General features: G+C 44.2%; 1 long non-coding RNA gene across 1 annotated transcript; it reads left to right on the forward strand.

Annotated features, from left to right (window-relative positions):
* Window positions 1-420: 420 nt before the first annotated feature.
* LOC132419919 (uncharacterized) lies at window positions 421-49,545 on the forward strand. The gene is made up of 5 exons (XR_009518276.1): window positions 421-448; window positions 17,664-17,756; window positions 45,627-45,826; window positions 49,227-49,358; window positions 49,460-49,545. It is a non-coding gene; the product is annotated as an uncharacterized lncRNA (long non-coding RNA).
* The last annotated feature ends 22,000 nt before the right edge of the window (window positions 49,546-71,545 follow it).

Here is a 71,545-nt window from a genome sequence, read left to right on the forward strand (position 1 = left end):
AACTCAAATTCCTGGCTGAGAAGCTGGACTCCGACTGGCCCTGTGCCCCTTCCCCCGCCCCCAGGTGTTCAGCATCCTTGCGATGGGAAAGGCCAGGTGGGGGAGGAGCGCTCGGGACGCTTTCCTCACGGGTCCTTGCTCCCGGCCCCGCCCCCGGAGCAGGGGCCCCGCCCACCTGGCCGCACACCTGCCAGCGCCTCCCACGAGGAGGGAGGGCTGAGCGGCCTCTCTCCCCTCGGGCTCCTCGGCGTGCCGGGCGGGGCCTGGCGCCGGCCCGGGCCTCGGAGATGCTTCTGGAGCCCGACGGGCCTGCAGGCGAGGCTTGGCTGCGGAGAGCCGGCAGGCGGAGACAGGCTCTCGGGCAGCCCCACGGAATTCCAGGCACAGTCAGGACCCCCCACTTCTGATCAGAAGCCGGGAAGACGGTACCCTGCGGCCTGAGGCCATGGTAAGCTCCCCTAAGGGGAGAGTCAGACGCCGGCCCCTCCCGGCCACTCGTCCTGGATCTAGCTCTTCACCCTCCTTTGAGGGCTCTGTCAGGACCCCGCTTCCCTTTGACAGCTGAGCGCACACTTCCTGGGCCTCCAGGGAACCCCCTACCCCTGCCATCCGCAAGACCCTCTGTGTCGTCAGGCTCAGTGCCCTGTGCTTTCCATGCTCCTTTGGTAATGAACCGTGTCCCCTTTGTGATGACTGGGCTCCCGCGTACAGGCAGATTCCGGTTACGCACGAGCTGTGTTCTCAGGTCAGTTGTAAGCGGGCCGCTGCAATCAGAACGCGTGTTCCCGTAGAAGCTCTTAGGATGGAGGGTGGGGCCCCAGGTGAACGTCTACAGGCCTGACAACCCATAACGCGGCCGAGCGGGGCCAGAGTGGGGCTCTGAGCGCCGGGGCGCGCAGGACGGGGAGAGGAAAAGAGTTGCTTCTGCCTGAGCGCAAGAGCAGCTGTCAGAAGAAACCCAAAGCATTGGAAGGGGAGGATGGAAGTGCTTCCATCTCTCCTGCATCATCTTCCCGTTTTCTGTTACCCTCCGCGGCCCCGGGCCAGTTTTGACACATTTTCTGAAGAAGTGAAATGAGAAGCGGGTCGGGAGTTGTCTTCAAGCAGGCCTTTAGCTACCACGTTGAAGGGGCTTTCGATTTTTTTCCCTTTGCGTCGTAACGGACAGACTTGGGGGGGAGACAGATTTAGATTCAAATATCTGAAGGAAGTTTACTGTTTTTTTTTAAAACTGAAGTATAGTTGATTTACAATATTATGTTAGTTTCAGGTATACAACAAAGTATGTGTATATATTTTTTCCAGATTGTTTTCCATTATAGGTTATTACCAGATATTGAATATAGTTCCCTGTGCTCTACAGAAAATCCTTGTTGTTTATGTATTTGATGTACAATATTTACCTTGTATGTGTTAATCTCTTCTCCTAGTTTAGCCCTCCCTACCTTCCCTTCCCCTTGGGTAGCCATCAGTTCATTTTCTATGTCTGTGAGTCTGTTTCTGTTTTGTATGTAGATTCATTTCTATTATTTTTTAGATTCCACATGTAAGTGACTTCATAGAATTGTCTTTGTCTGATTTAGTTCACTTATTATGATGATCTCTAGGTCCATCCATGTTGCTGCAAGTGGCATTATTTCATTCTCTTTTATGGCTGAGTAACATTCCATTGTATAAATATACCACATCTTCTTAAACCAATTGTCTGTTTTGGTTTTTTTAAATAATTTTTTTAAAATTTATTTTATTTTTAGCTGCATTGGGTCTTTGTTGCTGCGCGCGGGCTTTCTCTAGTTGAGGCGAGCGGGGGCTACTCTTCGCTGCGGTGTGCGGGCTTCTCATTGCGGTGGCTTCTCTTGTTGCGGAGCACAGGCTTTAGGCGTGCGGGCTTCAGTAGTTGTAGCACGCGGGCTCAGTAGTTGTGGCTCGAGGGTTCTAGAGCACAGGCTCAGTAGTTGTGGCTCACGGGCTTAGTTGCTCCACGGCATGTGGGATCTTCCTGGACCAGGGCTCAAACCCATGTCCCCTGTTTTGGCAGGTGGATTCTTAACCACTGCACCACCAGGGAAGCCCAAACCAATTGTCTGTTGATGGACACTTAGGTTGGTCCCTTGTACTGGTTACTGTAAATAGTGCAGCTATGAACATTGGAGTGCACATATTTTTCCAAATTAGAGTTTTCACCTTTTCTGGATATGTGCCCAGGAGTGGGATTGCTGGATCATAGGGTAGCTCTATTTTTAGGTTTTGAAGGAACCTCCACACTGTTCTCCATAGTGGCTGCACCAATTTACACTCCCAACAACAGTGCAAGAGGGTTCCCTTTTCTCCACACCCTCTCCAGCATTTATTGTTTGTAGACTTTTTCATGATGACCACTCTGACTAGAGTGAGGTAATACTTCATTGTGGTTTTGATTTGCATTTCTCTCATAATTAGTGATGTTGACCATCTTTTCATGTGGCTGTTGACCATCTGTATGCCTTCTTTGGAGAGATGTCTATTTAGGTCTTCTGCCCATTTATTGATTGGGTGTTTTTTTTTTAATTGACTTGTATGAGCTGTTTGTATATTTTGGAAATTAATCCCTTGTCGGTTGCATCATTTGTAAATATTTTCTCCCATTCTGTAGGTTGTCTTTTTGTTTTGTTTACGGTTTCCTTTGCTGTGCAAAAGCTTTTAAGTTTGATTACGTCCCATTTGTTTGTTTCTGCTTTTATTTCTGTTGCCTTGGGAGACTGATCTAAGAAAATATTGCTACAATTTATGACTGAGAATGTTTTGCCTGTGTTCTCTTTTAGGAGTTTTATGGTGTCATGTCTTATATTTAGGTCTTTAAATCATTTTGAGTTTATTTTTGTATGTGGTGTGAGGGAGTGTTCTAACTTCATTGATTTACGTGTGGCTGTCCAGCTCTCCCAACAGCACTTGCTGAAGAGACTGTCTTTCCTCTGTTGTATATTCTTGCCTCCTTTGTTGAAGATTAATTGACTGTAGGTGTGTGGGTTTATTTCTGGGCTCTCCATTCTGTTCCATTGATCCATATGTCTCTTTTTGTGCCAGTACCACACTGTTTTGATGACTGTGGCTTTGTAGTATTGTCCGCAGTCTGGAAGGGTTATGCCTCCAGCTTTGTTCTTTTCCCTCAAGATTGCTTTGGCAATTCTGAGTCTTTTGTGGTTCCATATAAATTTTAGGATTATGTGTTCTGGTTCTGTGAAAAATGTCATGGGTATTTTGATAAGGATTGCATGAAATCTGTAGATTGCTTTGGGTAGTATGGCCATTTAAACAATGTTAATTCTAAATATATGAAGGAATTTTAAATGACCCCCAAACTGTTGGAGAACAGCATGGGCTTCCTTCAAAGACGGCGATGCGTCCCTCATGGCTGCATGTTTGGGAGGTGCTGGAGGCTGAGGGTCATCAGTTGGTCAGAAAGTGAAAGCAGTGAGGGAATGTTTTGGTTGATGGGATGTTTTGGTTGACCCACGTGGTTTAAAAAGTTTGAGCCAACATTAAAGTTTGGGAGCTTATACATAAAATATCAGATTTCTGGTGTCTGCTGAAAAATTAGAAGATCTGCCAACATGAAGCCCTCTTTTCTGCATGTTGACCAAGCAGCCAGAGCTAGTGGTCTCTTTCCCTTGACCCCAGGCTGCGTCCTCTAATTCCTCAAAGTCTTTCCTACTCCGGCAGTGCATCCTCTTGACCAGGTCGGTTTAGCTCATTTCCATAGCCTGCCTGGCTAGTGCAGGCCTTGGATTTGACACCCCTGCTGTAGAGCTTCCACTACAGCACCCGCTCAGCCTTACTAGCCCTGCTTTCTAACGGGAACTGCCCACCCAGAGCCCCTGCGGCCAAGATGGCTGTGTTTTGTGTTATGTTCCACCATTTTGGACTGAGCAGTTTGGGTTGACACTGGATCCCAGGGCTATCAATTCACTGACTGATAGTGACACGTAATTACGTCCATCATGGGGCCTGGCGTGGGAAAGTGTGCTGAGCCAATCAAACTTTCCCTCTCAGCTTTCAAAACTGAGAAGTACAGTGTGAACCAGAAAGTTGGCAACGGTTTGATGTCAGGGAGAGGCCAGAGAAGTCACAGAGGGCCACGAGTAAGCTGAAAGTGGGAGGCGGTGGGAAGAAGGGGTTGGTTTTGGGAGGGATGGGAGGGAGTGTATGGCCTGAGAGTCAAGTCTAGTCACTGGTCCCCAGAGCTGTCTTGGTTCCTTAGAGGTTTTCAGCTTCAGACCCAGTTGATGTGTTTTTCTATAATAAGCTCCTTAATCAAATGTAAATCAAATATAGTTGATTTACAATGTTGTGTTAATTTCTGCTGTACAGCAAAGTGATTCAGTTATACATATATGTACATTCTTTTTTATATTCTTTTCCATTATGGTTTATCTCAGGATACTGAATATAGTTCCCTGTGCTTTACAGTAGGACCTTGTTGTTGATCCATCCTATAGATACTAGTTTGCATCTGCTAATCCCACACTCCCACTCCATCCCTCCCCACACCCCCTCCCCCTTGGCAACCACAATTCTGTTCTCTATGTCCATGAGTCTGTTTCTGTTTCTGTTTCGTAGATAGGTTCGCTTGTATCATATTTTAGATTCCACATATAAGTGATATCATGTGGCATTTGTCTACTTCCTCTCCTTTTGCGTCTGCAGCAAAGATATGCATACGATTTTCAAGGCATAAACATGCAAGCATCTTAAGATCTAATTTTATTGCATTATCATATTCCCAACAAGAAAAAAAAAGCGTGTAGGTAAAGCTGCTTGTTATATACGTCTGTCAGCCCTAATCAGACAAACCCCGCTTAAGTGATAGAAAACTATTCAGAGGTTGTCATCATTCTTGTGAACCTGAAGAATATTTAACTTGTTGATTAAGTGCTTAACATTACAAATGAATGCAAAACTGCCTGTCAGTTCTGGTGTGATTATTTTGGAAATGGTGTAAGTGTTCAGGTTGCCGTGACAATGAATGACCTCTGGGATATTTCAGGCTGCCGTGTTGCATCACCTTTTCTGTGGAGTTGCCGTGCGGGTTCCAGGGAGAAGAAAAGAATGATGCGTATTATAATTCATCATAAAGTCGCTGATTTGTCTTCTTTAAGCAACTGCTGTTGAAATGAGATGACGAAGAACTTCAGGCTGTAGCTGCCCCAGCGAAGGGAGCTGAGGAAGGGTAAAGACAGCGTGTCACTGGGGAAAGCTGCCAGCTATGGTGGCGTCTCCCTGGCACCAGCCGAACAATCTGAAACCTGAACAGCCACGTCGATGGGGGACACACAGAGACAGAACAGCTGGGGAACTGAACGAACTTTCCACTTGGTAGCCTAGTCGCTTGGCGTCATAGAGATTAAGATTTTACTGATCTCACTGGACAATTGTTCAAACCTTTGCCACGCTCTGTTTTCGCAGATACTCGTTTCGCGTTCCCAGGGAAAAAAAAATCCACACCTGCTTAATCATTTCAAACACAATAGATAGAGGGCATTTATTACAAATTAGTGAAAAAAGCGGTCTCCCATTTTTTGCTAGAATTTCAAAGGTTTCCTCTGTCAGAAAACCATGGCTTGGCAATTTCTAAGGATAAAGACAAATTAAAAGGAAAAACTGTCTGAGAGAGAACAAGTTTTTTTCTCTTTTTACATTTATTTTTAATTTACGTAAAGTGCAATACAGTAAAGTTTGCCCTTTGTGGTGTACAGTTGTGTGGGTTTTGACAACTGCATATGCCCACCTATTGTGTTTCCCCGAGCAAACTCATATGGGAAGAGTTCTACCAGTCCCAGATTCCCTTTGGAGGAGTAGCCCTTCCCTCCACCCCCACCGCTGCCAGCAGTGATCTGTCCTCTGCCTTTATAGTTTTGCCTTTTCCAGAACGTTATATAAATGGAATCATACAGTGTATAGCCTTTTCGTTTATAGTAACTTAATTTATTAACTTACTTTTGCTAAAGTTCTACCCGATATAATGTTCTGTGCAGAGAGAAGAAAAGTGGGAAAAATATTTGGGGGGCTGGGGGAATCTTGGAAGACAAGAACGAGGAAGTGGGGAAGTGGCCACCAGCCTCACCCACAGAATTATCTTCATCTGTGCAAAGAATGTGTCTTCAAGGAGGTGAGAACCCACGGCAAAGATTTGGACACCCCAACTTAGCTCCTGTGCAGAGCTCAAAGGAAGAACCCGTGGGCTTAGCCTTTGGCTGTCTGTAACTGCTGGGATCTGACCCAGGGCTGGGTAATTAACATGTGTAATTAGCTCCTGTCTGGTTATGAGGGCAGTTGTGGTGTAGGCAGCATCAGGCTGGTGGAGAAAAGCGCAAATGAGCTCTGCAGTTGTGCTCCGGAGGGGCCGCCCTTGTTATGCTTTATCAGCACAGCAGCTGGATTAGCCCCGCATTCAGTTTGCTTTGCCTCATTACGATAATTGCCTTGTGAACAATGGCATGTTTCAGCGTGCTCCTCCTTACCAGGGGACAGGGTTCGTTTGTACAAGTGAACCTGCTGGCGGGAGGGGCAGCTGGCTGGGCTAATATGTGGGTCTTGAGGTTGATATTAATTTTTTTTTCTTTTTTAAGAAAGCATTTGAATTCAGGGCTGAGTTTGGGAAGGTGAGTTTATATCAGAACTATGTTCAGCCCTCCAGTCATGCGATGCACACTGGTTGCCTTCCTGTTGGGAATAACGTGGTCAGTTGCACGATGTCCGGGGTCTGGGGCTCAGGTTCCGACTCTTGCATGCATGTGCTAGATGGCTTTAATCCCTCTGCTCTGTAGTCCTGAATTTTTATTTCTATTTATTTAAAACTTTTTTTCCATTGAGGTATAGTTAATTTACAATGTTGTGTTAGTTTCAGTGTACAGCAAAGTGATTCAGTTACACACACATATATAAATATATGTTCTTTTTTCATATTCTCTTCGTTATACGTTATTACAAGACATTAGAGTTCCCTGTGCTGTACAGTAGGTCCTTGTTGTTTATCTATTTTATATATAGCAGTGTGTGTCTATTAATCCTGAAATCCTGATTTATCTCCGCCCTCACCCCCTCACTATCCCCTTTGGTAACCATAAGTTTGTGTTCTATGTCTGTGAGTCAATTTCTGTTTTGTAAACAAGTCCATTTATGATAATTAAGTTTTAAAAATCAAGTTAGATCTGCTCTACTAGAGATTCTTGGAAGGCTCGCTATACATCTAGGCCCTGTGCTGGGTGTATCCACACACTCACATACGATTAGCCCCATTTTTCAGAGGAAGAGATCTATGTTCCAAGGATTCCCTTCCAGCTTTTCTGCCCCTCAAGGTTTCCCCCGTGTTTGTGGTCTCTTGATGATACTGCCCTTTCAGGAGCTTTGAGAGACACCCTACAAGATGGTCACCGTGGTGACCAGCTTCTACTCAGAGGTGATGACACCTTCACAGGAGTCATACACTATATTTTGTCAAAATCCATCCTCCCAGGACACCTTCTGAGAGCTTCACAGCCACCCTGTGAAGTAGACTAAGGGCAGGGAAGCCACATCCCTTGAGCTTCTTAGAGCCTCCTTAGAATGGCCGCTGCCCCAGCCTCTCCATGGGATCCTCCAGCTGTGGCTTGCAAGGAGGTTTAGGAAAGACGGCCGAGCCCTCCACCATCCTAACACACAAGGGAGTGGTCCCACCTCAGACTCTTTCGAGGGGACCTTGATCCTCACAGCAGTGAGTGAGCCACTGCCTGGGGGTGTGCTGTCCTGTGGCCCCAGCAGTGTCTGAAGCCCCCGTTAGTCTCTTTGCAAGTGGTTATTTCATGAAGACTGTGTGTGTGTGTGTGTGTGTGTGTGTGTGTGTGTGTGTGTGTGTGTGTATGTGTGTGTGTGTGTGTGTAAAGTGGGAGGGAAGGTGCAAGAAAAGGGGAAAGACAGTGTGGTCTGTTCCTTGGAAAGTTTTTTGGGAAACAAAACCATGGTCATCTCAAACATGGTGACATTGGTCCTTAGGATGGACACATCCCCACTGGGCCTGATCCTTGTAGGAGTGGTGGGGCTAACCTGGCAGGAGACAAAAAGCACAGGGTCTGGGGTCAGGGAACTGTGGCCTCAGTTTCCAGCTTCCACTTACCTGAGCAAGACCCTGAGCAAGTTTCTGTGAGCCTCAGCTTCCCCATCTGTGAAATGGAGCGTGGTATGAATACTCTCGTAGGGTTAGTGTGATAAATAAAATCACACCCCTAAAGCTAGTCAGCTGAAGACCATTTGACTCCAAAATCCACGCTCTTAGGCACTAGATGGATACGAATGGTTTCGTGTAAGTGTATTAGACAGATGACCCTGTGTGCGCATGGGTTTCTATGACGGTGAGCTCAGCTGAGAACGAAATCCATCGAAGTTTTTTCAGTTCTGAGGGGCCGAGGGTAAAGCCAGGAGGCAGCATGTGGGTGTGTAAGCGTTGTTAAAAACTGCTAATAAGCATTTCGAGTACAAGACAGCATCTTGGCTTCAACGTGGCTTCCACTTAGTAGGGCCGAGAGAGAGGTGGTCTTTTGGAGCTTTGTGACTAAGTGGTTTCTACCCAACCTCAGGCAGCAAACGGTGAGCATGTAGTGATCTGGACTGAGTATAAAAGCCTGATTATGGAGGGATTATGTGGCCTGGTTCCAGCCAGCTATTATCTAGTGGGTTTATTTATGGTTAGTCAAGTGAGAATGACAACACAGACAGCCACCCTGGGTGCGATATTATGTGAGCAGCGTGGTGTGATCCGAAACCACGTGGGCACCTCCCATCCCTCGGCTACACTGCAATGAAGTGACCTAGCAATAAACAACCACAAACAACGTACACGTCCTCCCTAAGCCGTTACCCCCACGCCTGCCAACAAAACCCCTAAACCGTGGGTTTTCAATACCTGTTTGTAAGAAACCTGCCAGGTGCTCTTTTAAAAAAGAATATTAAAAAATTACCTAAGTTATATGTGTTTATTATAGAAAAATGGGAAAATACTGTTAAGAAAAGGAACTATAATAATAGTCACCTTTAAGCCCCCTCCCCCTCCCCGCGAGGTAGCCGTGGCTAACATTTCGGTGTGTGTCACTTCGGGATCTTTGAAATGTACGTGCACACGTACGCAGCACGTGGAGAGCCACGTGCGTACGTTTGTTTATCAGAATGCGTTTGCTCCACACACACGGTTTAGAAGCTGAGTGCTTCACGTACTATCTCATGGATGTTTCCCAAGTTAGGAAGTCTTTGAGGTCCTGTGTCTCTTTATAAGGGGAGCTCCCTCCAACATTAGACATCGATCGTGTCCCTACAGAGCGTAGGCTTCCCGGCCCCCAAGTCTACCCTTTGGGTGGAGTGTGAATTCAGGGAGCTTGCGTTGGCTCTTGGAGCCCCACGTGCAAGAAGTCAGCTTCCACAGACACTGAATCAGAACCAGGGCTCTCGTGGCTGCCTCCTAAAAGTGGACTGGTCAGCTCAGCCTGCAGACACCCTGGGCCACATGTGCACATTTGCAATCCAAATAAGGCATCAGACCCTGAGCAGAGAATGGGCAGCATAGCCTGCGAGGCTGGGAGATGCTTCTCTGTCACTTCTTTGGCAAGGGACCCGGTCTTCTTACCTCCGACCTACCACAAACCTGCAGCTCTATTCCCTCCGCGGGAAACCTCCAGCCTGTGGACCCAACTCGAGCGCGACTTACTAGCAACCTCTGTGTTCCTTTGCTCTTTTAATTGAAGTATAGTTGATTTACAATATTATGTTAGTGTCAGGTGTACAACATAGTGATTCAGTATTTTTGCCGATTATACTCCATTACAGATTATTACAAGATAATGGGTATAATTCCCTGTGCTGTAAACATATCCCTATAGCTTATTTATTTTATACAGAGTAGTTTGCGCCTCTTAATCCCCTACCCCATCCTGGCCCTCCCCCTTTCCCTCTCCCCACCGGTAGCCACAAGGTTGTTTTCTGTATCTATCAGATTATTTCTGTTTTGCATATATTCATTTGTATTATTTTTTAGATTCCATATGTAGTAATGTCATACAGTATTTGTCTGGCTTACTTCACTAAGCATAATAATATTCTCCGGGTCCATCCATGTTGCTGCAAATGGCACTACTTCATTCCTTTTTATGGCGGAGTCGTATTCCATTGTGTATATGCACCACATCTTCTTTGTCCATTCGTCTGCTGATGGGCATTTAGGTTGCTTCCACGTCTTGCCTATTGTAAATAGTGCTGCAGTGAACATTGGGGTGCATGTATCTTTTGAATTACGGTTTTCTCAGGGTATATGCCCAGGAGTGGGAGTGCTGGGTCATAGGGTAGTTCTAGTTTTAGTTTTCTGAGGAACCTCCATACTGTTCTCCACAGTGGGCTGCACCAACTTACATTCCCCCCAACGGTGCAGCAGGGTTCCCTTTTCTCCACGGCCTCTCCAGTGCTTGATATCTGTAGACTTTCTGATGTGAATTCCTCTGCTCTCGAGGGCTTTCGTGCCAGGTCAGACGAGTGAGTCTTGGTGCCTTGATTCTGACACGAGCTAATCCTTGAGGTTCAGTAGAAGAAGGTTCTGATGTCATTTCGAAAGGAAATGGATGGAATTAACCACAAGTTATCAACCTGCAAAACCTAGAGATTTCAAAAGTTCTCGCCAGCAGGTAAGGGTGGACTGTTTCTTAGGTGTGGGCTGTCTTCCTGGCTCCTTGCAGGGGTTCCTCCAGCCTCCCCTGGGGTTGGGCGGGGGGCTGCCCCTCAGCCTGCCGCTGAGCCCCAGCGGTGGGCGGGGCTGTTCCCTGCTGCCACCTGGCCGTGTGCTCAGGGCTCTCGGTGGCAAGGGATGCTCGGCCGCAGCCGCTGAGGCCTGAGGAGGAAAGAATATACCGGGGGCTTCGTGCACTGGAGCCCCGGGAAGGACGGTGGTGTGGGTAGGCCCCAGGTGGCCTCGGGGCTGGGGGCCCGCGGCCCGCCTCCTGCCTCCGCTGTTCCCCGAGGGCCCATTTCATTCTCTCCGCGAGAGCATCTCTGTAGCTTCTGCCAACAGGGCCCTCGGGGCTGGGGAGGGGTGTCCGGCTGGCCTGGTTGGGGTCCCACAGCCCCGGCGGGTGGGCACGGGTACCGTGACAGCAGCCCCTCTACCGCCTCGTGGATGGAATGCAGGGAAGGGTCACCGAAAGGCAGTGGCCCTTTCTCAGAAGCGGGCAGATATAAAAGGAGACAGACTCAAGCCTTCCCATCCAGCTTTATTTTTCAGCTTGTGAGACAAAAGCCGCCCTCACCCTGGTCTCTCCTGGGTCCCCTTCATCCCCTGACCACCTCTGGTCACTTGCTCTTGCCTATGCTGGTTCCCAGGCCCAAAGGCCTCCTCCCCTCCCCGTTTATGCAAATCCCGCCCGGTACCCGAGGGCTGCATCTCATCAGGCAGTCAGTTCTCCCCCACCTCTTGCAGCCTCTGTGTGTCTCCTTGCCCCACTTGGAGAGACAAAGTGCCTCGCGTTCTGTTCCTTCTCCTGTTTCCCGAGCCCGTCTCATCTGCACGGCCCTCGCTTGGCCCCTTGCAGGGAGAGCTGACCCCTTTCCAGCTCTGCTTCCTCGTTTCCACGACAACTTTAGCCCGTCTCACTCTGGGAGCTCTTCCGCTTCTCCTGCACACTCGCCCCTGGCATCCATCCTCCCCACCGGCCACCTCTTAGGTTTTATCTCACTCGACCTTTCAGAAGTTCAAGTTTTCAATGAAAAGCTAACCATTCTTTCTGCCTTAAACACTCTCTTCTCTGGGATTTCATGACACCAAGCTCTCTTGTTTCTCCCCACTTCAGATACTCCTAACTCAGTCTTTTTAATTTTTTTTTTTTTTTTTTTTTTTTTTTTTTTGCGGTACGTGGGCCTCTCACTGTTGTGGCCTCTCCCGTTGTGGAGCACAGGGTCCTGACGCGCAGGCTCAGCGGCCATGGCTCACGGGCCCAGCCGCTCTGCGGCATGTGGGATCTTCCTGGACCAGGGCACGAACCCGTGTCCCCTGCATTGGCAGGCGGACTCTCAACCACTGCGCCACCAGGGAAGCCCAGTCTTTTTAATTTTTAAAAATATTTTATTGGAGTCTAGTGGATTTACAATGTCGTTTTAGTTTCAGGTGGACAGCAAAGTGATTCAGTTATACATATACATCTATTCCTTCTTTTTTAGATTCTTTTCTCACATCCGTTGTCACAGAATACTGAGCAGAGTTCCCTGTGCTCTACAGCAGGTCCCTGTTGGTTATCTGTCTTATATATAGTAGTGTGTGTATGTTCATCCCAAGCTCCTAATTTATCCCTCCCCCGACACTTCCCCTTTGGTATCCATAAGTTTGTTTTCGATATCTGTGAGTCTGTTTCTGTTTTGTAAATAAGTTCATTTGTATCATTTTTAAAAAATTAAATTCTACGTACGAGTGATATCATATGACTAACTCGGTCTTCTTTAAAAAAAATCAGATTCCTTGTCTTCTATGACCAAGGCTTCTGCCCTCTTTCTGTCTCTTGCCGCATCACCGTCACCAGTTCCATGCCAATTACGTGCCCTTGACTCCCAGATTTGTACCTCACCTGCCTCTCCTGAGCTCCAGCCATATATACCCTGCTGTCCAGTTGACGACTCGACTTGTGTGTCTCACGAAGTGTTAGCGCGATAAATAAGATCGTGTGCTAAAGGTAACCAACTGATTAATGTGCCAATCTCCAAGTTCAGACGTCCAAAAATGAACTAATTCACCAGAAATTTGCCTCTTGTCCAGGCTCCCCTCTCTGAGTAATGGTGCTTCTGTGTCCCCAGCTGCTCGTGCCAGAGCCCGGTTTGACACGGTCCTCCCCTGTGCTACCCGAATCCATCACCAGGTCCCAGCTCTGAGCTGCATCCCGCTCGCCTCTTTCTCTCTGTCGCCACTGACACCTCTCATTCTTCACCACCATCCTCTCACTAAACTCTAACTCACCTGTTTTCTTCCTAGTCTCCCTTGCCATCCAGTAGCCAGGAATCTCTTCCCATCATCCCTCTGCTCCAGGGGGGAGTTATTGCTCCCAGAAGAAAATCCCAAATCCAAACCCTGTCCTATTCAGAGCTGATGAGATGCCAACCTCCTTCTCCAGCTTGATTTCCACACCGGCCTCCTGCCGACACTCCCAGCCGCACCGACAATCTTGTGTTCCTTCGGCCTCCCAGCCCCTTCGGCCCTCGGCCCCTCCCATGGCCTCTCCTATGCTCCTCAGTCTGGAACTTTCTTTCCTCACTCTTTTCCTGCATCTCTCAGGTCACAGCTTAGATCACTCCTAAGAGAGGCCGTTCCCTCCCTTCCGCAAACTAAGCTGAGACTACGTATGATTCTGTGTCACAGTACTTCTCCTTTCCTACGTAGCATTAATGACTTTTTGTTCTATGTTACTTGTGTGATTGTTTTATTATATATTACTTGTGTGTCCCACTAAACGTCCCGCTTCACGAAGGCAGGGGGTCGGTCTTGTTTCCCCAGGAACGCGGTGTCTGCGCAATAAAAAAGTACTGAATGAAGGAATGAATAAATAAATACAACTACATTTTAGTATCCCCCCAGGGACAGAGTGGTTTTTCATTGTTTTCACCCGCAGCCAAGAGTTTAATAAATACTTATTGACCTCGATACTGTATTGTGAGAAAAAAAAACAAAACACAAGAGTAGCAACAACAAGAACAAGGGAAAGAATCACAGCGTTAGAAGTCTGTGTGATGGAATGAAAGTCATGGGCTCTAATATAATTAGTCTTGGCAAATGAGGGACAGGATTACACCCACAGGATCCCTGAGTTTGTGAAATAGCAATGTGCTTAATAATGTAAGTTTATTATGTTTGGGAATAGCAGATGAATTGGACGCACATCTGGGTATCTGGCATCGTGTAGACAAAAACATCTGGATGATTGGCCAAACGCTTCAACTTAACTAATGTGTTTTGGAGCTGTGTAAACAGTCGCAGAATGACTCTGAAATTATGTTTCTTGGGAGGTGGCCACATGAATAAGTGGAGAAGGAGAGTTCTCTTTCCAGAAAGATGATGGACTAAGAGACCTGAACTCCCTCCTGTCCCAAACACACAGATGTTCTGGGTAGGTGTGACCCTTGAAAATTGCACAGCTGAGATCGTGAGTCTCTGAAACAAGGAGACTGAAAATGAGAGCAACGTGGGCCCATGAACTGACCTGGGAGTTTGTTTTCGGTCCTAGTAAACCTGGGGGCTTGGGTTTGAGTTTGTTTTCGGTCCTAGTAAACCTGGGGGCTTGGGCTTTAACACACATTTGAGGACAGGAGACAAGGTCTTGGAATCCTGAGAAAGGTCTATGTCAGGACGTTTGAAGAGCTGAACTCTCAGTGGAAAGGGGGATTAGGAGAAATCTGGCTCTTGGCACAGGGAGGAGACAAGGAAGCTGCCTCAGCTTGAGTTGAAGGAAACAGTCTCCCTAGAGAAAATTAAGCCCTGGGCTTGCCCTTGGGTTTTGGGTCCAAAACATGTCTTTACTCCACTCAGAAAACCTGCAGATATCTCTGCAAGGCTCAGGAAAACTGTGAGCAGAGAAATAAACATGCAAATCTGTCCCAGAGCGGACACCCCTGGAATGTCTACCATACTAAGTCACCCAGCAGAGGTACTCTGACAGCACTGGCCTCACTGTGCCTTCTCAGAAAATAAGCCTCATTAACGGTGAGCTCATGAGTTTAAAAAATTAGGAAACATACAGTGAAAGAATTTGCTGTGAGCAAGAGACAGCAGACACAACAAACAGCAAGATTCCAGTCCCATGAACTCAAGCTAATAAAGGCATAATCAGAGGGGGAAAAAGGTATGGTAAAGTGCTTAAAAGCATAATAGATGGAATCAAGTCCTGGAGGGAGGATCAAGATGCTGTAAGTAAGGAAGGTTTGCAAAATAATGAAATAGGCCTTCTAGAAATGTGAAACATACTCATTGAATGAAAGTCTCAGTGGATGGATGGGACCCTGAATTAGCTCACCGGAGGAGAGAATTGTTGAACTGAAGATTAGAGGCTATGACCTAGAACACAGCACAGAGATAAGATGGCAAACGTGAAAGGGAGTTTAAGATAATGAAAATGTCCAATACAAAGCTAATAAGAGTGCTGGTATGTACTCACTGGTGGTATCTCTTAGCTAATAAGACCTAAACAGAGAGAAAGAATCAGAGGAAATATTTGAGGAGAAAATAGATGATTCGGAACTGATTAAAGACATGAATCCTCAGTGGAAGAATTCCAAGAATTCCCAAGCTGGGTAATCCCACACCTAGAGACTTCCTTGAATAACCATTAAACACTAAATAAAAGGAGAAAATCTGCAAAGCAAAGAGAGATATAAGATCACATACAATGTACCAGTGATTAGAATGACAGCAGACTTCCCAATGCCAACAGCAGAGATCAGAAGAGGATAGAATGATACCTTCTTAGAGTTATACTATTAATCAAGAGTGAGGGGAAAAAATGAAAACCGTGTTAGGTAAAAATCATGTAGAGAATTTGCCACTCACAGACCTTCATTAAAAGAATGATCAAAAAATGTGTCTAAGAAGGAAGTAGATGGAAGGAAGGATAAGCATTTACTGGGTAAAAACAATAATGAAGACTTATTTGGGGACTGTTACAACGAGAAGGATTGATTCACGTGTTTCAGTGATTAGAGTGGACATCTTTGGAGGCCACTAGTCTGCCTGTCATAGTGTGCTTGGTACTTTTACTTTCAGCATCCTCGTGGGCATGTCACCGGTGGTATCTCCTTGTGGTTTTAATTTGCTTTTCCCTAGTGACCAATGATGTTGAGCACATTTTCATTTGTCTATTTGCCATTTATATATTTTCTTTTGTAAAGAGTCTGATCAACTTGTTTCCCATTTTTATTGACTTATTATCTTTTCTTCAGTGAGTTTTAAGTTTTCTTTGTATATTCTGGATTTAAGTCCAGAACAAATAAAAGTTTTATGAATATTCTTCCCAGTCTGTGGCTTGCTTTTTAATTGTTGAACACTGTCTTTTGAAAAGCAAAAGCTTTAAATTTTGATGAAGTCCAATTTTTCAAGGATTTCTTTAATGGTTCTGCTTAATTTAGCCTACCTAAAAGGTCTTAGCTTAATTCAGAGTCATAAACATTTTGCCATATGTTTTCTTCTAAAAGTTTTATAGTTTTGGGTCTATATTTAGGTCTGTGATCCGTTTGAAGTTAATTTTTGTATAAGGTGTAAGGTAAGGGTTGAGTTTCATTTTCTTGCATATGGCTATCTAATTATTCCAGCACAATTTGTTGAAAAGACTGTCTTTTCCCATTCAGTTATTTTGGTACTTTTCTCTTAAAATAATTGACCATGTACGTATGGTCTATTTTGGGAGTCCCTATTCATTTCACTGTCGATACCACACTGTCTTATTTACTAGACTTTATTAGTAAGTCTCTAAATCAAAATAGTATAATTCTTCCAACTAGTTCTTTCTCAAAATTGTCATGGCTACTCTAGATCCTTTGCATGTCCGTATAAATATTCAAATCAGCTTATAAATTTCTACCAAGAAAAACTCTTCTGGGATTTTATTGGCATTTCCTTGAATTCACAGATTAAATTCAACAGGAACTGACAGCTTAACAATATTGAGTCTTCTGATCCATGAACATGGCATATCTCTCCATTTTTTTAGGTCATCTTTAATTTCTCTTGGCAGTGTTTTGTAATTTTGGGTGCATTGGTCTTGAACGTTTGTTGTTGTTGCTGTTAAATCTCTCCCATAAAACTTTGTACACTTTTATGCCATTATAAATGGTATTGTTTTTCAACTTCAGTTTCCATCTCTAAGTTCCAGTATTTTGTATGTTGACCTTCGTTTCCAGCAGCTTTTTTGTAGATTCTTTAGGTTTTCCTCCGTAGATGATCATATTGTCTTTATGCATTTTATTTCTTTTTGTTGCTTAGTTTCTTTGGCTAGGTACTCCAATATAATGTTGAAGAGAAGTAGTAAGAGTGAATACTATTGTCTTGTTCCCAATCTTAGAGATAAAGCATTCAGTCATTAAAGGTGATCTCCATTGTAGGTTTTCATATATGTCCTTTATCAGGTGGATAAAGTTTGTGTAGAATGGGTACTGTTTCTTCCTTTAAAGTGTATTAGAGTTCACCAGTGAAGCCATCTGGGCCTGGAATTTTCTTTGTGAGAAGGGTTATAACTACAACTTTATTTAAAAACAAACAAATACTGGGCTGTTCTGCTTATCTTAGTTTTTGAGTGGGCTTTGGAAGTTTGTATATTCCAAGGAGTTTGTCTATTTGATTTAATTTGTCTACCATATTGGTGTAAAATTGTTCATAATGTTTCCTTATTGTCCACTTAATGCTGCTGGATAGCAGTGGCTTCTCTTTCATTCTTGATCTTGGTAATTTATCTTTTTTTTTCTGACCACTTTGGCTAAATAATTGCCAATTTATCGAGCTTTTAAAATGACCAGCTTTTGACTTTGTTTTTCTTAATTGTTTTTAAGTTTCCTTTTTATTTCTATTTCATTGATGTTTGCTTTTTATTACTTCTTTCCTTTCGCTTATGCTGGGCTTAATTTGCTCTTTTTTTTTTTTTTGCTTTCTTAAGGTAGATACTTAGTTAGCTGACTTGAAACTTCTCTCCCTCATGAGAGCATTCAGTGCTGCAGACCTCCTCTGACTGCTGCCCTGGCTACACCTCGTAAGTTTTGTTATGCTGTGTTTCCATTTTCATTCAGTTCCAAATACTTTTTCTTTGACTTGTAAGTTACTTAGAAGTGTGTTCTGAAAATCTTGAGTATTTGATCCTACTCCAGATATATTTCTGTAATTGATTTCTAGTTGTGTGGAATTACATTGTGTTCAGATGAAGCGCTTTGCATGATTCCAATCCTTCTAAATTTATTGAGACTTACGTTATGGCTCAGAATTTGGTTTATCTTGGAGAATGATCTGCAAACCCTTTAAAATCATGTGCGATCCTGCTGTTGTGGGGAGGAGTATTCTCTAACTGATCAATTAGGTCCAGTTGGTCAATAGTGTTATCAAGTATTCTAGATAATTACTGATTTTCTGTTTGTTCTAACAATATTGAGAAAGGAGTGTTGAAATCTCCAACGATGATTGTGTACTTGTCTACATTTCCTCTCACTTCTACTAATTTTGGCTTCATGTATTTTGAAGCTCTGCTATTAGGTACATTCATATTAAGATTTATTATATCTCCATGGTGAATTGACCTCTTTATCATTATGAGATATCTTTCTTTATCTCATATAATCTCCGATAATATTTCTTTCTCTGAAATCTGTTTTACAATAACATAGCCCCTCCAGCTTACTTTTATTTTTTTTCAAGTGAGAGAACAATGTATTAAACAGGATCTCATCCATGTGAAATTGGCAAACCAAATCATTAACATGGTATATCTGGGGGGAAAGGAGACAAAAAAGGGACTTTTGTTTTGACTATATATTTGTTATTGAATTTGAGTGTGGAGCCAGGGGTGATTTTTAAAATATCTTTTCTGTATTTTCCAGATTTCCTACAATAAACATATATTAGTTTTGTAATAAATGTCACCCTTTTAATAGTTGAAACCAGTTCATTCATCACCAGTTCACTCATCTTTATACTTCAAAACAGCCACAAGATTAATCAGCTGAATCTGTTATGAGTTTATCATTTAGTCCATAAGGGAAATGGCATATACTATTATTTATAGAACGTGGTTCTCCTCTTCTGCTGTTTATCAATGTTTGCCTCACAATAACTTTTTTTTTATCGTAAGTGTATGCCTACTATTATTAGCCAGCTGACTTTTTTTTTTTTTTTTACGGTACGCGGGCCTCTCACTGTTGTGGCCTCTCCCGTTGCGGAGCACAGGCTCCGAACGCGCAGGCTCAGCGGCCATGGCTCACGGGCCCAGCCGCTCCGCGGCATGTGGGATCTTCCCGGACCGGGGCACAAACCCGCGTCCCCTGCATCGGCAGGCGGACTCCCAACCACTGCGCCACCAGGGAAGCCCGCCAGCTTACTTTTGATTACTGTTTGCATGGAGTATCTTTTCCATCTTTTTATTTTTATTTATTTATTTATTTTTAATACAAGTTTATTTATTTATTTTTGGCTGCATTGGGTCTTCGTTGTTGGGTCTTTGTTGCTGCACGTGGGCTTTCTCTAGTTGCGGTGAGCGGGGGCTACTCTTCGTTGTGGTGTGTGGGCTTCTCATTGCAGTGGCTTCTCTTGTTGCAGAGCTTGGGCTCTAGGCACGCAGGCTTCAGTAGTTGTGGCACGCAGGCTCAGTAGTCGTGGCTTGCGGGCTCTAGAGCACAGGCTCAGTAGTTGTGGCGCACAGGCTTAGTTGCTCCGCGGCATGTGGGCTCTTCCTGGACCAAGGCTCAAACCCATGTCCCCTGCATTGGCAAGCGGATTCTTAACCACTGCACCACCAGGGAAGCCCCATCCTTTTATTTTTAACCTGTCCGTGTCTTTTCTAAAAATTAATTAATTAATTTACTTATTTATTTTTGGCTGCATTGGGTCTTCGTTGCTGCGCATGGGCTTTCTCTAGTTGTGACAAGTGGGGGCTACTCTTCGTTGCGGTGCGCAGGCTTCTCATTGCTGTGGCTTCTCTTGTTGCAGAGCATGGGGTCTAGGTGCATGGGCTTCAGTAGTTGTGGCACGTGGGCTCGGTAGTTGTGGCTTGCAGGCTCTAGAGTGCAGGCACAGTAGTTGTGGCGCATGGGCTTAGTTGCTCCACGGCATGTGGGATCTTCCCGGACCAGGGCTCGAACCTGCGTCCCCTGCATTGGCAGGCAGATTCTTAGCCACTGCACCACCAGGGAAGTCCCTCTCTCTGTGTCTTTACACACAAAGTGGATTTCTTGTAGACAACATATGGTTGGGTCTTGCTTTTTTCCCCCCCAATATGACAATCTCTGCCTTTTAACTGTGGTGTTTGGAACATATGCTTTTAATATATTTGATTATGTCATTGGATTTAAATCTATCATCTTACTATCTCTTTTCTGTTCATTCCATCTTTCCTATGTTTCTTTTTTCTCCTTATCTGTCTTCTTTTGGATTAGGTATTTTTAATGATTCCATCTTATCTCCACTTGTGGCTTATAACGTATGCCTCTTCTTTTGTGTGGTTGATCTAGGGTTTAAAATGTACATTGTTAACTTATAACTGTCTGTCTTCAAATAATATTAAATCACTTCAAGTCTGGTGCAGGACATTTATAACATTACAGTCAGGTTTCCCTTGCCCACCCTTGCCCATCCTTTATGCTGTCGCTATTCTTAATTATCCTACATAGGTCATAAACCAAACAATATACTGTTATTTCTTTTATTCAGTCAGTCAACTATCAATTAAAGAAATGTTAAACATGAGAAAATCCTTTTAAATTTACCTATTTTCCCCATTATGGCCACTTCATTCCTTTTGTGTAACCATCTGCTGTCTGGCGTCGTTACCTTCTACCTGAAGAACTTGTGTTGATGCTTCTTGTAGTGTAGGTATGATGACAATTCTCTCAGCTTTTATTTGTCTCAAATAAGAATGAATGCAAGGAAGAATGAGAGGGATAAATGTAAACCTAAATATTTTACTAATTGTGATACATTTTAATATCATTTTGATGCATTTTGTATCAGACTGGATTTTTTTTTTTTTGATGTGGACCATTTTCAAAGTCTTTGTTGAATTTGTTACAATATTGCTTCTGGTTTTTTTTTTTTTTTTTGGCTTTTTTGCCACGAGGCATGTGGGATCTTCACTCCCTGACCAGGGATCAAACCTGCACCCCATGCATTGGAAGGCCAAGTCTTAACTACTGGACCACCAGGGAAGTCCCCAGACTGGATTTTTAAAAATCGTGTTCTGTGCTTTTTACAAGAAACATACCTAAAACATAATGACACAGAAATGTTCTCAGTAAAGATACATACTAATTAAACTTATGAAGCTACATTAATAACAGATAAAATACACTTTAAGGCAAAAAGCACTATTAGGAGTAAAGAGGTTTGTTACATAATGATCAAAGAAAAATTCATCACAAGACATAAATCTGAAGTTTTAAGTACCTAATAATTTAGCTTCAGATCTTATAAATAAAAAATGGACAAAATTATAAGGACACATTCACAAAACTACAGTTTGGTAGGAGATTTTAACACCGTTTCCCTAGTTATTGATGAAATAGGCAAAAAATTTAAATGATATAGGGATTTGAATAGTGTAATGACAACGCTTATATGTTGAATATAAATCTATATCTATATATCTATCTATATGTAGAGAGAACCTCAGATCCAACAATTAGAAAATACACATCTTTCATTCATGTAATTTATAAAATTTATAAGATTTATAAAAATGGAGAAAACTTTTAAAATGTTAAACATTTAATATCCCCCACGTTCTCTACAATGGAAAAAAGGAAAAAAAAATAACACAAGAAAACAAAAACCAACATTGGTAAAATTAAAAACCCAGTTCTAAATAACTAATGGTCAAAGAAAGAATCATAATAAAATTTTAAAAATTAAATTAAACTTGTGGGATACAGCTAAAACAGTTTTTAAAAATAAATCTATACCTTTAAATGAATATAATAGAAGTGGAGAAGTATAATTATTAATAAAAGAGCAACAGATTAAGTAGAAAGTGTAAGAAAAGAAATAATCAAAATGAGAACAGAAATTCACAAAATAGAAAACAAAGATAGAATTGAAAAGATTAACAAATCAAACAGCTGGTTCTTTGAAAAGACTACAAGGATAAAAATATCTCTAGCAAGGTTTAGCTAGGGAAAAAAATAAGGATACTTAACATATATATGATTATGTATATACATATATATAATCATATATACAATATATACAAAACATATATAAGCAAATTCTGTGAACAAGAACATGACAACTGAAATTAAATAGACAGTTTCCTGGGAAAATTTAACTTATAAAAATCTACCCAGTGATAGAAAACCTACCTGGGTCTATAACCCATAAAGAAAATGAAATTGAAATTAAGTATCTGCTTGATTCCTATCCTTTGTAAAAACAAAATCCACTGAGTTCTGGCAACACCCTAAGGGACAGATACTTTCTATGTTATGCCAGTTGTTCACAGAATATTAAAATAAAGGGAAACTCCCCCTCCAACTCATTTTATGAGATTAGTGTAACCTTGGTACCAAAACTCAGAGAGGAGTAATAAGTAAATCATTGACAACCTCAATTATGAATATTGATACAAAATTCTACATAAAATATTAGTAAAATAAACCTATCAATATACAAAATACATTATTATCAAATTCTTGGGTTTTCTGAGAATACAAGAGTCACCCACTTTAATAAATTAATCATTTCAGTAGATGCCAAAAATAAATTTTATGTAATTTAAAACCCATTCCTAACGAAAATCCTTAGTACACTGTGAATAGAAGTGAACTTTCTTAACCTAATAATCTACCAAAACCCTATGGTAAACATTATACTTACTGGTGAAATATCAGAAGCATTCCTTTTTAAACCAGGATAAAGATGAGGCTATCTGCCATCACAACTTATGTTTAACATTAATCTTGAAGTTCTAGCAATAAGAAAAAAGAACTGTATTGATTGGAAAAGAAAAAAATCCTAACTAGTAATAGTTCAAGATTATACGTTTATTTGCAGATAAACTATTAGTTGAGTATGAGTATCTAAGCTGTTTAGACTATTAACTAAACTGCGGACAAACTAATGGGAGAATTCAGCAAGGTTGCTATGTAAGGCTTACGTACAAAACTTAATAGTTCTTCTATATACCTGCAATAAACTCTTAGGAAATGCAATTACAGACAATATTTTCTATAGCAACAAAAAATAGCAGTAGGATATGATGTGACAAAATAATAGGTCTTTATAAAAAATTATAAAATGTATCAAAAAATATCAAACAAGACCTAAATAAGTGAAGAGATACTGTCATGATGGAAAGGTTCAATATTATAAAGTTAATAGTTCTCCTAAATTAATTTATATATGCAGTGCAATTCCACTACTGACTGGGAATTTTCCAAATTGATCCTAAAATTATTATGGTAGAGTGGAAAAGGCCGTGAATAGCAAAGGTAGTTTTGTGGAAGATGAATGGTGGGCCAAGGTGGGGGATTGTTGTAGATACCAAGACATTGTGAAGTTATGACAATAAAGACAGTAGAAGGGGTGAGGGATGGACGAACAGACCAGCGAGACAGAAAAAGATCCCATATTTGGTAAGTAACTTGGCATTTGACAGAAGTCTCACTACCCATTAACAGAGAAGACATGGACTCTTCAATAAATAGTGCTGGGACAATTGGCTCTCTAGAGAAAAAGAAAAGTACGTTTTTATGTTACTTCAGTCCCAGATCACAGACTTGTATGAAAAGCTATAAAACTTTTAGAAGAAAACCTGCCAGAATACTTCTATGACCTCAGGGTAGGGAAGCTGTTCTTAGGATAAAAAAAAGCACAAATGACACAGGAGAGGCTTGGTCATTGGATCAAATTAGTGTTAATCCTGCATCACAAGTGAGACCCTAGACAAAAAGACACGCCACCGAGAGGGATAACGTATCCGCAGTCCCCGCGAGTGATAAAGGATGAATCCACCCCGTATAAAGGAATCATATTGTATAAATGAGTACAGTTAAGACAAATGCCTCCACAGAAAAATGAGCGAAGGATGTGACCAGACCACTCCAGAAAGGAAACCAGAGTGCTCAATGTGTAGATCTCAGCCATAGTAATAATCTGGGAAAAAAATTAAAATGGCAACAAGTTATCATTTATACCCTTCAGAAAGGCAAAGGTTAGAAGTCTGATAAAAACTGGCAAGGATGTGGGGGAATGGAAATCCCAATAGCCTGCTGGTGGGAGTATACATTAATACAATCCCAGAGGGAAGTGGGGTGCTCTTGTGTTTGAAGATGTGCATATGCTACGACTTGGCAATTCTTAAAGGAGCCATGAGCAAGGCTGTGCATGGCAGTCAGCCCTCTGTGTAGCAGAGTCATTTCACCAAGGATAATACCACGTGGTGTTTAACCTGAAACACGTGGTCTAAATTACCAACCATGCTCCCCACCCCCAAATACACACTTCTTATCCCCTTGTCTTCCTTAAATGTTCTCCTGCGCACTTACCACTGCCTTAGTATATTTTTCATATATACAATACTTCATATAAATCAGAGTATATATTTTACTTATCTTTTTTATTGTTCATCTCATAGAATAGGGGTTTTGTCTCTGTCCCTTTTTTTTCAATTTCAGTACCCCAAAAGTTGCCTGCTTTATTGTAGGCACCCTATAACTATTTGTAGCAAAAATAAATAAGTGAAATTGCAAAAACATAATATTGAGTAAAAAAAGAAAGAGGCAAAAGGGTGTGGGTACCACACATGTAAATTTGAAAGCACATAATAGCACGAAGTTTGTGGCTACCTAATGTGTATGTATTAAAAAGAATTAAAACATGCATGTTCACTTCAAGATAGTAGCTCTCTCTGGGGAGAGCATGTTGGGGAGGCTTTGGAGTGGGACTTTGGTCCCATCTATAACATTGCATTTCTTAGCGAGTCCAGTGACCTGATGCAAATGTGGCAAAATGTGAACTTCTGTTATCTCCGGTGTCGGAAGCATTTTATATATATATTTAAAGTTGCAGGTAAATAAAGAAAGAAGAGAAAGGTTATCTCCTTGTATTAAGGTTGTTCCTGGGGTTCTGACGCTAAGGCCGCCTTGGGTAGATGGAATTCTTCACGTTAACCCCTCTCCTGAAGGTCACAGACGCCACCCTAGGCCATCACGAACAGGTGTTTCTGGTTCTCTTCATGTTGAAAGATCTAATTCCGCCGTGTCTTATTTAATCAGGGCTCTCTTTTCCTGTGAGGAGAGGCCATCAAGTAACCGGAAGTGAGCCCTTCCTCGCAGTCAGCCCCAGCGGCCTGTCCCCCTCCCTAGGGCGGAAGAGCAGACACAGTCACCTCGTTGATCAGATGATGGGTGTCTGCCAGCGAAACAAGGCTGGAGCAGACACAGACATTTATTAACACAGATAAGTTTTTATTGCATTAAGAGGGAGTACTTAGAAGGCAGACTCTAGAGAGTAAAAGGATTAAGTCATCTTGAAACACTGTTCTCCCGTCACGGGGGCTAGTAAAGCGTCCTCGTGGCCATCTGATTCTGGCTCTGATTCCGATCCACTCAAATGCGTGGCATGGCAGCCAATGGCGGCAAAGCAAAGCGCTCACAGGCAGTTTCCAAGGAAAGCCTCTGTTGGTGAGCGTCAGAGATCACCTACCTACAGGACAGTGCAGTGACCAGAGTATCCAGAGAATACACTACTCTGATTCCAGAGGAGGGTGACATGTAAGGTACCAGGATTTATTTAATTATTAAAAATACAATTAGAAGTGTCGATGTACTTTCCTTCCTTGATCAGTTTCTATCAATAAGGTTACACGATATTACATAAAATGTCCACCATCTTCACCGTGTCGTGGTCATTATTATCCTCATTGTACAGAAAGGTGTGAAGCTCCAGGGAGGTTAAATACTGCTGGTCGTAGGGCAGGGGCGGGACTCCGCTGCCAGTACTTTCACCCCTTTCCGTTGCTTCTGCCCCTCCCCCTCTCGCCTCCCCACCCTCCCCGACACAACACAGATCTGCGACTCTTCGATGACCAAGCATCTTCGGCTCACATTGTGAACATGAAATTGTGTGTGAGGGATGGTTGAACATGTACTGAACTCAGATAATACTGTATAAACTGCTATTCCAGTGTTCATTTCTCTTTTCCAAGATTTCTAATTGGTTCTCTTTCCCTGTCCATCTTTTTTTTTTTTTTTTTTTTTTTTTGTCTTATAGACCTGGTTATTTATTTAGTCCAGGGCCCAAGCAAGGTTTACACATTACGCTGTTTTTTTTGTTTGTTTTTTTTTAACATATTTGTTGGAGTATAATTGCTTTACAGTGGTGCGTTAGTTTCTGCTGTATAGCAAAGTGAATCAGCTATACATATACATATATCCCCATATATCCTCCCTTTTGCGTCTCCCTCCCACCCTCCCTCTAGGCGGTCACAAAGCACCGAGCTGATCTCCCTGTGCTATGCGGCTGCTTCCCACTAGCTATCTGTTTTACATTTGGTAGTGTATAAATGTCCATGTCACTCTCTCACTTCGTCTCAGTTTACCCTTCCGCCTCCCTGTGTCCTCAAGTCCATTCTCTACATCAGCATCTTTATTCCTGTCCTGCCCCTAGGTTCTTCAGAACCTATTTTTTTAGATTCCATATATATGTGTTAGCATATGGTATTTGTTTTTCTCTTTCTGACTTACTTCACTCTGTATGACAGACTCTAGGTCCATCCACCTCACTACAAATAACTCAATTTCGTTTCTTTTTATGGCTGAGTAATATTCCATTGTATAGATGTGCCACATCTTCTTTATCCATTCATCTGTCGATGGACACTTAGGTTGCTTCCATGTCCTGGCTATTGTAAATATGCTGCAGTGAACATTGTGGTACATGTCTCTTTTTGAAGTATGGTTTTCTCAGGGTATATGCCCAGTAGTGGGGTTGCTGGGTCGCATGGTAGTTCTATTTTTAGTTTTTTAAGGAACCTCCATACTGTTCTCCACAGCAGCTGAATCAATTCACACTCGTACCAACAGTGCAAGAGTGTTCCCTTTTCTCCACACCCTCTCCAGCATTTATTATTGGTAGATTTTTTGATGATGGCCATTCTGACCGGTGTGAGGTGATAACTCATTTTAGTTTTGATTTGCATTTCGCTAATGATTAGTGATGTTGAGCATCCTTTCATGTGTTTGTTGGCAATCTGTATATCTTCTTTGGAGAAATGTCTATTTAGGTCTTCTGCCCATTTTTGGATTGGGCTGTTTGTTTTTTTGATATTGAGCTGCAAGAGCTGCTTGTATATTTTGGAGATTAATCCTTTGTCAGTTGCTTTGTTTGCAAATATTTTCTCCCATTCTGAGGATTGTTTATTCATCTTATTTATGGTTTCCTTTGCTGTGCAAAAGCTTTGAAGTTTCATTAGGTCCCATTTGTTTATTTTTGTTTTTATTTCCATTTCTTTAGGAGGTGGGTCAAAAAGGATCTTGCTGTGATTTACATCGTAGAGTGTTCTGTCTATGTTTTCCTCTAAGAGTTTTATAGTGTCTGGCCTTACATTTAGGTCTTTAATCAATTTGGAGTTGATTTTTGTGTTAGGGAGTGTTCTAATTTCATTATTTTACATGTAGCTGTCCAGTTTTCCCAGCACCACTTATTGAAGAGGCTGTCTTTTCTCCATTGTATATTCTTACCTCCTTTATCAAAGATAAGGTAACCATATGTGTGTGGGTTTTCTTCTGGGCTTTCTTACCTTGTTCCTTTGGTCTATAAGTCTGTCTTTATGCCAGTATCATACAGTTTGTTTGTTTTTTTTTTTTAGTATCATACAGTTTTAATGACTGTAGCTTTGTAGTATAGTCTGAAGTCAGGGAACCTGATTCCTCCAGCTCCATTTTTCATTCTCAAGATTGCTTTGACTATTCATGGTCTTTTGTGTTTCCATACAAATCATGAAATGTTTTGTTCTAGTTCTGTGAAAAATGCCAGTGGTAGTTTGATAGGGATGGCGTTGAATCTGTAGATTGCTTTGGGTAGTATAGTCATTTTCACAATGTTGATTCTTCCAATCCAAGAACATGGTATATCTCTCCAACTGTTTGTATCATCTTTAATTTCTTTATCAGTGTCTTATAGTTTTCTGCATACAGGTCTTTTGTCTCCTTGGGTAGGTCTATTCCTAGGTATTTTATTCCTTTTGTTGCAATGGTAAATGGGAGTGTTTCCTTAATTTCTCTTTCAGATTTTTCACCATTAATGTATAAGAATGCAAGAGATTTCTGTGCATTAATTTTGTATCCTGCTACTCTACCAAATTCATTGATTTGCTCTAGTAGTCTTCTGGTAGCATCTTTAGGATTCTCTATGTATAGTGTCATGTCATCTGTAAACAGTGACAGCTTTACTTCTTCTTTTCCGATTTGGATTCCTTTAATTTCCTTTTCTTCTCTGATTGCTGTGGCGAAAACTTCCAAAACTATGTTGAATAATAGTGGTGAGGGTGGACAACCTTGTCTTGTTCCTGATCTTAGAGGAAATTGTTTTAGTTTTTCATCATTGAGAATGATGTTGGCTGTGGGTTTGTCATATATGGCCTTTATTCTGTTGAGGTAAGTTCCCTCTATGCCTAATTCCTGGGGAGTTTTTATCATAAATGGGTGTTGAATTTTGTCGAAAGCTTTTTCTGCATCTATTGAGATGATCATACGGTTTTTCTCCTTCAGTTTGTTAATAGGGTGTGTCACCTTGACTGATTTGTGTTTATTGAAGAATCCTTGCATTCCTAGGATAAAACCCAATTGATCATGGTGTATGATCCTTTTAATGTGCTGTTGGATTCTGTTTGCTAGTATTTTGTTGAGGAGTTTTGCATCTATGTTCATCAGTGATATTGGCCTGGAGTTTTCTTTTTTTGTGACATCTTTGGTTTTGGTATCAGGGTGATGGTGGCCTTGTAGAATGAGTTTGGGAGTGTTCCTCCCTCTGCTATATTTTGGAAGAGTTTGAGAAGGATAGGTGCTAGCTCTTCTGTAAATGTTTGATAGAATTCACATATGAAGCCATCTGGTCCTGGGCTTTTGTTTGTTGGAAGATTTTTAATCACAGTTTCAATTTCAGTGCTTGTGATTGGTCTGTTTGTATTGTCTATTTCTTCCTGGTTCAGTCTCGGAATGTTGTGCTTTTCTAAGAATTTGTCCATTTCTTCCAGGTTGTCCATTTTATTGGCATATAGTTGCTTGTAGTGATGTCTCATGATCCTTTGTATTTCAGCAGTGTCAGTTGTTACTTCTCCTTTTTCATTTCTAATTCTGTTGATTTGAGTCTTCTCCCTTTTTTTCTTGATGAGTATGGCTAATGGTTTATCAATTTTGTTTATCTTCTCAAAGAACCAGCTTTTAGTTTTATTGATCTTTGCTATTGTTTCCTTCATCTCTTTTTCATTTATTTCTGATCTGATATTTATGATTTCTTTCCTTCTGCTAACTTTGGGCTTTTTTTGTTCTTCTTTCTCTAATTGGTTTAGGTGTAAGGTTAGGTTGTTTATTTGAGATGTTTCTTGTTTCTTGAGGTAGGATTGTATTGCTATAAACTTCCCTCTTAGAACTGCTTTTGCTGCATCCCATAGGTTTTGGGCCATCGTGTTTTCACTGTCACTTGTTTCTAGGAATTCTCTGATTTCCTCTTTGATTTCTTCAGTGATCTCTTGGTAATTTAGTAGTGGATTGTTTAGCCTCCATGTGTTTGTATTTTTTACAGTTTTTTTTTTTCCTGTAATTGATATCTAGTCTCCTAGCATTGTGGTCAGAAAAGATACCTGATACGATTTCAATTTTCTTAAATTTACAAAGGCTTGATTTGTGACCCAAGATATGATCTATGCTGGAGAGTGTTCCATGAGCACTTGAGAAGAAAGTGTATTCTGTTGTTTTTGGATGGAATGTCCTATAAATATCAATTAAGTCCATCTTGTTTAATGTATCATTTAAAGCTTGTGTTTCCTTATTTATTTTCATTTTGGTTGATCTGTCCCTTGGTGAAAGTGGGGTGTTAAATTTCCCTACTTTGATTGTGTTACTGTCGATTTCCCCTTTTATGGCTCTTAGTATTTGCCTTATGTATTGAGGTGCTTCTATGTTGGGTGTAAATATTTACAATTGTTATATCTTCTTCTTGGATTGATCCCTGATCATTATGTAGTGTCCTTCTTTGTCTCTTGTAATAGTCTTTATTTTAAAGTCTATTTTGTCTGATAGGAGAGTTGCTACTGCAGCTTCCTTTTGATTTCCATTTGCATGGAATATCTTTTTCCATCCCGTCACTTTCAGTCTACAGACTATGTGTCCCTAGATCTGAAGTGGGTCTCTTGTAGACAGCATATATACAGGTCTTGTTTTTGTATCTGTTCAGCCAGTCTATGTCTATTTAATCCATTTACATTTAAGGTAATTATTGATATGTATGTTCCTATTACCATTTTCGTAATTGTTTTGGGTTTGTTATTGTGGGTCTTTTCCTTCTCTTGTGTTTCCTGCCTAGAGAAGTTCCTTTAGCATTTGTTGTAAAGCTGGTTTGGTGGTGCTGAATTCTCTTAGCTTCTGCTTGTCTGTAAAGGTTTTAATTTCTTCATCGAATCTAAATGAGATCCTTGCTGGGTAGAGTAATCTTGGTTGTAGGTTTTTCCCTTTCATCACTTAAATATGTCCTGCCACTCCCTTCTGGCTTGCAGAGTTTCTGATGAAAGATCAGCTGTTAACTTAGTGAGGATTCCCTTGTATGTTATTTGTTGCTTTTCCCTTGCTGCTTTTAATATTTTTTCTTTGTATTTAATTTTTGATAGTTTGATTAACATGTGTCTTGGTGTGTTTCTCTGTGGATTTATCCTGTCTGGGACTCTCTGTGCTTCATGGACTTGATTGACTATTTCCTTTCCCACATTAGGGAAGTTTTTGACTATAATCTCTGCATATGTTTACACAGTCCCTTTCTTTTTCTCTTCTTCTTCTGTGACCCCTATAATTCGAATGTTGGTGTGTTTAATGTTGTCCCCGAGGTCTCTGAGTCTGTCCTCAATTCTTTTCATTCTGCTCTGTGGTAATTATTTCCACTATTTTATCTTCCAGGTCACTTATCCGTTCTTCTGCCTCAGTTATTCTGCTATTGATTCCTTCTAGAGAATTTTTAATTTCATTTATTGTGTTGTTCATCGTTGTCTGTTTGCTCTTTAGTTCTTGTAGGTCCTTGTTAAAGGTTTCTTGTATTTTCTCCATTCTATTTCCAGTGGATCATCTTTACTATCATTACTCTGAATTCTTTTTCACGTAGACTGACTATTTCCTCTTCATTGGTTTGGTCTGGTGGGTTTTTACTTTGCTTCTTCATCTGCTGCGTATTTCTCTGTCTTCTCATTTTGCTTAACTTACTGTGTTTGGGGTCTCCTTTTTGCAGCCTGCAGGTTTGTAGTTGCCATTGTATTTGTTTTCTGCCCCCAGTGGGTAAGGTGGGTTCAGTGGTTTGTGTAGGCTTCCTAGTGGAGGGGCCTGGTGCCTGTGTTCTGGTGGGTGAGGCTGCACCTTGTCTTTCTGGGGGGCAGGACCACATCCGGTGGTGCATTCTGCGGTTTCTGTGAGCTTATTATAATTTTAGGTAGCCTCTCTGCTAATGGGTGGGGCTGTGTTCCTGTCTTGCTAGTTGTTTGGCATGGCCTGTCCAGCACTAGAGATTGCTGGTCATTGAGTGGAGCTGGGTCTTAGTGTTGAGATGGAGATCTCTGGGAAAGCTCTAGCTGATTGATATTATGTGAAGCTGGGAGGTCTCCGGTGGTCCAGTGTCCTGAACTCAGCTCTCCCACCTCAGAGGTTCAGGCCTGACACCTGGCCGGAGCACTGTCAGCCACACGGCTTACATGTAGATGGGTTAAATTCTCCAATCCAGAGGCACAGGGTGGCCGGCCTTCTGAGCTCCTCTCGGTCCTCCAGCCGGGTGTTGTCCTCCAGGCCTGGGTGATATGGACAGCCTGCTCTGGATCCAGGTCCAGCTGCATTCCCTAACGTCCAGAAGAAGCAGCTGACACCCCCATCCTCCCCTATCCCTGCCGCAGTTCATCACGATCCTGTCCATCTTTTCTTGTTTCATTGCTTCCTAGTTTTGTTTCAGAAAGTCTTGTTAATGTTCTTGCCTGGCCCTCCTTCATGTCTTCAAGAGCTAAACGTGCTCATGTAAATGCCTTTGGAGAGAGTGCTTCTATTCCATGCATTTGCACAGAGGAGGTTTCTCTGTTGATCATTGCTTGTGGGAGCCCTTTCTTGGGGCTCCATTTCTGGCATTCTTTAGAACTTTGTTTGCAGGGTGGCCTGGACTGGAAATTGTTTCTGATTTCTCTCTCCCTGGTTTTATGGTTGCCTCCACCGTCCACCTGAGATGGCCCGTGTCCCTGACTTGGGGCTCTGTTCCTTGGTGGTAGGAATCCAGGTGAAGCTCTCTGTGATTCTTCCTCAGCTGTGAGCATGCTTTATGGTACCAGCCACGCTCTGCCCTTCCTGCCTTACTCCCTCGAGCCAGCTCTGGTTTCGCACCAGGAAAGGGAGGCCTTCAAACCCATTCCCCTGCAGGATTGAGTTTGGCCTCCTCTGCCTGGAGCCCCACAGACCTGTGACATCAGCATTCACCACTGTGTGTCTGTTCAATTTCTAGTCCTTGTTTCTTTTGGTTCTAATCGTGACCCTGTCTTTTTTATATCAAGAAAAATGCATCTCTAAGTGTCCTGCTTAGAGAACAGAGGGGACTCCAAGGGTAAACTCACAATATCACTTTGGCCTGCAGGCCCAAAGCTGCTATTAATTTCTGTTTTATTTTTTGAACAGGAATGAATGTTTTGTTTAGCTGTTTTTCCTGTCTCCTTTTATTTTTGTTTCACCTAAAAGGAGAATGCAGAACATACTCCACTCCCGGTGGAAAGTCTCGATTTCTGAGGGTATTGGCAGGACGGCGTGGACTTTTTTTCAGCGTTTTCTGATAGCACATTCAGCTGCAACGGGTGGAGTCTGGCCCATTCCTGTATTAAGAGGGCTAAAAATTGGAGGAAGGGAAGGAGGGGATGAGAGCTACATTCCACGCCTTATCTTTAGCATTTACGAGAACCATATAAATGTATTCAAAACCCCTCAAGCAGGAAGAGAGTAGTAAAACCCATGTGTTCATAGGAAATTCCGGGGCTATTTGCTCTGCAGTGGGGTTTGGAAAGAACCAAGAGGTAAACAGCCAGAAGGGAGGTGGCCTGGGGGCCTGGAGGGGCCCACGATAGCTCCCCCCGGGGCCACCGTGCCGGGTCACCCCTCTCCAGCTTCTCCTGGGTCCCTGTGGATGCAGAGTGACATTTGTGAGCCAGGATGGGTTGGTGGCCTGCTCTAGGCCTGACGCCTGCATCCTTGTGTCTGGATTTTAAAGGGTCTCAGGGTTGAGCAGTTGGGGAGACTGTCTTCATACTTGGCCGCCCTCCACTTTCCACAATAAAATAGACAAATATCTGAATCTTCAGGCAGCATGGCGCAGAGCTCGAGAGCACAGGCCCAGGAGTCAGGAGAACTAGGTCAGCCTCGCAGCCTGGCCACTCACTGAGCTGTGACGCTGGGTACTCAGTCTCCCTGGATCTCAGGCCCCTTGGCTGATGGTAAGATGGGGCTAAGTATCTGGCTCAAGGGAAACCTCTTGCGAAGATTAAAGGAAGGAATGCGTAGTAAGCACTTAGCATAAGGTAAATTGCTCTGATTTGCATTATTTTATCATCTGGACTCAGAAAGGCATGGCAGGCAAATTAGAAAGCCAACATTTTTGTTCCTGGGCCAAGTTCCGAGCACTAAACTCTCCCTCCCCCGAGTCCCCACCCCAGCCCTAACCGGGATGCTCTTTCAAATGAATCTTGTAATTCTAATTGCACGTCTGTGTCTCTTAAGGCTTATTGGGTCTTGATTCCCGTTCCCAGTCTACCTGAAATGCCCCTGTTTCCATTAAAGTCAATGAAAGAACACATCTCCCCAGGGACTCAAAAGCCTGCTTGCCCGGCGGCCGTGAGGGCCCTGAGCCTGGGTGAACCCGAATCTCTTCACACTCCCACCCCCACCCTCAGCCCACTGAGAAAAGACACTGTCCAAAGGAAGCACTAGTGACCACTCGGATCTGTGGGTCCCGTGCTGCAGTGCTGCCCGCCCCACAGCCTCCACCCTGGAGGAGCTACGTGGAAGGTGAGAAATTGTTCTCTCCACAAACTGCAAAGGGCCCTGTGCCTCCGTTTTCAGCGTGAACCGTGTCTGTTGAGGAGAAGCACAGAACTGCCTTTAATATGACTCCTGCTGTAATGGAAGCGAGGGCGAGAATATTGGTGCCTGTTTTCAAGCACATTATAGCTAGACTCTTTGTGCTCCAGGAACGCAAATATGGTTAATCTTCAAAATAGGGTTAATCTTATTTATTTATTTATTTATTTATTTTTCGCGATACGCGGGCCTCTCACTGCTGTGGCCTCTCCCGTTGCGCAGCACAGGCTCCGGACGCGCAGGCTCAGCGGCCATGGCTCACGGGCCCAGCCGCTCCGCGGCACGTGGGATCTTCCCGGACCGGGGCACGAACCCGCGTCCCCTGCATCGGCAGGCGGACTCTCAACCACTGCGCCGCCAGGGAAGCCCGCATTTTGGCATTTTTAAAGAATTGATTCCAGGGCTAATTTGTATATTCCTTTGGCTTTTTTTTTTTTTAACTAGAGACAGAATCTCATTCATAAAATGGAGATAAAAATAATACTTCTATTGTCCTGATGAACAAAGGAAAACTATGTAGGATTTACTTGGCAAAGTGTAAAACACTAAACAAGTCTTATGTTTTAAAAAATTCTCTGAGGGTGGATTAGAATTTTTAAATGGCTCCAAATCATTATGAATGAAAGCTATTAAACTAGATGGATAATCAAACTAGGTAGTGTCGTGTAAGTGGTCCAAAACTAGGAGTGACTAATGCAATGGGGTTGACTTTCTTGGTGGTTTAACCTTGACTCTGAACGCAATTCCAGAAGGATGGCTTTCAAGATTAGAATAATGCTACAAGGCAACGCCTTTTTATTTTTTATTTGTTTATTTTTTTCTGCTGCAGCATGCGGCATGCAGGGATCTTAGTTCCCCGACCAGGGATGGATGGACCCCTCGCCCCCTGCCTTGGGAGCACAGAGCCTTAACCACTGGACTGCCAGGGAAGTCCCCAGGCAACACCTTTGAAAGACACCACTGGTGGACATGCTCTGCTTGTTAACATTGTAGCCCCATTTCCGGGTATGGGGCTTTGGAGGGTGTGGGTCCCCTAAGGCAGTGACCATCCCTAATCCTTGCCCCCAGAACCTGGCACGGCAGCTGGCAGGAGACAGGTAAAGAACAGATGTTGGCTGAAAATAAAGCTTTTTGAAGGCTAAGTATGTACATATTTATAGAAATATTGATTTTTAAAATATTTTTATAAATAGCAAACAAGATTTGAAACCTTTATTTCCCTCATATCTTTGCTCTTTGTCTCAGGTTTTCAGATGACCCAGAGACGCTAAGCGTCTCACGCATAGTCACACAGTAAGCACATGGCAGGGTGAGGACCAAACCCGGGGCTGCTGCCTCCCGGCTCAATGCTCCTTGCATCCTACCTTGTTGCCCAGGACCCAGGCCAACTTCCTGGACATGTGGCCTGTGCGTTCACCCAGGGCCCCATGCTTGGTTTAATAATCTGCTATGCCTGTCTTGATATTTTTAATAACTTTCAAAAAAGGGGCCTCACCTTTTCATTTTCCTCTGGGGCCCACAAATCATATGGCTTGTCCTGCCAGGACCTTTGCGGGTATGATTCAAGGATTCCTCATGTCTCCTTGGAGGACTGTGTTCCAGAACCACGACTTTCTAATGCTCTACCTTGAGGATCAAAGACAGAAGCTGACAGCAAAGGAGGATGACCCAGGGCTCGCTCTCCTTGGCCTTGGCTTCCCTTTGGTGCTCTATTCATGGTAACTGCTTACCGGTGACGTCTTCCAGGCCAACTCTTCCAGGGGCACCTCCCTGTGCTGGGAGGTGGCCTGGAGCAGAGTCGGCCAGCGTCAGGGTAGCTGGTGGAAAAGTGAAGAATCCTCTCCCTAGGCACAAGCGCTGCTGTTTGGTGTATTGCCAAGGGAGTTTAGCTATTGGTTGTGTTTATTTTCCTACTGACTCAGCTGATTTTTCAGTGAAATGCCTGAAATGAACCGTTGTTCTCCACGTTGCGTGGGGACAGCTGTTGGTTTTTGTTGTACAGGGTTGGTTTCTTTTCTGGTGGGATCTCGCCAGGTCATAGGCTCAGCTGGTGTGACTAAGCGTGGAGCCTGCTCATAAAAGCTAAGTTATCAGCTTAACCGTCTTCTTCCCTCCAAGGCTGGTCCTCGGCAGTGCTAGGAGATGGATAACGCCTGTCCACACTCTCCCCTTTCCTCTGGGCATTCCCTGACATTCTTCCTCATACATAAAGTGCCCACACGCTCAGGGCCACCACCACGGCCCCGCCTCGGCCTAGGACATTGCTCTGCATTTTCAGTGTTGCTTCCCCGTCGGTTTACCTGTGCTGGTCCTTATTTCCTTGGAGATCGTGCTCTCTGCTACCTGACGGCGAGTGATCTGCAGCTGATGCCTTTATCCCAGTGCCTGTCTGTGTCGGCACGAGAACCACCCAGGGGCTCACCGGTGACCGGGTCATCGTTGGTGGGTGCGATGCTCTTAGGGAACTGGACTCCCCAGAATTGACACATAGGACAGAGGCCACACTTCTGAGAACAGAGAGAACTTACGCATCAGAGGCCAGTCATCACTGTAACTGAGCAAGGACAGGTTGGCCTCTGGGGACACGGACCCACAGAGGTCTGTGGCAATGGCGAATAACCATGGAGTTCCCAGGGGCAGGAGAGACAGGAAACCAGTGGGTGTTGCTTGACCTATAGCAGTAAACGAGATCAGGGGGTACTAGGCAGAAGGTGATGGCGACCACGAGGTGGACATGGCCATCCCTTGCCCAGCGTCCGGGACTAAGCCTGTTCTCAGACCCAGAAGCCAGTGAAAGGGGAGGCCGGGCTTCCAGAGGAAAGACCCTGCAGTACCAGCCAAGTGTGCAGCGTGGATATCCTCTGATCTGTCCCCAGAGGAGCTGATGGCTATTTCAGAAAACACACACTGGAAGAAGGGATCAGTCAGGGTTTTGGAGGGCTTTCGGACCCATCAGTCTCAGACGCATCAGTTACCTGTTGTGTCACAAGTCACCCAACACTCAGTGGCTTAAAATGACAGTTATTGTTATTATGTCGCTATTTCTGTAGGTCAGGAATTTGGGGGCCTTGTGAGGCATTATTGCCAGGAAGCAGCCCTCGGCCGGGGATGAACAGGAGCTGAGCCTCAGGGGCCCGTTGGGTAACCGCGCCAGGTGCTGGCTCTCTCCCTTCCAGCCCCGTGGGCCTACTTCCTGTTGGTACCTCCTGAGATATGCCCCCCACACACTCGCACCCCTGCACCCAGCCCAAGATGCAGGCCCTCGCAGAATAGGATGAGGGCCACTCTCTCACCTGCCTGTCTTTGGGGCAGAGGAGGGCAAACCTGAGGACAGGCTGCAGGAAGAGCCCCTGGGTTTTAGCTGCCCTTTAAGGAAAGTAGTGAAAAATCAGCCCTTCCCGGGATATGCTGCTATGTTTTGTGCTACTCAGAGTAAGGGACAGCATCGCTGTCACCCTCACCGCAGCGCACAGACCAGGGGTTGGTGACTGACTCAGAGACAGTGATGCCACAGGCTGGACACCTCAGAAGTGGATGGTACTCCAGACTGTGTGATTATGCTGACAGATGAGCCCAACAGACCCGCTGTCTGGGAACGTAATGCTGGGCAGACAGAGAGGGCAGGTCAGTGACTGTGTCTGGCTCCCACTGCCCAGCAGGTCTGTGGCACACCGCAGGCGGCAGTGCTGCACATCCCATCACCTAGGATGTGCTGGGCACCTGCTGGCCTTGTGACCTAACGCGCCACCTGCAACATCAGCATCTTTCCAGCCAAGGTCTGAGTGACGTCCCAGCCACAGTCCCAAGGCAGCATCGCCCCTTGGGTCCATCAAGGGGTAGCACAGCCAACCCTCCCTCTCTCCGGCCAGGTGGCCTCCATGGTGCTTCTCCCGTGCAGGACTCCAACTCCAAGGGGATGCTCTGAGCAGGAAGGTGGGAGGCCCAAAGCTCCAAGTCCACATTGCTATCCGCCTGTTTTCCTGCGGAACCCGGTGCAGTGGTTCTCAGCTCGGCCCACCCAGTATTCTCATTGAGGGGCTTTTAGAAAATATATATTTGCCTGGGTCCCACCCCTAGAGATTTTAACTACATGTCCTGCTTTGAGGCACAGGCATTGCCGAGTTTTAAAAGTTCTTCAGGTGACTTAAAAAGAAGACTTTATTTTGGGATTTCCCTGGCGGTCCAGTAGTTACGACTCCGCACTTTCACAGCCGAGGCCTTGGGTTCGATCCCTGGTCGGGGAACTAAGACCCTGTAAGCCGGCAGCGAGGCTAAAAAAAGCCCCAAACTTTATTTTGAAATAATTATAGGTGCATAGGAAGTTGCAAAAAAAAGTCCAGAGAGGTGCTGTTTCCTCTTAACCCAGCCTCCCGAGTGGTAACATTTTGTGTAACTACAGTAAACTGTCAAAACCAGGAAATTAACCCTAGTACAATGCACAAAGTGTGTGCAGATGTCACTGGTTCTGCCAGCATTCTGCATGTGTGCCTGTGTGTGTCTGGGCGCATCTCTGTGTGTGTAGACCACCTTGCACCAGCTAGCCTTCAGCTCTCCGCACTTCAGTTCCATTGTTTATAAAAACCAAAGAGCTCAGATCTGTTGTGTCTGAGGTCTCTTCCAGGTCCGTTGGTGAAAATGGGACAACTTGGGTTTGGCTGCTCTGAGTCGCACGGGTAGAGCCCTGGGGTGGGTGTGGTTGGGGCATCTCGAGGGGCCTGCCACTTGCGGGTGGTGGCCTAGAAGCCTATGACCTTGACCAGTTGGTTCCTCTTGACCAAAGGGACCACAGCCTCATTGCTCATTGGCTTTGCAGGTAGAATCTTGCTTGGCAGACTCTTGGGTGAGGTTAGGCGCCCCCGGTAAGAAACCAGGACCTGAGTCACAGGGGCTCCAGGGAGACTCGGGAGTGTCCAGAGATCAGGAAGGCGGAGGGAGCTCCCAGGCCTTCAAGGTCAAAGGTCAAGAATTGAGGTGCGAGTTTCAGCCCCCTCCCTGGGTAGAATTAACATTGGAGCTTCTTTGGAAACGACTTAGAAAACTGCTTTTGGAGTCAGGCCAGATGTCACTCTTTACTAGCTCTGTGACCTTGGGAAAGTTGTTGCATAGCCCTGGGCCTGTTTCCTCGTCTCTAACGGGAGGGTGACAGTGTCACTCACCTCCTGGAGGAGCTGGGGCTTAGGCAACATATAGCCCCAGTGCATGCCTGGCGTAGAGCAAGTGTCCTGCGTGAACCATGTGCTGCCTTCCTCCCCTCCCCACGCTGTATTCTGATGCTTTGACATCTGGGGTCTTGCTGACCCAGAGGGACTGCCCCTCCCATGCTTAGCCAGTTCCTAGAGACAGTAAACAGCCTGGCTGCAAGTGCAGTCTTCAAATACAGACCAGCCAGTCCAGAGCCACACACCCAGCCACTTTCTTAATTGGCTCCTGCACTCGGGGCTGCTCTCGACCTGCCCTGATCACCCCGAGGCCAGGTACCAGGCAACTGGGGCAGCCCCTATGGCTCAGCCTGCGGAAGTGATGCAAGCCAGCCAATCCTAAGCTGCTTGGCTTCCCTCACCCTCCTTCCCACGGGAACCACAGTAAAGGCTCCTCCCACATTTCCCCTCCCTGGCTCTGTCTCCTGACAGGTGCTTCCCTGTGTGACCCCGTGGCCCCCCATGGCACGTGTGCATCCTCTTCTTGAGAACTGTGACAAACTGTCGTTTCACCGGCAACCCCTCCTGATCTATTGGCCTTATCATACTTCAAATTTTCTATTAATACACTACTTTATTAGACTTTATTTTTTAGAGCAATTTTAGGATCACAGCGAAATCAAGTAGGAGGTGGAGGTCTCCCATATACCCCCTTCCTCCACACGTGCATGGCCTCCCCCATTATCAACACCCCGACCAGAGCGGTACCCTTGCTACAGCTGATGAGCTACACTGACACATCCTGATCAATACACTATATTTTAAAACATCTAAAAATGCGCACTACTAATGCTGCTTGTGTATACTTGTTTGCGTTGGTTCGTTTGTCAGTGTATTCGTCTAACCTTCTTGGGATGACAGACCCCAAAACAGAGGTAGTCCCCGCCTTGGAGGCATTCTGGGTCACCGATAGTTGGAAGCATTAGGGGATGAGAGCAAAGTGCTGGGACAGAGGCAGAGCAGGTGAGCAGCTGGCAGCCCTTCTGTAGCTCATTTTTCAAGGAGAGATCGTCAGAGATGATCAGTTTACCAGGAAAGTATAACAACTTGGAATCTTTATATGTCTGTTTTCACCTACCAACATCACCTTCAGATACCTAAAGCAAAAACTGACAGTCATAAGGAAAAGTCGACAGATCCACATTCATAATGGGAGAATTCAAAATATTTCCCTCACAAAACGGCAGATCAAAATAGTACCAAACAACTGGTAACAGTAGAAGATCTGAACACCACCATTAGTAGATATATAGAGAGAACCCTTTACCCAATACTTTAAAAATAAACTTTTTTCTTCAAGTATACATGGAGCATTTTCTTTTTTTTAAGTTCTTTTTAAATTTCATTAATTTAATTTTATTTTTTTTCAGTTTTAATATTTTGAAATTGAAGTACACTTGATTTACAAGGTTGTGTTAATTTCTGCTCTACAGCAAAGGGATTCAGTTACACACATTATATGCATTCTTTTTTATATTCTTTTCCATTATGGTTCGTCATAGGCTATTGCATATAGTTCTTTGTGCAATACAGTAGGACCTTGCTGTTTATCCATTCTGTATATAATAGCTTACATCTGCTGACCCCAACCTCCCACTCCATTCCTCCCCCAACCCCCTCCCCCTTGGCAATCACAAGTCTGTTCTCTATGTCTGTGGGTCTGTTTCTGTTTCTTAGATAGGTTCATTTGTGTCATATATTAGATTCCACATATAAGTGATATCATATAGTATTTGTCTTTCTCTTTCTGACTTACTTCATTTAGTATGATAATCTCTAGTTGCATCCATGTTGCTGCAAATGACATTATTTCATTCTTTTTTATGGCTGAGTGGTATTCCATCGTATAGATGTACCACATCTTCTTTATACATCTGTTGATGAACATTTAGGTTGTTTCCATGTTTTGGCTCTTGTGAATAGTGCTGCTATGAATATACGGGTGCATGTATCTTTCTGAATTATGGTTTTGTCTGGATATATGCCCAGGAGTGGGATTGCAGGATCATATGGTAGTTCTATTTTTAGTTTCCTGAGGAACCTCCATACTGTTTTCCATAGTGGCTACACCAACTTAAACTTCCACCAACAGTGTAGGAGGGTTCCCTTTTCTCCGTGGAGCATTTTCAAAAGCTAATCACACATGAGGCCACCCACCCACCCTGATAAATACTAACACTTCTGTACCATCCCAGCCATGTTCTCTCAATACAGTGCAATGCAATGAGAAAACAAGATGGGAGGGAAAAATCCCCAAATTTTCCATGTATTTGGAAATGTTAAAGCACTTCTAAATAATTCATGATCAAAAAAGAAATCACTTGGAAAAGAGAAATAGGCGGGAGAGAAGAGGCAGACAGGTGAGGGGTCAATGGGAGCAGCTGGCTTGGGTGAAAATGGCCATGGATGAAAGAAAAATGGTTTTGTGATTTGTTGAAGAGGTAAATTTGGTAGAAAGAAAGCGCACTGTGGCTGTCTCCCATCTTCCTGACTAAAGCATGGAATCTCCTTCCGATTTTCTGTGGCATGTCGGTCAGGCCTGGGGAGATGCTGGCCCCCTGGCATCTCCAGCATCTCCAGCTCAGTGTCTGGAGGCACTGAGCACAGCCTGGATCTCTCCTTCCCCCTGCCCTGCTCTGCACGGGTGTCTGTACGTTTTCCACGGCTCTGAGTCTGGGAAATCTGGTGTGCGTGGCTGAGGGACACGAGCTCCACTCATCCCCATGGTGCTTTCCTGGAAACCTGATGAAACAGCATTATAATTAAGGTCACATCCTGACCAAGGACTTAGCAGCAGATAACTCATAGACCTGATGCCCCCACCATGTAAATATTAATGCAATGGTTATAGAATTAAGAGATCACCTAATCCAACCTCCTTAATTTACAATTATACTAAATGTTCCATAAAGATAACCATGCCAGAGTTGCTCACCACTATATTTTCAGGACTAGCACAAAGAATAAGATACAGGTGTTCTAATTGTGTTTTCTTAGATTCTGTCTTTGTCTGCTTGACATCCATTCATCACTGGGCCAATTATGTTAACTATATTTTCTCCCCCCAGCTTTATTGAGGTATGATTAACAAATAAAAACTGTACGTATTTAAGGTATACAGTGTGAGATTTTGATATACCTTGGGAAATGCAAGCTAACTAACATATCCATCACTTCATGTAGTTACTTTTTATGTGTGTGGTGAAAACATTTAAGATTTACTTTGAGCAAGTTTCAAGTATACAATAGAGTATTTTAGTCACCATATGGTGCATTAGATCTCCAGAACTTATTCCTCTAGCATAACTGAAACTTTGTGCTCTTTGACCAACATCTCCCCATTTCCCCCACCACCCACCTGCCAGCCCATAGCAACCAACATTCTACTCTCTACTTCTGTGAGTTTGACTTTTTTAGCCCTACGTATAAATGAGATCATGCAGTATTTGTCTTTCCGTGCCTGGTTTGTTTCACTAAGCCTAACATCCTCCAGGTTCATCCAGGTTGTTGCAGATAAAAGGATTTCCTTTTTTTTTTTTTGTATGGCTGAGTAATATTCCTGTGTGTGTGTGTGTGTCATATCTTTTATCCATTCATCTGTTGATGGATACTTGGAATGGTTCCATATCTTGGCTGTTGTGAATAGCGCTGCAACGAACATGGGAGTGCAGATATCTTTTCAAGACAGTGATTTCGTTTTCTTCAGATATATACCCAGATGTTGGATTGCTGGATCCTATGGTAGCTCTATTTTTAATTTCTTCAGGAACCTCCATACTGTTTTTCATAGTGGCTGCACCAGTTTACATTCCCACCAACAGTGCACAAGGGTCCCCTTTCTCCACATCCTTGCCCACACGTGTCACCTTTTGTCTTTTGATAATAGCCATTCTAACAGATACAAGGTGATACCTTTTTTTTCTTTTTTTTGCTTTTGATGTGTATTTCCCTGATGATTAGTAATGATGAGCATTTTTCATGTGCCTTTTGACCATTTGTATGTCTTCTTTTGAGAAATATCCCTTCAGGTCCTTTGTCCATTTTTTACAGGTCATTTTTTTCTTGCTATTGAGTTGTTTGAGCTCCTTGTGTATTTTGGATATTAACTCCTTATCAGATATGGCTTGCAAATATTTTCTTTTATTCCATAGATTGTATCTTCACTCTGTTGATTGTTTCCTTTGCTGTGCACAAACTTTCTAGTTTGATACAATTCCATTTGTTTATTTTTGCTTTTGTTGCCTGTGCTCTGTTTTCATATTCAAAATATCATTATCTACACCAATGTCAATAAGCTTTTCCTCTATTTTTTTCTTCCAGTAGTTTTATAGTTTCAGTTCTTAACGTTTACGTCTGTAATCCATTTTGAGTTGATTGTTGTATATGGTGGGAGGCAAGGGTCTAATTGCATTCTTCTGCTGTTGATATCCAGTTTTCCCAGCACTATCTGTTGAAGAGACTGTCTTTTCCCCCATTGTGTGTTATTGGCACCTTTGTTGAAGATCAATTGACCATAATATGTGGATTTATTTATGGACTCTCTATTCTTTTCCATTGGCCTATGTATTCGTTTTTATGTTAGTATCATACTGCTTTAGTTATTATAGCTTTATAGTATATTTTCCTGCTAAAGATTGCTGTGGCTATTCATGATCTTCTGTGGTTCTATACAAATTTTAGGATTTTTTTTTTTATTTCTGTGAAAAATGTCATTGGAATTTTGATAGGGATTGCCTTGAATATGTAGATCACTTTGGGTAATGTGACTATTTTAACATTTTGATTAATTCTCTAACATGGGATATTTTTCCATTTATTTGTGTCTTCTTCAGTTCATTCTATCTGTGTTTTATAGTTTTCATTGTACAGATATTTCACCTCTGTGACTACATTTATTCCTAAGTGTTTTAATTTTTTGATACTACTGTAAATGGAATTTTCTTAATTTCTTTTTCAAATAGTTCATTGTTAGCATATAGAAACAGAACTGATTTTTGTATGTTGATTTTGTGTCCTATAACTTTACTGTGTTTATTAGTTCTAACGGTTTTTTGGTGGAGTCTTTAGGGTTTTCTATATACAACATCACGTCATCTGCAAACGGAGACAGTTTTACTTCTTCCTTTCCAATTTGAATGCCTTGTATTTATTTTTCTTGCCTGATTGCTCTGGGTAGGACTTCCAGTACTAGGTTGAATAGGAGAACATCCTTGTCTTGTTCCTAATCTTAGAGGAAAATCTTTCAGCTTTTCACTATTTACAATGATGTTAACTGTGGGCTTGTCATATGTGGCCTTTAGTATGTTGAGGTACATTCTTACTATACCTGATTAGTTGAGTTTTTTTTTTAATCATGAAAGCGTGTTGAATTTTATCAAATGCCGTTTCACCACCTATTGAGATGATTATGATTTTTATCCTTTCTTCTGTTAATATGTTGTATTGTCACATTGATTGATTTGCGTATGTTGAAACATCCTTGAATCCCAGGGATAAATGCCACTTAATCATGGCATATGATCTTTTAAATATGATGTTGAATTTGGTTTGCTAGTATTTTGTTGAGGATTTTTGCATCTATCTTCATCAGGGTTATTGGCCTGTAATTTTCTTTTCTCATAGTGTCCTTGTCTGCCTTTGGTATGAGAGTAATGCTAGCCTCATAAAATGAGTTTGGAACTGTTCCTTCCTCTCCAGTTTTTTGGAAGAGTTTGAGAAGGATTGGCATTAATTCTTCTTTAAATATTTGCTAGAATTCACCAGTGAAGCCATCAGGTCATGGACTTTTTTTGTTGGGAGGTTTTTGGTTACTGATTCAATCTCCTTACTCACGATTGGTCTATTCAGATTTTCTATTTTTTCATGATTAAGTCTTGATAGGTTGTAGGTTTCTAAACGTTGATCCATTTCTCTAGGTTAAGCAATTTGTTGGCATATAATTGTTCATAGTACTCTTTTAATCCTTAGTATTTCTGTGGTGTTAGTTGTAATATTTCCTATTTCATTTACAATTTTATTTATTTGAGGCTTCTCTCTTTTTTCTTTTCTAGCTAAATAGTGGTCAATTTTTTTTCTTTTTAAAGAACGACTCTTTGTTTTATTGATCTTTTAAATTGTTTTTCAAGTCTCTATTTATTTCTTCTCTGATCTTTATTTTCCATTCTTCTGCTAACTTTGGGCTTGTTTGTTCTTCCTTTTCTAGTTCCTTGAGTTATTAAAGTTAGATTGTTTATTTGAAATCTTTCTGTTTTCTTATTGTAAGAATTTATTTCTATAAACTTTCCTTTTGGAGCTGCTTTTGCTGCTTCCCATAGTTTTTGTATGTTGTGTTCCATTTTCATTTGTTTCAAGGTAATTTTTTTTTTTTTTTAGCGGTACGTGGGCCTCTCACTGCTGTGGCCTCTCCCGTTGCGGAGCACAGGCTCAGGATGCGCGTGCCCAGCGCCCATGGCTCATGGGCCCAGCCGCTCAGCAGCATGTGGGATCCTCCCGGACTGGGGCACGAACCCTCATCCCCTGCATCGGCAGGTGGACTCTCAACCACTGTGCCACCAGGGAAGCCCTGTTTCAAGGTAATTTTGATTTCTTTTTAAATTTATTCTTTGACTCATTGATTATTCAGATGCATGCTATCAATTTTCCATGTTTGTGAATTTTCCAATTTTCCTCCTATTATTCATTTCTACTTTTATACCACTGTGATTGGAAAAGATACCTGATATGATTTCATACTTCTAAAATGTGTTAAGATGTGTTTTGTGGCTTAACCTATCATCTATCCTGGAGAGTGCTCAGTGTGCACTTGAAAAGAATGAGTATTCTGCTGCTGTTGGATGGAATGTTCTGTTTGTCTGTTAATTCCATTTGGTCTAAAGGGTAGTTCAAGTCCAGTGTTTCCTTATTGATTTTCTGTTTGGGCCATCTATGCATTGCTGAAGTGAGATATTTAAGTCCCCTTTTATTATTATATTGCTGTCTATTTATCCTTCCAGCTTATTAATATTTGTTTTGTATATTCAGGTCATTCAATGTTGAGTACATACACATTTACAACTGTCATATCCTCTTAACGAATTGACCCCTTTTTCATTGTATAATGGCCTTCTGTCCCTTATGACAGTTTTTTACTTAAAGTCTATTTTGTCTTGATGTAGATTTGTCTGGTCTGCTCTGTTTTGGTTTCCATTTACATGGAACATCTTCTTCTATACCTTCCCTTTCACCCTATGTGTGGACCTAAAGCTAAAGTGAGTCTCTTGTAAGCAGCATAGAGTTAAACTGAGTTTTTTAATCTATTCGTCCACTCTGTGTCTTCTGATTGGGCAATTTAATCCATTTATATTTAAAGTAATTATTAATAGGTAAGGACCTACTATAGCCACTTTGTTAATTAAAAAAAATTGCTTTGTAGTTCCCTTGTTGGTTTTTTTCTTTATGATTACCATGAGGCTTACATAAAGCTTCTTATAACATTTATTATAGTCCATTTTATGCTGATAACAACTTAACTTACAACCACATACAGAAACTCTACATTCTTTCCTCTCCTTATCCTACGTTTTATGTTTGATGTCACAGTGTACATCTTCTAATATTGTATATCCATTAACAAATTATTGTAGCTATAGTTTAAAAAATGCTTTGTCTCTTAACTTTTATACTACAGTTAAAATGATGTATGTACCACCATTACAGTACTAGAGTATTTGAATTTGACTATATTCTTACCTTTACAGTGAGTTTTATACTTTCATATGTTTTCATGTTGTTGGTTAGTGTCCTTTCATTTTAACCTGAAGAACTCCCTTTACAACTTCTTATAAGGCAGGTCTGTTGGCGATGGACTTCAGCTTTTTAATTTTTCAATTTTTTTGGTCTGGGAAAGTCTTTATCTCTTTTTAATTTCTGAAGGACAGCTTTGCTGGGTATAGTAATTTTGGTTGGCAGTTTTTTCTTGTGACACTTTGAATGTATCATCCCACTCTCTCCTGGCCTGTAAGATTTCTGATGAGAAATCCACTGATAGCCTTATAGGAGTTTCCTTGTATGTGACAAGTCACTTTTCTCTTGTTTCTTTCAAAGGTCTCTCTTTGTCTTTAACTTATGAGAATTTGATTATGATATGTTTTGGTGATGATCTCTTTATGTTTAGTCTATTTGGGGTTCTTTGGGCTTCATGGATCCGGATGTTCATGTACCTCTCCAGATTTGGGAGGTTTTCTCTAATTTTTAAAAATAAGCTTTCTGTCCCTTTCTCTTTCTCTGCTTCTTCTGGGACTTTAATAGTATCAGTAAATTGGTCTGCTGATGGTGTCCCATCAGCAAATTCTTGTAAGCTTTCTTTTTTTCCTGCTTCATTTCATTTTTGTTCCTCTGACTTAGTAATTTCAAGTGACTTGTCTTTGAACTTGCTGATTCTTTCTTCTGCTTGATTGAGTCTCATGTTGAAGTTCTCTGTCAAATTTTTCAGTTCAGTCACTGCATTCTTCAGCTACAAAAATTGTTTGGTTATTTTTTATTGTTTCTCTTGGTTAAGCTTCTCATTTTGTTCATGTATTGTTTTTCCGATTTTGTTTAGTTTATCTGTGTTCTCTTGTAGGTCACTGGGCTCCTTTAAGATGATTATTTTGAATTCTTTGTTAGGCACTTCATAGATTTCTGTTAATTTAGGATCAGTCATTAGTGCTTTATTTTGTGCCTTTGGTGGTATCATGTGTCCCTTATTGCCTTCTGTGTATTTGAAGAAGTAGTCACTTCTCCCAGGCTTTACACACTGGCTTTTGCAGGGAAGACTCTTCACCAGTCAATCTGTCCAGAGATTCTGGGCAGGCCAGCTGATGGGTTCCATAGGCTGGCTTGCTGCTGGATGGAGTCCTTAAGGGGCTGGCCTTTTGCCTAGGCCACTGGGTGGGTGGGCCTGGCACCTGGGTCCATTGGAGCCAGCCTGGTGCCTGGGTCTTCAGGGGTGTACCTGGAACATGAGTATACTGGGATGGGCCTGGAGACTGGTCCACAGGTGTGGGCTGGGATGCTGGGTCCATGGAACTGGCCTGGTTGCTGGGGTCCACAGGGTCAGGCTTGGAGACTGGGTCTGCAGGGATGGTCTGGGAACCTGGGTCTGTGGGGGCCAGCCTGGAGCTGGGGTGGGCTTTGAGCCCAAGTCCTCAGACCAGTTTGGCATTGGGATGGGCCTGATGCCTGGGTCTACAGGGATGGACCTGGTCCTGAGTCTTTGGGGGCTGGCTTGGTACCAGGGCCCACAGGAACAGGTATTGAGCCTGGATCCATGGAGGCTGGCCTGGTACTGGGTTAGCCTGGAGCCTGAGATCATGGTGACGGGCCTGGAGCCTGAGTCTGTGGGGGTTGACCTGGGGCCTGGGTCCATAGGGGAAGTGCTGGAGCCAGGGCCTTACATGCTGGCCCAGCACCAGGGTTCACTGGGACAGGCCTGATGCTGTGGTCCACAGCAAAGATGAGTGCTCATTTTACTCTCCTTCCTCCATGAAGTGGGTATCTTTTTCCATGCTGCACTGTAAGGAGTTGGGGGAGGGCTGGCACAGAGCCTTAGTCCATTCAGGCTGCTCTACCAAAATACTATAGACTGAGTGGATTATAAACACAGAAATTTATTTCTCATGGTCCTGGAGGCTGCACACCAAAATCAGGGTGCCAGCATGGTTGGGTTCTGGTGCACTGCAGAATGCTGACCTCTCTCTGTGTCCTCACGTGTTGGAAAGGGCAAGGGAGCTCTCCTGGCCCTCTTTTATAAGGACACTAATCTCATGCATGAGCGCTCTACCTCCCAAAGATCTCCCAAAGGCCCTACCACCTAGCACCATCACAGGGGACATTAGGTTTCAACATACGGATCTTGGGAGAGCACAGACATTCAGACCATAGTACATGGGTGATGTGAAACTGTCCTTCCTACCATCTTCATTGCATCTTTTCTTATTTCCCTGCTCTACTCAGGTGCTGTAAACTCTCACCTGGATTCCTCAGCCCTTGTGAAGGTATTTCCACGTGTGGATGCCTGTTCAGATTGATGTTTTTTGAGGGACAAGGGCTGGGAACGATTTTGCCGTCTCGCTGGTGTCACTCCTAGTGAGTATACTTTCCTACTTTATGCATTCTTTTTTTAAAATTATTTATTTATTTATTTGCGGTACGCGGGCCTCTCACTGTTGTGGCCTCTCCCGTTGCAGAGCACAGGCTCCGGACGCGCAGGCTCAGCGGCCATGGCTCACGGGCCCAGCCACTCCGCGGCATGTGGGATCCTCCCGGACCGGGGCACGAACCCGCGTCCCCTGCATCGGCAGGCGGACTCTCAACCGCTGCGCCACCAGGGAAGCCCTTTTTTTTAATTTTTAAAAATTTTTTTAAATTTTTGGCTGTGGTGGGTCTTTGTTGCTGCATGCGGGCTTTCCTCTAGTTGTGGAGAGGGGAGGCTACTCTTCGTTGCGGTGCGTGGGCTTCTCTTGTTGTGGAGCAGAGGCTCTAGGCACGTGAGCTTCAGTAGTTGTGGCATGTGGGAGTTGTGGCTCTCGGGTTCTAGAGCACAGGCTCAGTAGTTGTGGCACATGGGCTTAGTTGCTTCGCAGTATGTGGCATCCTCCCAGACCAGGGCTCAAACCCGTGTCCCCTGAATTGGCAGGCAGATTCTTAACCTCTGCACCACCAGGGAAGCCCCTATTTTATGCATTCTTGATACTCTGGCATTTGGGGGTCTTGTAGACCCTGGGCGAGACTGCCCTTCCCAGAACTAGCCGGTTCTTAGAGCTAGCAAAGGGCTTGGGCGGGGGCACACCTTTCCCAGGCAAATCAAACAATCCCAAGTCTATCCTCAACCAGCTCTTTATCTAACTCTCACACACCAGGTCAATATTTTCTCTGCCCTGAACCATCCCGGGGCCAGGTACCAGGCAACTAGAGACCACCCATATTGCCCAAAGCCTCCTGGAATTATTCAGTCTAGTCAGTCCTGAGCTCTTCATCCTACACTGCTTCCTGCAGAAGCCCCAGTACAGGCTCTGACTCGGCTTTCCCTCACTCCTGTCTTCGGCCTCCTGAGCATCCTGAGTTTCCCCTGTAGCCCTGCTTGGAGTGGTGTGTTCCCTTCTCTTGGGAAAGGTATGTAATAAACTCTTCTCTCAATGGCGTTGGCCTCTCTGTGTCTCCTCCATCAATTAAAATCCCACAGTACATTTCAGAACAGAAGGTGCCTAATAAATACACGACTGTCTCAATGAATGAAAGAGTGAATGGATGAATTAAAAATAATGTCCACAGATCTTAAGTGGCTTGTCCAAGGTCACCCGGCCAGGCAACAGTCACAATCTGAAACCCTCTGTCTCTCAACTTTTATTTGTTGCTGCCTTCCTTTGGGACTCAGAGTACTTGCCCTGTTGGTGAACAAGGAGCTGGCATATCTAAAGAATACACACAGTCAAAAAAAAAATACAACTCTATCATATCGTAAATTTGATCTCTCGAAACCGTTTTTTCAGGCTATCGCAAAATAAAATGTGTATTTCCTTCCTAACTGTATTTGCTTTTTCAGAATTTAAGAGGTTTTTAGGGATGATTCCTATGTTTCTTTTTAAAAGCTGTTTCGGATTCTTGTTAGTGTCCTTTGATGCATAAGAGTTTTTAATTTTGATGAAGTCCAATTATCAATTTTAATTTATTGCTTGAACTTCTGTTGTTATATTTAAGAGACCATTGCCTAATCCAGGGTCATAAAGATTTATCCTATATGTTTCCCTCTAACAGTTTCACAGTACAAAGTTTAACATTTGTGTATGCCAGCTGTAGTACTGTATTACTGTACTTTTCAGGGTACTGTACTGTAGATTAAAAATGTTTTCTTTAAAAAAAAAATTTAACATTTGGAAAATAAAATAAAATAAAGCTGTTTCGTGGAGAGGTGAATGGAGACCCTCTTCTTCTTGTAGTAAGTTGCCCTGCAGCAAGCAGAAGCTTCTAGAACTGTCCCACCAGTGAATCTTCTCAAAGGCAGTTCTTGCATCTTCCAAGTTTTTGAAGGCATTGCTATGGGACTTCAGCTGGGAGGGCTTGAAGAACAGGGTCTCTGGAATCTTTTTCATGTTGTTTCAGTGCTTTACCATCTTCTACTACCAAGGGCAGCCTGAAGGGTGAGAGTGAAAGGGAGGCAGCAGAAGCAAAGGTCTTAGAGATTGAAGACCTTCTCTTGTGACCTTTCTTCCCCTCATTGCTGCCCGAGTGCAAGAAGCCCTGCGGGTTAAACCAAGGAAGGACTGTAGGCTTTGGGGAACTGTTGTTCTATGAGATGATCTGAGTGGCGGAGGATGAGAGCAGGGAAATGCAAGCTAGAAACTAGGGGCTGTCTATATACTGTGACGGCTCAGAGAGGAGTCCTCACGCCAGTCAGACTTGGGTTTGAATTCTACTCGTATAACCTTAAATATGCTGACTAAGTCTCAGAACGTGCATCTGTATAATGGGACTTACAACACCCACCTTCCCCCGTTATTTTCAGAATTAGATGACATAGTAACACAGAATCAATTAAGTGCTCACCAAAAGGAAGCTGCTGTGGCATTTCTTGGGCAGATCTACAGGGAAGTGATAGTTTCACAGAAAAGGTCTTAAACGTTTGATGTTGATGTGAACGTGGCTGGTATCTGCCCAGGGCCAGATCACCTTAAATGCCCAGGCTTGGAGACTTCAAGGTGGGGGAGAGAATTGCAAATTTGGACAGACTCGCAGAATCATTCCTTCCCGGAGCTGGGAGATCTGCCAGGGGAGGCCCAGCAGTTGCTGATCTCATTTCTGTGTTCCCTGTGTGCATCCTGGGACAGAGTTTGGCTGGTCCCCAGCTCGCACCACAGTTAATGGGATGTGCTCAGTTCTAGGAATTTGATAGTCAACACTGGACAGGCGTTACTGATCACCTACTGTGTACAGTGCGCTAGGCTTACAGAGTCTATTCTTGTCCCTCCTCATGAACCAAATGAGAAGCTGAACTTTCCTGGAAGCAAACAGGCTGGAAACTACCTGCTTCTGTCCAGGGCTGAGGTTGTCCAGAGCACTGTGGAAAAGAGTCATTGTTGATCATAAAGTCAGTGGCTCTTTGTGACTTTCCAGTACAACTTAACCAAAGGTCATTGCAAAACTTCAGGAGGAAAAGGTAGAACAATGTGATTTTCAAAGCTGTGAGTTTCTGAGAATTAAAAAAAGTAATAATTCAAGGGTAATTTTTCAAAGATAAGTATCATCCTATTGAATTTTTTCTTATTTGCATAAATGTTTATTTTTAAACTTTAAAAACAGTGTATGCACTCTTACCATATGCAAAAATTAACTCAAAATGGAGCAAAGACCTAAAGATAAGAGCTAAAACTTCTTTCTTTTAGGAGAAAACATAGGGGGAAAGCTTCATGGCATTGGAGTTGGCAACAGTGTTTTGGCCGACACCAAAAGCACAGGCAATAACAACAACAACAAAAAATAGACAAACTGGACTTCCACAAAATTAAAACTTTTGTGTATCAAAGGACACAATCAACAGAGTGAAAAGGCAACCCATTGTATGGGGAAAATATCTGCAAATTATATATCTGATAAAGGATTAATATTTAGAATATATAAGGAACTCCTACAACTCAACAACAAAAAACAATTTGATCTAAAAATGGACTTGAGAGAAAGGACTTGAATAGACATTTCCCCAAAGAAGATATCCAAAGAAGACATAAAATAACCAATAAGCACATGAAAAGATGTTCAACATCATGAGTCATTAGGGAAATGCAAATCAAAATCACAAGATACCACTTCACACCCATAAGGAATGGCTATTATCAAAAAGTCAGAAGATAGCAAGTGTTGACAAGGAATGAAGAAATTGGAACCCTTGTACTTTGCTGGTCAAAGTGTGAAATGCTGTGGAAAACAGTTTGGAAGTTCTTCAAAAAGTTAAAACTGGAATTACCATATAATCCAGCAATTTCACTCCAGGTAATATACCCAAAAGAACTGAAAGCAAGGACTTGAACAGATACGTGCACACCAACGTTAATAGCAACATTATTTACAGTAACCAAAAGGTGGAAACGACACATATGTCCATCAACAGATGAATGGATAAGAAAACATGTGGTATATATATTCAATGGAATGTCATCCAGCCCTAAAAAGAAATGAAATTTTGACACATACTGCAACATGAACGTACCTTAAAGACATTACACAAAGTGAAGTAAGGCAGACACAAAGAGACAAGTATTGTATGAGTCTACTGGTCTGAGGTACCTGGAGTAGTCAAACTCCTAGGGATGGATGGAAAATGAAATGGTGGTTTCCAAGGGCTGGGATCAGGGAGATGGGAAGTTAGTGTTCAAGTGGTACAGAATTTCTGTTTGAGAAGATGAAAACGTTCCGGAGATGATGGTGGTGATGGTTGCCCCACAGTGTGAATGTACCACTGAACTGTATACCTAAAAGTTGTTAAAATGGTAAATTTTATGTTATGTATATTTTAACACAAAAAGAGATGGAATTCTGATATACAGGATTCAACACGGATGAACCTTGAAAGCATGCTAAATGAAATAATCCGGACAGGGACTTCCCTGGAGGTCCAGTGGTTAAGACTCTACACTTCCAGTGCAGGGGGCGCAGGTTCGATCCCTGGTCGGGGAACTAAGACCCCACATGCCAGGTGGTGCAGCCAAAAAAAAAAAAGAAAAAAAAGAAAAAGAAAGAAAAGAGCCCATGGTGTCCTACAACACACACGGTTGGGGCATAAATGACACACGGGCAATCCAGATGCTGTATTTCATCGCCTAAGATGCCATCGGCTTAAAGATGCATATTCAAAAGGACAGATATTGTATGATTCCACTAACATGAGGCACTGAGAATAGGCAGATTCGTAGAGACAGAAAGTAGCACAGCAGTTACCAAGGGCTGTGGGGAGAAGGGGTACTGGGAAATTATTGTTTCATGGATTTCTGTTTGGGATGATGAAAAGGTTCTAGAAATGAATAGTGGAGATGGTTGCACAACGTTGTGAATATACTTAATGTCACTGAACTGTACACTTAAAGTGGGTAAAATGGTAAATTTTAGGTTGTTTTTATTTTACCACAATAAAAAAAGAGTAATACGTGCTCAAGTTAAAACCATCACACAATACAAAATAACATCAAACGAGAAGGGAACACCTTCCTCCCTTCCTCTCTCCCCTCCTTTTACGTGTCTCTCGCGGTTCTCTCTGTAACTCTGAATCACCCGTGTATGTCTCTGTGCCTTGATTCTCCCAGTGTAGATGGTGTCTGGGCCTCCTCTCAAGGATGGATGAGGGACTGAGAGTACTTCCGTTAACTCCCATCAACCCTCTGCCTCTATCACCTGATTGTGGATATTTACACTATACTTTTGGATATTCTAGTGATTAATTTTTAGCTTTAAATAACACACTGAAAACTTTATCTTCCGAAACTTTCTTATTATGAAAATTTTCAAACATATGCAAAAATAGAAGAGTGTAGTAAGTCCCTGTGTATCTGGGACATAGCTTCTACTTGGAACCCATAACCAATCTTATTTTTTCCATATCCTCACTTACTTCCCTCTACCAATTATTTTGAAACAAATGTTAAGACATTGTATCATTTTACCTGTAAATATTTCAGTATGTATTTCTTTTTTGTTTCATTTTGTTTTGTTTTTTTGCGGTACGCGGGCCTCTCGCTGTTGTGGCCTCTCCCGTTGCGGAGCACAGGCTCCAGACGCTCAGGCTCAGCGGCCATGGCTCACGGGCCCAGCCACTCCGCGGCACGTGGGATCTTCCCGGACCGGGGCACGAACCCGTGTCCCCTGCATCGGCAGGCGGACTCTCAACCACTGCACCACCAGGGAAGCCCAGTATGTGTTTCTTCAAAGTCAAAAAGAGACAACATAATTGCAATGCCATTACTGTACCTAAAAAAAAAAAAAAGGGAATAATTCCTTAATAGCCAGTTACTGTTGATATTTCAGTCTCAGTTTTTTTCAGTTTGTTCAAATCAGGATCCAAATGAGGCTCTTACGTTGCAATCGCTGGACACGTCTCTTTAGACTCTTTTAGTCTGCAGCTTCCTTACTCCTCTTTTGCTGAAGAAACTGCGTTGTTTGGCCTGTAGAGTTTCCACAAGTCTGGCTTTTGATGATTGCATCTCAGTGGTGTCATTTTAAGTTGTTTTTCCCTTGTATTCCGCCCCCCCTTTTTTTTTTTAAAGAATTGGCTTTTCAAATTTTATTTATTTATTTTTGGCTGTGTTGGGTCTTTGTTGCTGCACACGGGCTTTCTCTAGTTGTGGCAAGCAGGGGCTACTCTTTGTTGCGGTGCGCGGGCTTTTCATTGCGGTGGCTTCTCTTGTTGTGGGGCACGGGCTCTAGGCGTGCGGGCTCAGTAGTTGTGGCACGCAGGCTTCAGTAGTTGTGGCTCATGGGCTCTAGAGCACAGGCTCAGTAGTTGTGGCGCATGGGCTTAGTTGCTCTGCGGCATGTGGGATCTTCCCAGAACAGGGCTCGAACCCGTGTCCCCTGCGTTGGCAGGTGGATTCTTAACTGCTGCGCCACCAGGGAAGTCCCTTGTATTCCCTTTTATTTCCTATAATTTGGTGATTACAGACTTGCTCAGACTGAGATTTGATTTTATTGCAAGAATATATATAGTTCTGTTAACTTCCACCAGGTGGTACATCATATCTGGTTGTACCTTTGTAAATGATTCCCACAGCCACCGATGACCACTGCCTAGATCCTTCGATTCCTTAGGGGTCATGTTGATCTCTCGGTCCTTATTCACTTGGTAGTAGGAATGCTTCTATAAGAAGAAATTTCCCCTTTGACTCTTTGGTTATCCTAAAACACAGGAAAAGCAGAAATAATTGATTGACTCTTTTAATTACTGAAAAACTTTTTTCATGACCAGTTTTGAAAATGTTGAGTGGATTCCCGGCATCCTCTAATGGTTACCTTTGAGTTCCTTTTCCTTTCAGGATCATGAAGAACCCACATTGGATTTGTTTCAAGCCATTGCATTTCCGTTCTTACTGATGTTCAAACTGTCCTGCCTTTGGCCCATGAGAACCTCTTCAGCTTTGGTCCTGAGTCTTCTTGGCCTGATTCTAAGGCTCTTTGGTAACTTCCTCATTTTCTAGGATGAGTAGATGTCCCAGGCTCCTGTGATACATTTGCTGCCCCAGGCCTGGATTAACCATTTCTCTTTTAGTAGAAAATAGTATTTAGAGATCACAGTTTGGGCATTTGAGTGCTCATTGCTACTAGTTTGGTTACTGTTAAATCTTTATTTCTAAATCCATAAAATCCAGACCATATTTGTTAACTCCCTTCCCCAGAGCCTCATTCCCAAGGGGCCTACTTGTTTTCTTCAACCTTGTCCATTTCTGTCAGTTATAAAATGACGTTTACACATCTTCAAGACTTGCAGCCTTGACATCTGCTCTGAGACTATGATTAGTCTTCCTCACTTTGTCTGTAGACTGATTATAAAAACTGGAAGCCAAAACCCACCATTTGCACAATTGTAATTCCGTAAATGTCATCCACTGATGAGCCTCAAAACAGGATGATTAGGTCTATCACAAGGGAAAATGTGTTCCTATCCCACTGTGCTGGAGCTCTGGAACGAAATCTTTGCAAACTTCATGGCTGAATGGAGTCTTTTTTTTTTTTTTTTTTTTTTTTGCGGTACGCGGGCCTCTCACTGTTGTGGCCTCTCCCGTTGCGGAGCACAGGCTCCGGACGCGCAGGCTCAGCGGCCACGGCTCACGGGCCCAGCCGCTCCGCAGCATGTGGGATCTTCCCGGACCGGGGCACGAACCCGCGTCCCCTGCATTGGCAGGCGGACTCTCAACCGCTGTGCCACCAGGGAAGCCCTGAATGGATTCTTTTTATAATTACAGTCAATTGCTTAATGTCATGCTCAATGTCACTTTTTATTCTGATTCATGTTTGTACTATGATGTTGTACGGCTATTTTCCCTGGAATTTCTAGCTGTTTTATTTGTTGTTGTGTTGAAGAAAGAAACATATATGCTTTCATCTGATTAAAAATTTCTAGGTTCCTAATCATAGAATTATGTAATGGAACTCACTTGCAGTTTGAAAACTTACATGGTGGAGAACTTTGGTACTTCTCATTTTAATTTTGACACACTGTTTTTCAGGCCTGTTGCAGAGTTTCAAGCTAAGATTTATTTCAGTTGCACTCCTGAGTTAATTTCACTTTTTTGTGGATCACAGATATTCCTCTCTCTCGGATTCCTATTTGCTGTGATGGCATGCATCTTCAAATACTTTTTTGTTTTTTTTTTATTTTTGAGGTTTATGGAAGATAAACTTTCTGATTTCTTCCCACCTGAAACTATTTGATCTCCTCTTTGATCGATAGTTTGGCTAGGTATAGATTCTCAGGCCTGAAATATATCTCTCCTAGAATCGTAACTGAATTTCGCTGTTGCCTTCTAGCATTTAGTGTTGTCAGTTATAAATCTCATATCTGTCTTTGTAGCAGCTCTTGGTAGTAGACTACTCACCATCCAGTCTTCCCTTTTTCCTTCTTACCGAACCCTGATTTTGTCCAAGTGTCAAGACCATTGTTTTGCCTTCTTCCCCAACCCCAGGGGGGGACTCATGATTTATTTAAACCAATCATGATAAATCCATTCTTCACATCAGAGATTGATTTAGTAATAGGCTTTTGAATGTCTCTGCTTGAGGATTTGATGATTCTAAATTGTTGCAGCCATCCTGTGACCATGAGAACAGAATGTCAGAGACAGAATAAAAGACTAAAAGAATCTGAGTTATTGATGATGTAATCACACAGTTGAATTTACCAACCCTAAAACTATCTAAGCTGATGCTTGAACAACGCATGGGTCAGTTAGGAGCACCGACCCCAACCCCATGCAGTGGATTATCCATGTATAACTTTACCGTCGGGCCTCCCGTATCCGAGGTTCCACATCTGGGGATTCAGCCAACTGCAGATCGTGCCGTACTGTAATATTACTTAACAAAAAGAAATCCAAGTATAAGTGGGCCCACACGGTTCAAACCCGTGCCGTTCAAGAGTCAGCTGTACTTTACACGGTCAGAGTTTTATTTGTAGGTAGATTTTAGACTGTCTCTTAGTTTGAGGATCACTTTGCCTCTTGGAAGAGATCAGATTTGTTACTGTTCATAACTCTTATTTTGAATCTTTGGCACCTCAACACGGCTGATTTTTGTGTTCAACATGAGGCATCTCAGGCCTAATGTTTCTCCGACCTCTTCTTCATGGAGGGATAAGGAACTCAAAAAAAAAAAAAAGTAAAGCGTCCGTACAATAAATGTGATAGGCTTGCAGAACTGAAGAGGCTGTCGAGAGTTAATTTAGTCTGCTGCCCTGACTCTAAGCAGGTCTCATGAGAAACTACCCCGTAAAATTGCTTCATATGCTTTTCATAGACACAGAAATGTCATCACCTCCCTTTGCCGTGGTGCATTCCAGTGCGTTGATGCCAAAGAAAGAGGCACGGCTTTAGAGTTTCACCGTGAAAGAAATGGGGTGGCATTTGTCCTAGTAGAACCAGTTGTTAGTCTTAGCATGTGGAAGCATTTCTTGTTGCAAGAAAACCAGCTCATGTGCAAATTGATAACATGGAAAGATTCAGGGAAGTGAGAGTTTGAACTGCAGAAATGACTTGGTTTTGCGACAGGTTTCCTAGAAGGTTCTTTAAAACACAGAGCTCACCAAATGGATTAAAAATGGAACTTCATTTCGAAAATAAAAATCCCAATTACTGCCTGTCTAATGGAGCGTTTGTTTTAAGTGACCGTGCCGTCAGATTTACAGAACCCCTCTATTAAGTGGTAGATGTGGGGAAACCTCTATTTTGGGAGTAGCACTTGCCTTTCCCCACGGGGGACTTTCCTAGGGTGGGACCTGCTCGGCTACCCTAATTCCTTCCACATGGAGGCTCCGCTATCTGCAGTTGTAAACCGTGATTCTCTGACACGCAAATCCCAGATGGTGCTTTGAATTTAAGGCCCATATTGCCTGCAGATTTCCACCACATGTGGTTTAAGTTTTTTCCGCATTGTTGCTCAATGCTTGCTCATTGAGGGGGAAGAAAAGTAGATAAATATGTAACAAAAAGAAAAAACTCTCATAGCTCTATGATTGTTAATATTTTGAAACTGATCCTTCTAGAGGTTTTCTAGGTATATTCATTAATATGTATAACTTTCTTTTTCCTTTTTTTAATTGCATTTTTATTTATATTATAGCTGATTTACAATGTTGTGTTAGTTTCAGGTGCACAGCAAAGTGGTTCAGTTATGCATATACATATATCCATTCTTTTTCAGATTCTTTTCCCATATAGGTTATTACAGAGTATTGAGTAGAGTTCCCTGTGCTATACAGTAGATCCTTGCTGGTTTTCTATTTTATATGTAGTAGTGTGTATATGTTAATCCCAAACTCCTAATTTATCCCTCCAAGTTTCCCCTTTGGTAACCATAAGTTTGTTTTTGAAGTCTGTGAGTCTGTTTCTGTTTTGTAAATAAGTTTATTTGTATCATTTTTTTAGATTCCACATATAAGTGATATCATATGATATCTGTCTTTCCCTGAGTTACTTCACTTAGTATGATAATCTCTAAGTCCATCCATGTTGCTGCAAATGGCGTTATTGCATTCTTTTTCATGGCTGAGTAATATTCCATTGTATACATGTACCACATCATCTTTATCCATTCCTCTGTCGATGGACACTTAGGTTGCTTCCGTGTCTTGGCTATTGTGAATACTGCTGCTGTGAACATAGGGGTGCATGTATCTCTTCAAATTACGGTTTTCTCTGGATATATGCCCAGGAGTGGGGCTGCAGGATCATATAGTAGCTCTACTTTTAGTTTTTCAAGGAACCTCCATACTGTTCTCCATAGTGGAGCTTTATTTTTCCTTACGAACACGGTGTTGGGCCCTGCCCTGCTCAGGGCTGCTCCCATCCTGCGTGTCACACCGTAGGCACTGCGGCTTACAGGTGACCCGGATGTACCTGTCACGAGTTACTGCTCATGAGCTGCTACTGGGCAAGGGTCCACGAGCCCATCATAGTCAACTGTGTTTATCAACATGAAGGAAAGAGCAAGGGGGCCATTGCACCCCAGAGCTACCATGTATTAAGTGCCTACTGTTTGCTCACGGAGACTGTGCCTGCGTTACCTCTGTTTCCCAGACTTACCCTGAGGGAGAGTTGGTTCCCACCTCTTTGCAGATGAGGACACGAGACTTGGCTGTGTCAGGATTTAGACTCAGATCGATTTGGCCCCAGCACCTCTATTTCCTGGGGTCCCACAGTGCGTCCAGCTGGGCAGACCAGCGGCATCTGGGGTGAAGGCGGCAGGGAGGGGAAGACGCTGTCCCTGGAGGAGGATGGAGGTGGGGATGGTCTACACTTACCTGTGACGGACTGAGCGGGCGCCCGGAGGCTGCCTTCTGCTCAGCGGGAGGGGCCGCCAGTGACCAGAACTGAGCCTCAGGGGGAGCGTCTAGGGTAGGTGAGTCAAGAGGCAGAATGAGTTCTTCTGGGCAGGGTTGGCCTGGGGAAAGCCACAGGGCTGGGAAAGCTTGGTTTGCACCCATCTGCAAAGCCCTTGAGCTTGCCCAGTCCCTGAAGGCCCGTCAGGGGCCCCAAACCCCATGCCTGCCTCTCTGGCCTCCCTGGGTGAGCCTCTCCCACAGTGTAGGTCTCCTTCCTGTCACGTCAGAACTTGGTGTCACGTGCGGCAGTCGGTCTCTCAAAAGGCTTTTCCTCCGCTAGAGTTAACTAAGGAGGTGCACGCACACTGTTGGGTTAATGGATATTATTGGCTCAGTATTCCTTCTCTCTCCCAAATACTTGCACTGGAACAGCGTTGCTGGAAATACAAAGATGAAGCTGCTACCTCCTCTTAAGCAGCTCATTACAGTGGGAGACATGACACATATAGTGGGCAGGACACGGGTACGAGGGGATGTGATAGATGTACGTGCCAAAGGTTATGTTGCTTTGTTGTTCTTGTTCTTGTTTTTTGGTTTTTGCCCCTGGAGAGAGGTGGCTGAGGACAGCCCTGGAAGGACATAATTGAGTGGGGCTTTGAGGGATGAATAGGAGCTGTATACCAGGCTGAGGGGTCACTGGACTGGGAAAGCAGCTCACCCAATGCCTGGACGTAATAATGGCTTCTGCCCCAGCTGGCTCAAGTAGGCAGAGGCCAGTAGGCTGGGCCAGACTACAGAGAGCCTCGTGTGACATCCTAAGCCGCTGGGGTTGTATCCCGTGGGCAGCTGTCCCCATCAGATTCTAAATCGTTTTAATCAGGAGAGACTTAATCTGACTTGTGTTCTGGAAAGATATTCTTGGCAACAACGAGGAGGCTGGATGAGTCACCTGGAGAAAGCGAGGCCGTATTGCAGAGACTTGGGCAATCTGGATGCTTTCAGCAGATGCTGAGAGTGCGTTTGGGTCAAGCAGGCTTTGTCCCGGGGTTCCCATGAGAGGAGACCAGCTCGGGCCTCAGGGAGAGAAAGACAGCCTCAAGGACATGTGGGGGTGGCGGCAGGTCCCCAGGGAGGTAAGAGGGGCCGTCACCGCCACCTCAGCCCTCAGCCCCTCTTCCTCCCTCTGGGGGGCGACAGGGCCCTGACACTGCCTTCACAGTCCCTCAAAGAAACGAAGGCCTCGGGCATTCATGAATCGCAGTAAATCCTGGCCGGGGCCAGTGGCAGGCCCTGGATCCCTTCCCTGTGTTCATTTTTAATGGCCATCAAGCTTTGTGAAACTCCGTTGCCTCCGGAGGTGGGGGGCAACACAAGAAGCAGGCCCCGAGCTGGGCACGGGTGTCCGGGTGGGCAGAAGGGCTCCAACCCCAAGAGACAGCCAGTTACAGAGAGTGGGGAGACTTCCAGGCCGGGAGAGCCAGGGTGGGCAGGGTGTGCTGTGCCAGGTGCCTCCTGGGCAGAATAGTTGGTTTCAAAATGCAGTTACAGAGACGGTGGAGAGTCCCAGTTCAGAGCCGGGGCTGTGGAGCCAGACTGTGGGCTCAGATCCTGGCCTCGCCACTTCCTTGCCAGGTATCCTGGGAAAGCCACCTCTCTCTCTGTGCCTCGGTTTTCTCGTCTGTAATAGGGGGGCGATAATGATACCCACATCGCAGGTTTGTTGTGAGGATGAAATGAGTTGATACACCCACAGCGTTTAGAGCAGGGAGCCCCTTGCCCAGGGGCCCATTTGCTTTTCCAGAGACCCTCCTGAGGCCAGGGCTCTCAGGAGGCCAACCACCCAGACCGACCCTGGCTCCCGGCTCTTCCTCCCCGCCCAGGTAGGCGCATCTGCACCCCGAGACACCACCTTCCCCCCCGCCCCACTTCCTGCAGATCCAAGGACCAACTGATGCCCAGATACACCCGGTCAGTGGGCGGGGGAGGGGTGGCGTGGCGCTCCCACCCGGCCGTGGAGCCTCGCCCCGCCGAGTCCCACGCAGCCCAGCCCGTCCAGCCGTACCTGGACCCTCCCCCATCCCAAACTCACCCGTCGCCTGGAACTTCAAAGTGGTTTATTCTTTTCCGTTTGCATTTGGATTCCAGGAATATTTAATGGGGCGTGTTAGAGGGAACGGCCCTACTTGCCGTCTTCCTCTCGAGATTAAACAGGTGCTCGGGCCTTCTTTAGCCAAGCTCGTCAGCTGCGGCAGCTGAGGGCCCCGGGGGCCTCTGTGGCTTTGGGGCCCCCCAAATGCTCCTCTCTCTGTTCGGGGCCTCCCCGCGACTGCCCCGCCGGCCTGGCCCAAGCTGGGCAAAGGCATCTCAGCTGTGAGGCACAAAGGAGAAAACAGGTTGCTGTCAGCAGGCACCTTTGGGGAGGGGAGGGGGAGGGGGAGGGGAGGGGGGGAGGGGAGGGGAAGGGGGAGGGGAAGGGGGAGGGGGAAGGGGAGGGGAGGGGGAAGGGGAGAGGAAGGGAGAGGGAGGGGAAAGGGGGGAGGGGAGGGGGAGGGAAAGGGGGGAGGGGAGGGGAGTAGCCAGGACCCCAGGGCCTCAGGCCCAGTACCGCTGAGCCAAACCCTTGGCTCCGTGATGGGGCTGGACCTCGAGGCAGGACCTAGAGGCTGGAATCCCCTTGGTCCCTTCCAGAACTGCCAGCCCACGCAGAGGCGACGGGGTGAGGGCTCTCCCCACCCACCCCGTGCCCCCGGGACCACCTGCACCAGGGAGCCTCTGGGAGCTGGCTCGGCCTCCGGGGCCTCCCAGGCAGTGTGTCCAAGTGAGTAGGAAAATTCCAGAGCCCAGAGATGAGCCAGCAGGGTCAGCCAGCACGCAGAGCGCTGCCCTCAGAAGACCCCGCTTCTCCCTGCCCAGGCAGGACCCTCAGGAGCCTCTAGTGGACCCTCGAGGGCCACAGGAGATCGGGACTTGCCTGCCATGGTCCCAGCAGTGTCTGTGGACTTGGAGTGCTTCCTACTGGGGGTAGGTCCTGTGTCGGCTTCAAAGCTGTCTCTACAGCGAGAGAATTCCAGTCTAGGAGATGTCAGCCCAGGCAGGATCCCCAAGGGGCACAAGGAGGCTACCTGGGGACACAGTTGCCCCTGACTGTGGCTCTCCGGACGACCCTCCCAAAGGAGCGGCCAGCCTCCGCTAAGTCCAGATGCTCCCCTCCCTTCACCTCCCAGTTCCTCTCAGGAGGGGACGCGGAACATGAGGACGCTGCCCGACACGTGTGCTCACACGCACGTGTGTGTGCAGTCACAGTCCCTGACAACGTGACCACACTGCAGAGCACTTAGGAAACAGAAGGAGGAAACACCCCCAGTGCTGCCAGGATCTCACCTGAGAGCTGCTGACCAATATGAAGAGTATTTCTAAAGAAAGCAATACAGGTCACTAAAAATGAAAAAAATTTTAAGTGTCAAAAAAAGAGTATTTCTACTTACCCTTTTTTTCTTCTTTTTGTTTTTTTATTTTTCTACTTACCCTTTAAAAAAATTTTATTGACGTATAGTTGTTTTACAATATTGTGCTAATTTCTTCTGTATGGCAAAGTGACTCAGTTATACATATATATATATATTCTTTTTGTATTCTTTTCCATTATGGTTTATCACAGGATATTGAATTGCACAGATGCTATACAGTAGGACCTTGTTGTTTATCCATTCTGTAGTTTGCATCTGCTCATCCCAAACTCCCAGTCCATCCCTCGCCTACCTGCACCCCCCCCCTTTGGCAGCCACAAGTCTGTTCTCTATGTCTGTGAGTCTGTTTCTATTTTGTAGATAAGTTCATTTGTGTCATATTTGAGATTCTACATATAAGTGATATCATATGGGGTTTTTCTTTCTTTCTCTTTCTGACTGACTTTGCTTAGTACGATAATCTCTAGGTCCATCCATGTTGCTGCAAATGGCATGATTTCGTTCTTTTTTATGGCTGAGTAGTATTCCATTGTATATATGAACCACGTCTTTTTTATCCAGTCCTCTGTCAATGGACATTTAGGTCGTTTCCATGTCTTGGCTATTGTGAATAGTGCTGCTATGAACACTGGGGTGCATGTATCTTTTAGAATTCTACTTACCCTTTTTAATCTGCAAATACTAATTTAATATGCAAATACTAAAACACAATTCAGTCATTCTTCCCCTGATCCGTGGTTTCAATTACCTGCAGTCAATCACAGTCTGAAAATATTAAATGGAAAATTCCAGAAATAAACAATACATTTTAAATTGCATGCCATTCTCAGTAGCGGGATGAAATCTGCCCAGGACATGCATCACCCCTTTGTCCAGCACATCCCACCTGTTGGTCACCTCGTAGCCATTCGGTTGTCAGATACACCGTTGTGGTACCGCAGTGCTTGTGTTTAAGTGACCCTAATTGTACTTAATATTGGCCCCAAAGCACAAGCGGAGTGAGGTCGGCAATTTGGATGTGCCAACGAGCAGCTGTAAGGTGCTTCCTTAAGTGAAAAGGTGAAAGTTCTCCACTTAATAAGGAAGGCAAAACAATCGTCTGCTGAGGTTGCTGTGTGTGGTAAGAACGAATCTTCTACCCGTGAAATTGTGAAGAAGGAAAAAGAATTCCTGCCAGTTTTGCTGTCACACCTCAGACTGCAAAAGTTACAGCCACAGTGTGTGGTAAGTGCTTTCTTAAGGTGGCAAAGGCATTACATTTGTACAATAAGATGCTTTGAGAGAGAGAGACCAGATTCACATAACCTTTATTACGGTGTATTTTTATAACTGTTCTATATTATTATTAGTTATTATTGTTAATCTCTTACTCTGCCTAACTTATAAATTGAACATTGTCATAGGTATGTAAGGGAAAAACATAGCATATACAGGGCTGGGTGCTCTCGCAGGCATCCACTGGGGTCTTGGGACGTATCCTCTTTGGATAAGGGGCGGGGGATGACTGTAGAAGCTTTACTGTTTTTCTTTTTTCTTTTTTTTTTTGGGCTGCATTGGATCTTCGTTGCTGCATGCGGGCTTTCTCTAGTTGCAGCGAGTGGGGGCTACTCTTTGTTGTGGTGCGTGGGTTTCTCATTGCGGTGGCTTCTCTTGTTGCAGAGCATGGGCTCTAGGTACGTGGGCTTCAGTAGTTGCAGCACTTGGGCTCAGTAGTTGTGGCACGTGGGCTCAGTAGTTGTGGCACATGGGCTTAGTCGCTTGTGGGATCTTCCCAGACCAGGGAATCAAACCCATGTCCCCTGCAGTGGAAGCGCGGAGTCTTAATCACTGGGCTGCCAGGGAAGTCCCTGTTGGAAGAATTTCAGATGTAGAGTCTTAACAGGTATCACTTAAAATGAGAGATTAATATTCCAGGAAATGGATGTACAGTGGATGATAGTCCACATGTTGTGCTGGGCATTTAAGAGAGTTCTGTTTTTTCGGGGCTCCGAGCTTGGACCACATTTTAAATGGGTCTCTGGGAGAGATGAACCACAGGCTTCACGTTTCTTGTACGAGTCCAGCACCGCAGACTGGGGCCACCGTCTTTCATCCCTGGGCTGAGTGGGGATGAGTCAGTGCAAGCCCAGCACCCCTGCTGGGTCAGCGCAGCTGCCTGTTGGGACGGACGTTAGAGATTATTGTGCCATCTCGGGCAGGGGACACTTTCTCTCTGTACTCCCCCACCTGGGGGCCCCCTCTCTGTGGTCCTTGAGCTAGCCCTTCCTGCCGGCATGGGACCCTCCAGCCGTTTGTCTGTCTCCTCGATAGAGCGTGAGCCCTTGAGCACGGGGACTACGTTATGCTCATCTTTGAACCCCGCATGCCTGGGAACAGGACGTGGTAAATTCTTTTTTTTTTTTTAACTTTTTATTTTATACTGGAGTATAGTTGATTAACAATGTTGTGTTAGTTTCAGGCATACAGCAAAGTGATTCACTTATACCTATGTATGTATCTATTCTTTTTCAAATTCTTTTCCCACTTAGGTTGTTACATAGTATTGAGCAGAGTTCCCTGTGCTATATAGTAGGTCCTTGTTGGTTATCCGTTTTAAATATAGCAGTGTGTACAAACCATAAACAAAACAAAAAGACAACCCAGAGAATGGGAGAAAATATTTGCGAACGATGCAACCAACAAGGGAATAGTCTCCAAAACTTACAAACAGCTCATGCAGCTTAATATCATAAAAACAAACAACCCAATCCCAAAATGGGCAGAAGACCTAAGCAGACATTTCTCCAAAGAAGACATACAGATTGCCAACAAAAACATGGAAGGATGCTCAACATCGCTAACCGTTAGAGAAATGCAAATCAAAACTACAGTGAGGTATCACCTCACACCAGTCAGAATAGCCGTATTCCAAAAAATCTGCAAACAACAAATGCTGGAGAGGCTGTGGAGAAAAGGGAACCCCCCTGCACTGTTGGTGGGAATGGAAATTGATACAGCCACTATGGAGAACTGTATGGAGGATCCTTAAAAAACTAAAAATGGAACTACCATACGATCCTGCAATCTCACTCCTGGGCACATACCCAGAGAAAAACATGGTCTGAAAGGATACATGCAGCCCAGCGGTCATTGCAGCGGTGTTTATAATAGCTAGGACTTGTAAGGACGTGGTGAAGTCTTCACAAATACCTGGGCTGGAAGGAAGGAGGGTGGAGGGGAGGTGGGACAGTCACTTCCTCTCGCATGGTAATCGACATTTTCACGATCGAGTGATCGAGTTTTTGGGGGTGGTGGGGAGCTCTGTTTATAGCTTGCCAAGCTTTTTTCTTTTGAATTGGAAGAGTGGTATAAAAAGCAGTCGCAGACAAGCCTGTCTTCACCAACCCGGGAAATGGAGAGACTGGAGGACCTCTGCACGTAGCCCCGCGGCCGCAGGGATCCCAGCGAATACCATCCCCAACAAAGGTATGTTTCTCGGGCCTCTCCCTCTTAGAGCCTCAATTTCCTAATGTGAAAATGTGAATAATAAAATCGCCCACCTCGGGGCTGTCAGTGCGGATGAACTGAGCTGCTCCGTGTCATTCACTCAGAAATCCTGGGCACGTACAAAAGGTCCAGCCCATCTGAATTGAACCAAAGTCAAAATCTGACCTTAACACCTGTAGGACCCCAGCCAGCAGCCGTGAACAATGGGCCATGATGCGGCCATGGACCGGTTGCTGAGGCATTGCACTTCTGCTCCCATGCTGTCCAGAAAGGAGCTGTGGGAGACGGCCCTTCGAGGAGGCTGCTTTCCTTTGATCTGCACCTTCTAATACCTCTGAAGCACTTCGCCATTTTCTGCCTGGGTCTGTTCAGGGCTGTCTCCAGGTGACTGGATCCTTCCTGTTCCTGGGCAGGGCCGGCTGCCTCAGGCCATTGGGAACGAGACCTCTGGTGGGACCCCCTGGGTGGCGTTTTTTTTTTTTTTAAACATCTTTATTGGAGTATAATTGCTTTACAATGGTGTGTTAGTTTCTGCTTTATAACAAAGTGAATCAGCTATATGTATACATCTAACCCCCATATCATGTCCTCTCCCTCTCGCATCTTCCACCCTCCCACCCTCCCTATCCCACCCCTCTAGGTGGTCACAAAGCACCGAACTGATCTCCCTGTGCTATGCGGCTGCTTCCCACTAGCTATCTATTTTACGTTTGGTAGTGTATATATGTCCATGCCACTCTCTCACTTCGTCCTAGCTTACCCTTCCCCCTCCCTGTCTCCTCAAGTCCATTCTCTAGCAGGTCTGCATCTTTATTCCCATCTTGCCCCTAAGTTCTTCATGACCTTTTTTTTTTTTTTTTTTAGATTCCATATATATATGTCAGCATATGGTATTGTTTTTCTCTTTCTGACTTACTTCACTCTGTATGACAGTCTCTAGGTCCATCCCCCTCAGTACAAATAACTCGGTTTCGTTCCTTCTTGAAGCCTACGGCGGCTCCTCTCGCTGTGGGCTTCGGCTCCGAGGAAGCAGTAGGAACGGTCGCGGCAACAAAGGCCCTTTCTGACCAGTGGCGTCTCATGATGCCTTTGGGTTGCTGCCCTCGGAGGTTGCTGCGGCGTCCCTGAACCGACCGGCATGGAGTCCGGCGACATAAACATGAACTCTACAGACTGTGACGTCGCGGGACGCTGTTGATGTTTGCAAGGCAAAAATATCTGAGGTTTCAGCAAAGAGAACGCGCCGTGCTTCCTCTAAACCGGGGGTTCGCTTTTGCCCTGTGAACACCACAGCTCCTGTTACCTGATGCTTTCACTCCTTGCTTAAGCTGCTGGGGAGCTCACAGCCAAAACTGTGTCCTGCTTCCCTGCACCCGAGGCAGGACATTGAGTGTGCCCTTCTGTGAGGTCATCTAACCTTTATTTTCCCGTTCATGTTCCTCTTCAGTCCCTCGAAGGTTTTGATGGCCGTTATCCCCAATAAAACCTGTTGGTACGAGGCTCACAGGATCATTTCTCGACGGTCAGCAGCCTGAACAACAAGCACCCCAGCGTCTGTCCATCCCACTGTCCGCAGCCCAAAGCGCTCGGGGTGCTCGTGGCGTATTGACATTCATTTAAAATCCTGCCCTGTCATTTATTCCCTTTCAGTCCCACGTGGGGCTGGGCTCATTTTCACAGCTCTTCACAGGACTCAACACCGGCCGTAAAGAGGACTGAAAGGGGATCTGTGTGCTGGGCACAGTTTTGCTGAGTCAAAGCGATTTTCAAAAGAAATTCTCTGAGCCTTCTGACAGCCCGTTTCTAAGATCTTCCTCCCGCCCTCTCTTGTTCCTTTCTTCTCTCTGGCCCTTCTTTCCTTCCACTCCACACATATGTCCCCTAGTAGCTGAACACGTTACTTCATTTATTTGAGCCTCAGTGGTTTTTTTTCTTTTCATCCATGAAAGAGGGATATTAAAAAGTCATAGGATGATTAGGTGGATTAAATGAAATCATTCCTGTAAAACCCTGAGAAGCAGTAGAAGTGCAATGAATGTTAGCTCTATTCATTTAACAAACATTTATGAACTACTGTATGTTAAATGCTGGACACACACAAACATTTCTCAAGGAAAAAGAATTCTCCGTATTTAAATGCGTGCACGAGCACACACCCATCCACCGCCCTCCACCCCGCACAGTAGCCCAGGGGCAGCGAGGGACGGAGTTTCTGCTCGTGGTGAGGATTGTTGAACTTCTGGGACAGCCTGGGAGTGGCACCCTGCTCTGTCCTCCTCCAGAAGCCTTCAGGAGGCTGCTTTCACTACTTCTCATCTCCTTGCCTCACCTGAGTTTATGGCATCCCCCTCCTTTTTGCCTGTGAGACCCGCCGTCTCTGGTCTGGGGCTCCCTTTAAGGCCCCAGCCCTGGGCCACACGTGAGGCCGGGGAATTCCCAGGCCTGAACCCCACTGTCCACTCCCACCTAGGTGACTTCATTGTCACTACCTTTGTGCAAATCAGCCTAAAAAGGATGGGTCTCAAGTGCTTCGTTTGTCCCTTTTTTCCCAATCCTGGCCCAGTGACTTTCCGTTTCCCTCTCTGCTTCTGTGGACCTGTTGTCCCTCTGGTCCCACAGGTGCTAAACGTCCTCCATCCAGTGACTGATCTGGAGCTCGTTTCCTCCCGTCTTCCCCAGAGCGTGTGCAGGGCCCACCCATCAACATGCCCGCATAACTGAAGCCATCCACCTCCACTCAGGGCCGTGCCCGGGCAGGGGCGCGGCCTGGACATCTGCGCTGTTGCTGTAATTACTTCCTGAGCGAATCCCCGGAGCTCCTCCCTGCCGCCTGCAGGGCCTCATCACCTTGACCGGCGTCTCTGTAAAGGCCTCTCTTCTCCTCCCCACCAAGACTTTAATCCTAGACTGACCTTAGCAGTCGTTTCACCCCTGACCCTAAGAAGAGCTGTTTTCACTGAAGAACCAGACAGATGGAATCAGTTCAACTGCAGTTTGAGGGAGCTGAGTTGGCCGCTAGAAAGAACTTTCTTCCCTGAGACTCGAAGAAACTGAAATAGACTACTGACAGTGGTGATGGGATCTTTCCAAGAGAGCTCTAGGGAAGGGACTCAGAGCGGACCTCTCTTGAGACCTATTAGAGAATTGAACGTCCTCCCTCAGCCCCTCCCCAATCTAAGGAGAGTTCTTGCACTTGGAAGAGACCTAGCAATCATCTATCCCAGCCTCCCTCTCAGGGCCACGTTTGGGATACCTTCTCTTAGCATGAATCCTCCTTAATTGTTCATTTATTCATTCAGTCACTCATTTCACAATATCTGTGACTCACGGCATCCTATGCCCAGACCTCCAGTGTCCCAAGCACAGGGTGGGCACAGGTGACAACAGCAAGGTAGTGTCCGACTAACCCAGAAGGGTGAGAAAGTTGGATAACCGTTGTCTCCAGATTGTCAAGTTAATCAAAGCAATAAACCTCCTCGGTTGTTTTAGGGAATATTCTGCAAGAAAGGCTTTGCATTCGAGGGGACATTCTGTCTTCCAGCCAATGCCAATCAACAATGGCAACGAAACAGAGGTGTAATCACTGCCATGAAGAAGCCTCTTACGTGTGTAGCCCTGGAAGCGTGCGCCGTGCAACAAAGGATCTGAAACCCTGAATTAATCTTGGTGAGTAACTCAGAGCCCAGAGAATCTGAGGCAGTCATTGCCCTTTGGGACCGTCTGCACATCAAGACATGCAGTGTGTAGCTGCCGCACTTGGAATTCAAGTCGCCCAAAGCATGGCCTCAACTTAACGTTCTCCTGAAAGG

Source organism: Delphinus delphis, chromosome 2, assembly GCF_949987515.2.
Source record: "Delphinus delphis chromosome 2, mDelDel1.2, whole genome shotgun sequence".
Taxonomy (NCBI): domain Eukaryota; kingdom Metazoa; phylum Chordata; class Mammalia; order Artiodactyla; family Delphinidae; genus Delphinus; species Delphinus delphis.